Genomic DNA, 71136 nt, shown 5'->3' on the forward strand with positions numbered 1-71136 from the left:
ATAAAAGTTTAAATATTATTATAAAAAAGAATTAATATTCTTTATTGTTAATTATAAAAATGTTAAAATTATTATTAAAAGCTAAATAGTTAATAAAACTTAATATAATCATAGCTTTTTATAAGATTAAAGTTAAAAAAGGAAATAAATAGAAAACTATATTTAAGATATATTATAGTCTTTATAAATAGTTTATTATACTATTTAGATTGATAGATATATTTATTATACTTTTTGAAAATATTTAGATAATTTTACTTTATTTATATTAATAATATATTAATTTACTCTAATAATAACTTAAATAATTAGTAAAGAAAAGTCAAACTAATATTAGAAAAACTTTAAATAATAAACTTATATATTAATATTAATAAATATAAATTTAAAACTAAATAAATAAAATATTTAAGCTTTATTATTAAAGCTAAAGAAAGAATATAAGTAAATTTTAATAAAGTTAAAGCTATTTAAGTATAAAAGAGTCTTAAGTTAGTTAGAAGAATATAAAAATTTATAAGATTTATAAATTATTATAAAGAATTTATTTTAATATTCTTAAAGATAGTAAAACTATTAATAACCTTAATAAAAAAGAATATAAAGTTTAAATCGATAATAAAATATTAGAAAGTATTTAATATATTAAAAACTAAACTAATTAGTATTCTTTTATTAATATAATAGAATTTTAATTAAAAAATAATTTTAAAGATAAATTTATTAGAATATATAGTAAGAGAAGCTTTATTATAAAAAGATTCTAAAAAGATATATTATCTTATAATATTCTTTTTATAAAAGAATTTATCTACTAAAGTAAACTATCTTATTTATAATAAAAAGTTGCTTATAATCATCTAATATTTAAAATATTAAAATTTAAAGCTAAAAAGTATTATTTTATTTATAATACTTACTAATTATAAAAACTTAAAGTATTTTTTATAAAAATAAAAGCTAAATAAACAATAAATTTAATAGATTAAAATATTATCTTAATATAATTTTATATTATAATATTAGCTAAAAAGTAAAAATATAATATTTAATATTTTATTATAAAGAAAATAAGATATTTTTATAAATAATAAAGATAATCGATTAAAAGAAAGAAAAGTTTAAATTTTTATAATAAAAAAAACAATTAAATATCATGCAGTCCGAGTGACAAACAACAGAGCCGTCCCCATACCCATCTTCAACATAATTTCGCTCTCTTGGCTGCTTTCTGCTCCCAGAGCTCGGCGCACTTTGTCCATAGCGACATGGACACAGTCTCGATCTGTTCCGGCCATCTCAGGATGCGCCTCCCTCCAGCGGGTTACCATGCTTGCTGTTCCCAGCCCTTGTCTCATAACAGCTAAAGACGTCTCACTGCTCCCGCTAAAGAACTCGTGGCCATCCGTTAACTCGCCGTTGTCGTCCCATGTCTTGCGAAGGAATGTGCCCCTGTCAAACAGCGCTGACGTCTCCTCCGAAGCCCAAGGCAAGACGAGATTGGCGTACATATCTCGCGAGAGCTTGTTTGGAGGCAAGACGTGCGGGCCGAGAGTCACGTCCTCCAACTCCGAAAGTATTGCCTGAACTTCTTTTGCGTTTAGAGTTGATGGATCTACGCCTTGCATCAGTCCCGCACAAGTGGTGGGATGGATTGTCATTGAATGGGGAAACGGCATACTTACGGCAGTAGTACGATGAATGTGTCCAGAGCGCCACATTGCCACCCGGCTTCAGCACCTTTGCGGCAGCAGCCCAAAACTTAGGCATATCAAACCAATGAGCCTATCACGGTGATAAGCTATAACAACCCAAGCCATGTTGCTCGATATGAAGACACTTACAGCCATAGCCGCGGTTATGAAATCCACAGATCCGTGTGGCAACTCCTTGAGCTTATCTAAATCCTCGGCAGCACATACATAATACTGTACTGGCGCCTCGGTAGATGTCGTGCCATTGGCCTGCTTGGCTACATTTATCATCTCAGATCCAGGATCAACGCCAATGGCTACCTCAAAAAACGGAGCGAGGACATTGGTCACGTTTCCGGGACCGCAGCCAACATCGAGAAGAACTCCGCTGCTACCACCGATAGACTTATGATGCTCCAGGACAAATCTGTGGATTTGAGAGAGACTCACACGGCGATGCTTGGCGTACGAAGTTGCTTGACTTGAGTTGTAGGACCTGAAGGTCGGGTCGGATGGTGTCTCTGCATTGCGGACAGACATGATGAGCTATGGTAACAAACGGTATCAGCTTGTTTTCACGAATATATCCTTGGTGATATCCAAGCGCCACTCCTCTGATCTCTTCAGACTTTGCAGAATGTTGTGTGGGGAAACCACTCCTGGTTTTGTATGAACTGGGATTGGTTAAAGTCCATCCATCTATAAATCTCGGCTTTATCTTTACTGAGTCATATGTCGCATCTCAAATGTTTTTCTGTTCTTATCTCATTACCCTTACGGTGACTCCCTAAGCACAAAACTTCGTTGTCGAAAGGTTTGTAGGTGTTGCGCCAAACAGGAGGATCAACCCTTAACCGGAAACAGAAGGTTGTCAAACCCGGGACCACAATTGTTACCACTTCAAAGAAAGAGTGAGTCATCATTGACCCCTCTCAACATTGACCTCTGATTCCAAATATTTTGTCTTGATCATTTCAGCAGCGCTTTATCCCGGGATTCGCGATGGATACAGCACATCTGAGTCACTCATTTAATATGCATGTCGTCAATAGCACTTCAAAATTTTCAGGCACTCAAAGAATGGCTTGTTATTGACAATGAGAAGACCACTTTCATAAACACCTCAGCCAGGATGATTTTCCCATGCCTGTGTATTGAGTCACTCAGTGAAAGTAATGAAGTGGTGTCTTTCAAGATAATTCCTTTAATTAGAAATAGCTAGGCAGGACGACACACTATTCGAACGTTTTGGTATATTTTCATCGGAGTATTTGGTACTGAGTTTTGGGCTCCAATCTCTTAACAAGACCAAGCACGATGAATGCCACAGTAACCATTGATGTTGTCTCCTGTGAACTCGCACTTGTGGTTGTAGCTATTGTCGTTGTTGTAGAGGGCGAAATCATCACCTCCACATCCACCGAGGTAGTATGTGAAGCCGTTCGACAGAGTAAAGCGAATACCGCAGGGGTTATCGCCGTTATCATTAATCGTCACGGCCTTGCCACAAGGATCCTCTCCTTCAAGCCAAGCAGCTATTCGAGTCAGTACTCTTTGCAATACCAGCTTAAAGAATGATATATCTAACGCACCGTTCCATGTCTGAGAACTACCACTTGTCTCGAAAGTGATTGTGCCATAGGCAACCGTGGCAAGAGAGCGTGATGCCAAGAAGGTAACGAGTACAGCAAGGCTTGGGGCGAGTTTCAACTGCATTGTGTTTGGTGGTAATGAAGATACTTTAGATCCCTTCCTTATCTTAGAGTTGTTTGTAAAGATGTAGCGTATAATATACCATGACTCATTCTCTCTGGCAATTTGTTCGCTTTATATACTCTACAGACGAGGGCATTGGAGGGTTGGCTACCACCATGCAGATACCAACAAGGCTGTGAGGAGCAGCTGAGTACTTGATCTGTAATTGTCACTTGGTCACTGATTGAGGCTTCGAGAGCTGACGTTTGATCATTGTGGGGTATTCTATTTTCAGCCTTCCAAAGATGTTGAGGTTTGCGGCGTTTCTCAACCACTTGAATCCACGGTGTAAAACGTACCTATGAGCTGGCAACCGCGACCCTTCGAAGGGGAGAGGTAAGACTAAGCTGTGGAGTAGGCATGCATTGTGGAACCGTCAATCACTGATATTTTCTTACATGATATTCATAGCCATTGATGTAAAAGCTGGATTTGTCAAGCCTCGTCATGTCGAAATGGTCCCAATACTCAAACTTAATGTGTTTCATTCCATGTTGGTAGCTTATCTCTTATGTATAGTATAAAGAAAGAGAATAATCCTAAGAGTTTCCTGGGAAGTTCTCGATTATTGTCGCAATATTTACCTGACACATTGCTTTCAAAATTAAATTGGCGATCCGTATCTACTCTAGTTCAATCACCCCTGACAATGCCGTGCAAGGTATTTGGTATTGAACTCTATTTGGCGATGCTGACAAGAACTTCAATTCATCGCTCATTGGAGTACGACAGGTTCAGCTGAGCGGGTCCTATTACTATTCTGCCTGTCAATTGAGGCTTGCTGACTGTAGACTGCAACGATGCGGGCCAATCAAGTAGAAGTTTACGAGACTTATGCGAGGGACTGGGGTATCTGCCGGCAGAAGCGGAAATATCTACAGCTCTGAAAAAAGACACGAGGCCAAGAAGAGGCGATTGCCGCAGGGCGTTGCGGAACTCCATCCAACGTTCAGCGGCCGAGCTTCTTGGTGGAGGCGGATGTTTTGCTTACTCACAGCTTTCCACAAGTTTTTATTAAAAGAATGGATGCCCACTGATCGACATAACTATCTCAGTTCTTGGCAAGAGCAGGCGAGTCGGCCACAATATTACACATCAGGCTGCCCAATTGATCGAAATACACTAAAGAAGTTACGAGATGACGGCCCAAGTTAGATCACCTTTCTGAAAGTATTATTCAGCTTCCCCCTTTTAGCAAGAACTCCATTCTAAAACTCATCAATCGTGATCAGTTTGTATCCTCTTCGTTTGAAACACGCCCGGAATCATCAACAATGTCGCTTTTCCCATCTATGCCAGCCCATTTGACAAGCCCATCTCCCGCAAAATCGACAACTCTCGAGGTATAGAATATATGGCACTTGGGTTTGAATGCTTCCTTCCCCTCGGGCGAGTTGATACTGTGAATCAGCGGCGGAAAGAGCAAAATCATGTTTCTGCCCTCGTCCATAATAGGGGCCCGGCAGAAACCACAGTACACTTTGCAGGGCAGCTCATGCTCCGGCTGCTGGAGCGACGAAGTCCACCATGCCAAGCCCTCGCTCCCTCTTGTGAAATTGATGTCAGACTTGTGGAAGATGGCTGCCCATTGGAATGGTGCCTTTAAGATGTCAGCTAAAGTGTGAAAGGTTCCTCCAAGTAGCAGCAGATGATCACGAACGCCATGGAGTTTCTGGCAGCCTTTGCAGTGACAATATTTCGACGCCAGCGGTTTATCCCTAGACAATTGATACTCAATTCTACCACAATGACACGAACCTCTCCACTTCACCTCGAAGTTGTCGCGGATCCGATAGGGCTCTTTGTGCCTCCATGAGCTGCTACTGCTCTCGTCTCGTATTGCAGTCATCTTGCCTAAGTGATCTAACACGACTGCTTCGATTAAGAGGACAGTATGGTAGATGATATTCTAAGCGAAGATCTGCTGATACCACTGATGAAACTATACTGGAGTTGGCCAGTGGCGGTTGACGTCATGCCCCAGCAAATCTGTCAGTACCCTCAGACTTCACGACGAACCCGTCAACACAGTGCCGTTCGGAGCTTCATTCAATGCTACCAAACTTACTGCAAATATGCGTAGTAGCCAAGACAACCGATTACACGTGTCAAAGCGTTTGAAGCACCGGGTTGAAATAGGTTGGAAATAATCTCTTTCGGGGATATAAGGAATCGGGCTGATGGGCACCCCGCAATGTCATGCTTGGCGAACCGAGATTGCCACCAAAGAGTCTCTTCACTCGATACTGTTTTTCTTCGTCTCACATCAGTCACTATAAACTTCAATAGGCGTGGATGAGATGACTCCTATTAATTCGTGTGTGTCTTACTGTCTAAAGCATACAAATTAAGAGACACGATAATTACTCAATTTTCTTTTGCGACACTTCGGGGTTCGCCAGGGCCTGAGCGTTCCAGCGGGGATCGTCACTGTCATTGACAGGTGCCCAACCCAGTTGTATCTGTTTTCCAATCAGCCTCTGCTCGATATTGTCTATCATTATCACAGCATTGACCTACCTGCATTGTCTTTTGATCCCAGTCTTTGGTAAAGCTCTTGATCTTGCCGTCCTCCACCTCAAAAATCGCGGCAGCGCACCATTTTGCATGCTTCTTCGTCGCCTCGATGCCTTTGTACGGCTTGCCGAGATGGCTCCCCTCGGCACTGTAGCGAAGTAGCACATGGCCATCCTTAGCCCAAGCTTGGTCAAAACGAACGATGTGCAAGTTATTGACACTGGCCATGACAGTGGCATGCGAATCCGCATAATCCATCGGCGTCTGGCATCCGGGAAACGTTGCTGGTGCCCAGAACCAGCTATCGGCGTGACACAGGTGACGGACGGACTCTGCGCCTTTGTTCTCCGTAGGCGAGTATGCAATCGCCATGTACTCTTTACAAAGCTCAATGTTGCGCTTGTGAGGACTTAGTCAACCGTCTCTGGGAAAGCCACCTCACTCAAAATGGCCGGGATCACTGCTGGCTTACCTGTTCCTCCGTCGTCTGCGACGTGGTGATGACCGAGGGCGGATATTCTCGAGGCGCCATGATGTCCGATTCTCTGTATCTTGAGTTGGTTACTGAACGGCTCTGACATCAATATCAAAAAATCTGAACGGGCGATTGTTGTTTTTGATGTGTGATAAAGCGGGCCGTTCGAGTCGTGACATCAGACTTACACGACTAGTTAAACATACCCCACGATCATAGTGATCGACGCTAGGGTCGAGAGAACAAGCAACTGTGGCGTTCTGATAGTGCCCGCTAGCCCTTGTAAGCCGCTGAAGCCACCAGGGATTTGTTTTTGCCAAGGGGGCTAACCTGCTGACTTGCTCTTTAAGCAGCCCGAGATGATTGCGCAAATACTGTTTGATTCTAATTGATCTATGATTTAACAGGCTATAGAAACGCGTACGAGATTCGAAGCTATTATTTATTCTCTCGACTATGGAAGTCCTAGGGTTGCCCTGTTACAAGGCAACGCCGATGGGGAGGGCAACAACCTGTTCATTAGTCAGGTAGCCGCATTTTGTCGCTGTTGCCGTACCATCCTCACTCTCTGTTAAGCAATGCCCTGAAGCGGCGTTGATCAGATTCCCGGTGACGAAATAGTCCCATCTCCTTGAGTCACCCTCTCCGCATGCCGAATGCCTCGACCATACTCTTCCGCTGTCCTCTACAAGACATTCATTCTCACGCAGGAGACTGTTCACATGGCCATCCGCTCTCACACGCCACACCTGGGCATCGGATCCGGTACACGTAGCCCAAGTCACCTTTCCTGACGTTGCATCCGTTAGGCAGTTTAGTGAGAATGTGTTAAAGATTAGGCCCGTAGGTATTATCCGTATCGATGAGCCAGGGGACGGATTTGAAAGACGAAAGACGGCCGTGCTTCGAGATCGAACGGCCTTGGCTGTGATGCCGCCAGACGACAAAGGGATGTTGGTAATCTCTCCTGTCCAAAGATTCTTGGACACGATTGTGTCAGGAGTAGACAGCGTCTTTGGCGACAACCCAATGCGCTCCCATGATACGGTCAAGTCCGCAGTGTCATTGCCTCGGTTGAGGATTGTCAATAGTCTGTCGCCGTTATACAGGCTCTTTGTCAGAGCGTCCCAAGTTCCATCCTGACTGACCAGCGTCGCCTGCTGGACCAGTGGGTCTTGATCTACGTCGAGAAAATCCTTGTTTGTCAAATATTCGACTTCCTCGTCCGTGATGTTCAGCACATCTGTGCTCAAAATCAAGGGCGCTGAAAAGCTGCACCACAATGCAAAGTGACTCTTCTTCTCGTCTAGTGTGTAATCAAAATGGTCAACGTTCAGGAAGTCGGGATCATTGAAATATCCTGGCCGCTGGTAACGTGCGAGTCGCACCTCCTGTCCGTAGTTGAACATGACACTATCCCACCCGGTGATATCTGGCCAGTAATTTGTGCTGTTCCAAACCAACGAGTCGCGACTGTGCCGTGCTAGCTGGCCGTATTGTTGAACCCAACCCATTACCGCATACCAATCACTCAGGTTGGCTGCCTCTGCGAAATATGCCGGCGCGCTCTCCGAGAAAATCATCGGATTTGGCTGCGCTGACAGAATAGAGTGCCATTTGCCGTATACACGCTTATAAGTTGCCTCGCTTGTATCCGGCATGTTGCACCCATCTAGCTTGACATACTCGAAGCCCCATGCTTCGAAGTCGGCAGCGTCGATCTCTTCGTGATCCAATGCTCCTGGGTATCCACCGCAGGATAGGTTTCCAGCGTCGGTATAGATGCCCGGGATGAAACCGTGGGATTTGATGTACTGGGTGAGCCAGGGCAGGCCATGAGGAAACTTTTCTGGGTCCCAGATCATGGACCCATTTGACGCCCGTTCCATAAGTGACCATTCATCATCTAGATTCAACCGGTTGTATCCTGCAGCCAACAAGCCAGTGCGAACCATAGCCTCGGCTGTGTCGACAAATAAGGATTCGTTAAGTCCACCCATATACCGCGCCCAGTTGTTGAAGCCCATAGGCGGTAATGGCGACAGAACTCCAGGAAGAGCGGATGCTGCCTTAGCAAGCATTGCTGCCGCCACAAGGGAGTTCTTGAGACTCATTCTCTCCAATGAGTCCACAAAATGTCGACACTTGAGCTGACGTCTCGTAACAAGGCTAGCTACTGCGGAACGTTCCAGCAAGGATTGTGGTGTGTGAATGAGACGGAGGAGACTTCGATCAGATGACGGCTGAGAAGGTAGCCTTAGCACCAATGAGTTCGTCTTCGAAGGAGTATGGTGCTCTTAATAACTGCAATCATTGTGAGAGGTCAATATCATCACTGCAAGGCAACGATGGCCATACACTGGTGGATCCTATCGAGTCTTCGAGGGGAATGTTACATATCAACTACTGATAGACCCCAGCAGTCCGGATATACACCTGTTGCTATCTCACTAGGACATAACTAGGATCCGATTATCGCATTCTCAACCGGGGTTGTGGCCAGGATCCGATTTGCGCCTTGAAGTGTTGAGGCGGGCAACCGTCGGGTCGTGGCCGTTTGGCTTCCAGGGCGGGGTTATGACAAGCGCTGTCGATCCTTCCGGCATCCGGGGCTGCCAACCGCAACATCGGTATACTTCAGCAGTGCCTCTCTGTGAAATGAGAAGCTTCGATGTAACCTTGGTCAGCTAGCTCCTCCAAGCCGGTTGAGACCCCCGACGTACTGTGCCGCTCAATTGGGTCTTTGGTTGACGAATCATTACGTATGTTAGGTTTATTGAGGTCTTGACAGCCTTTATATCACTAACTAGATCGAATAGCACTACGATTTCAGGCGCGATTACAATGTATTATTGAACCACCTAGTGTAAGGAAAACAAAATGAAACGAAGGAAGTGAAGCTCCTTCTCTACTTCCTAATTAATCAACCTTCTTAGCAACTAATAACGTCGATAGACAACGATGACCGCACCTCTATTAAACCCATATATGGTGAGATATCGCCTCGCCAGAGTAGGGAGGCAAACCATCTTCGGTGTGAGTTATACAGTATTTAAAGCTTTAAAATTGCTTCGATGTATTTGACCACTCTTGGTATCTTACTATGATACACTGATCGAGTCGCAATGAGTGCATAATAGAAACAACAGCATTTTCAACGCCTAGTTGACGCCTGCTTGTCGATTCTTTCGGTTGGCTGGCTTGCTGTGATTGGTCGTAAGGTGTAACGTTGCAGATTACGTGCAGCACTCACTGACAGATCGATGCCTTGAAAGTCAGACATCACGACTCTGTTGCTTTGAGGGTTCGGATTCACCCCTCATAAGGATTTCTATCTGAGAACCCTCTGAGCAAGAAAGTTATCATCAAATAAACAACTTACTACAACGTATACCAAGGAATGTAGTACAGTTCGACCACTGTATTATACTGTGAGTGTAACGTAAACACGTTCACGGCACAGTGCGATCATCCCCCACATTAGTGGCCTAAGCTTCAACATCACATCTCGCAGCGTCTCTTCTAGCCATCGGCGATTATAAATTCACCAACTCATTAAACCCCTCAAGAGCAAGGTGGAATTCTTGGCGTATAATCATCTCCACACATCATTTCTCAAATTTTTGTCGCTTGAAATCACTTTAGAAGCTATTTTCACACTCAATTATGACCGCGTCTTCGCTCCTTGAAAGGTTGAATCGGGATGGTTTCGTGGTGATCCCTTCAGTCCTCACACAGGAGCAGCTAACCTCCCTCCGCGAAGCTTGTAAAAATTCCATTTCAACAGCTCGGGCTGGCGGATGGCCTCATGTGCGAACTCTTCCGAAACAGTTCCCGCCCTGGCCCGCGTCCGGCCCAAATCCCGCAGCAGAGGGTATTTGGGGAGTTCAATCCGTCATGCACCCAGATATGCCAGGGCACGAAACATTCATCAAGACATATTTCAGCGATGCCGTAATTTCACCTACCAAGGAACTGCTACAGTGCGGCGATGATGATCTTGTCATGGAGCTATTCAATCTCTTGATTCGACCGGATCGTGACTTCGAGCTGAGGTGGCACCGAGACGACATTCCTGCCAGTGCTACGGCGGAAGAGGAACTGGAAAGGCTAAACAAGCCAGCTTTTTCAGCACAATGGAACTTGGCATTGTACGATGATTCAAGCTTGATTGTCGTTCCCGGATCTCATCGGCGGGCTAGGACAGATATAGAAAGAACTGCCGACCCGTACGAACAAGACATCCCAAATCAGCTATTCGTCAAGTTGAATCCAGGGGATGTAGTATTTTACAATAACAACATCTTCCATCGTGGCAAGTACGATTCAACCGTCGAACGAATGACGCTCCATGGTAGTGCGGGACATGTTGACGGTTCGACATTGCGGGCAAGGAACGTTCTCCAGCATGGACTTAGAGACTGGGTTAATAGGTGTGACATTGCTGTTCTAGATGAAAAAACACGCCAGCGAGCAGAACACATGCGCCACAATTTGATTAAAATGGGACAGGAAGCGGGCGATGTGGGCTATTCTCTTGATGGCTAATGCTCAGGATGAGTGATTGTAATCTAAAAATTATGCTTTACAGTCAGCCTATTCATAGCTTAACATCATCACCGATTTCTTAGACCTTTTTGAGCTTACTAGAGCTGAGACAAGTCCCACGACATATCCTTGTCAAGCTTTGCATAGTTCTCAAGGATTGAACAGAGTCCTTTATAACAAATACCCTGGTCTCGACAGTTCTGATAGCATAATCCGACGCTTGCCTTGAAAGGGTTCATCACAAATTTCACTCCACCAGGGCTACCCAGAGCGATGTTGCATCTCATATGGAAGCATTGCACGTACGGCTTCTTCAGCTGACGGGTGATCAATATCTCATCGTCAATTCGCTCCAACATGATAGGACTCTTCCAGGATGATCGTATTACCCGCTTGATGAAAGCAAGTGCGAACTCCGGAAGGTCAGCACACAGATTGTCTGTCAAATCATGGTCATGGCGCCATGCCACGCCTTGGAAGTATCAGAAGTCTTAGAGTTATTACACACGTCCCGGCTAAGCATCTTTGTTCTTGATTTCACTAGGCGACAAATCAATTCAATCATTCCACTCCATATCTTCTGCTTGAAACATCTTTGCGAGAGCTTCGGCTCGCGGCCAAGTACGGCATATCACGTCAACATAACGTGTCAGGGACCGGAAAGGTAGTAATGTGCCAGGCAATCCAAAGGACACAAGTATATAATAGCGAAAATGGTGATATATTCGTAGTAGTGGTGGTGGTGGAACTATCGTAAGATGGGAAGTAAGTAGGCCTACGGAGCGGGGTCACGTAAGGGCCCAACACTGCAGTTATAGCCAGGCTTCTTCCACCTCCGGTAGTAGTTGGCGCAGGCCGTGTCCCAGCACTGAGGCCTAAGTTGGCTTGCCCGTGGGTACTCGTATGTGTCAGGATCCATGGCGTGGAGCCAGTAGTCGGTTGGAATAATCTTAATAGTGGGGTTCGTCATCGCCTTCGTCTTGCAGATTATGATGTCTTTGCGGTAGCAAACCACGAGACACTGTCGCCGCGAAGAAATGCTACCAGTACTATCATTGAAGTTTAATGATAGGTCATGGGGTTTGATGGCTAGTTCCTGGTGGCCTGTTCCGAAAAAGTAATCTCTACGGATTTTATTGGAACAAGTCCGCCACCATGAAAATATCGAATCTGAAGGAAGTAATGGGAATGATGGTGGTGGAGTTGAAGTCATCGTAGTTGTGAAAGCAGTACTGGGCTCCATTGTTGTTATTGGTGGTGGTAGTGGCGGTTTATCATCATTATTTCCCGTCTCATAATGAATAAGGGGAGCTATAGGGCCCGATGGGCTGAAATATGCCATTTCAGGTAATGTGCTTGGACGGACAGGAGGATACAGATTGTCGGCCGGCCCCTGTTGTCGAAGCCTCCGGAACAGCGCCCTCAGACCGGACGCAGGTATCCGCCCGTCGGCGGTGAGAGGGAGCGCATCGTCGATACGGCCGCTGTGTGGTGTCCACTCCAGACTGAGAAGTACATTCTTCTCCGGTTCCAAAAAGTCACCGCCGGTGCGGAGACGGGCTCGTGGCCAGGTGGGTGCTGCCTCTGAGGAGGATGTGCAGCGTATATCGTGACTAGCGTCGTGACACTCGATCAGGAAGCTATCGAGACAGGCTTGCAAGTCTCCCCTTCCTACTCCCCCAGGATCACGATGCTGCTGCCGCCAGTCGTCGATGTGAGCCTTGATGCTAGCCCAGGCAATCTGTACGTGTTCGCATAGCTCCACTGACCCCTGCTGACCTAGACATCGTCGTTCCAGTCGCCGCTCCTGCCTTAGTGCTTCGTGGGAGAAGAGAGAAAACTGCCAGATGTCGTGGTAGACGAGAGAAAACTGCCAGATGTCGTGGAGACTGTCGCAGGCGTTGCAATAGAGCATGCGATAAAGCCAGCGACGATCATAAGGGTCGCCAGTGCGGCGTTTCTGCTGGAATCGGCAGTCATCATAAAACAACAGCTTCTGAGCATCGTTCCAGCGCCGACAGTTGTCGCACCGCCCGTCTCTCTTCAGGAGCCGTTGAAGTGGTAGCCTGAAAGCGCCGTGGAGAAGGCAAGGAGGAGTTATGTCTCGCGAGAACATCGTATTTCCATACCACGTGTCTTTCCAAAACCCTGACCGATAGTTGAGAAGACGTAGGAATATCCTCGAAACTTGTCGGAGACAGTAGAGTGCAACGGGATCGTTGCGAAGGAAGTTCAGTATATACAATAAGAGCTCTTCCGGCAGCCGGGTGAAGGGGCAAAAGCAATCGTTGTAGGCTTGCGTCGCTACGAGCGGGTCCATGTCGTTCTGCAATTTATTCAAGGCGAGACGGAGGGCTCGGGCCTGTTGTTCGCACTGCTTCTCCAGCTCCATATATCTCAAAGCTTCGCTTGCTTTGGCCTCCTCGAGCAGCTGGCGCTCTTGCCGCCGCTTTCGGATCCATCGTGAAAGAGCAAACATGCTTGGTTCTCCTTTAGGGGGTAACGAAATCGCACGGATGTTCGAGTTCGGGGGGGCGGGGCGTGGATGTTGGATGTAATGTTAGGTTGTAGCTTGAGCCCACGGATTGAGTGAGTTCAGGGGTTATTTGTAGTAGATGATTCCTCCCTCTCAAGGTTTTGAGCTACCTGGGTAGGTAGTTTTGATGCGAGAATACCGCCCCGCTGCGCTTGAAGCTTCTGAGCCCCTCGGGTCGCCCAAACTCACCCAAACTCATTGCCTGCACAAGAGGACCTTTCAGTAGCCTCATAAGGGTCATTTGGGCTCCATGTACACATGCGTCTTTACATCGGTGTAGTCACGTCACTTGGTCCACGATTGCGTTGATAGTGTCACGCTGGCCGCCGTTGTCAACACAATGGGGATAAGGGAAGCGACGATTTGATCAGTAAGAGCCGGAGGTGAGATTAAGGGGGTCTGATTGTGATATTGATGCGGGTTGGCTCTGGCGACACGAGTGGATGTGTAGATAGAAGTTTTGCTACCCAAAAGGGCAAACCCAGATCAGACTATGGTGGTGAAGATCGTGGCTGAATTATTTGTGCAAAGTGAAGGATACAAGGTTGAGGTAGCGGGAGAGAATGCTCAGGCGTTTGGATGTTGTCGAATTACTGGCACATCTCTTAAGGGAAAGAAACGACACGGAATTTCTCGCAATGTATGCCCAAGACCATAAGGCTCAAAATCTCGCCTTTCAACCTAGCAACCTAGAGCTCTGGATGAAATCCTCCAAACAGTATCACCATTTGAGACTGAAGAATGATGCGTAAAAACACCTCATAATAATTGGTTCTCCAATGCATTGAACACGACGCATGTCGCTGTCTCAGTTTCCTTCAATTCGCAGCCTGGTCTCCTCTCTCCCAACTCCTAGCAATTTCCTGACAGGATGGCTCTCTAAGCGATTTGAGCGCTCTCTCAACAATCCTAATATCACCGTCTTGAAGTTCTCTCCCAAATCCTCCCAAACAAACTCCGGATTAAGTAGCTTGATAAAACCACGCATTGCAGTGACAGGGATTTTGAGGATTTTACAGACGTCCTCAGCCGAGAGGTTCTTTTGCATCGTAGTGATAAAGCTGGGCTGCAACGACGATTCGAATTGCAAGAAGTCATCCGCTGTTGTCCGTTCCACGATGATGATTGCTCTTGTAACTGATTGCTCGCTTGCCTCTATAGCTGCAGAAGGCTCCGATTTCTCTCCAGTCAAGATGTGCTGCAAAAAGGCCTCGTTGAGTGGCTCAATCCTGTCGCTGAATTGGCCTTCCTTCCCAACTTGCCAAGGAGAGCGCTTAATTTCTGCGTCTCCGAGCACCTGCCTCGTAAGTTCAAGATTCTTGGTCTTGGTTGCTTGATCAACATTGTCGCCGAAGTCCGCGTTCAAAAGCTCTTTGTACAGCTTAATGTTCTGAACGTTAAATAGTTTGGGGTTGACATGCCAGAGAGATGCGGTCTCGGCATGTGCGTCAATGAGCGCTTGGCAATGCTCTTTCATCTTGGACCAATCATTGCTGACGCAAGCTTCTAACACCTTGGCCTTGAGCTCACCGAAAGCAGCCGATCGCTTGGTGTAAACGCTGGCGGCGATGAGATCGTCCTTGGCACGCCGTTGGCCTCCCTCAGCGAGGTGCTCCAGATATTGAATCATCCTGGCGTAACTTTGTGTCTGTGACTCTAGCTTTCGTGGAAGCTGATCTAGGAGTCGCCCTGCGATGGCTGTAGTATCAATGTCTTCTGTCGTAAGCATTCGCATGAAGATGGTGATTATTGTTCGAGAATGCTCAAGTTGGATATTTCGAAGCTTGCAGTATTTGATGATCTCATCTGCACGACTCGACTTGGCAGCATTCAGGTCCTCACCCTTAGTAACCACTCGAACGATCGCCTTGTTAAGGAGCTTCTCCAAATTCTCATAGAACTGTTTCAACGGCCAGCCAGTGTATGGATAGAGAGCGACGACTGTCTGGTACCAAATCCACTCCGCCTCGGTCGACGGAAGGTCGTATTGCGGGTTCTGGCCAAATAGCTGCCAAACCATGCTGAGAGGACGTACCCCTGACCCGGCTATTGTCAATAGGTTACCAAATAGTCCTCGCATCAATTTTGTGACAGTATCTTCGGCTTTATCCAGTACAACTGGAGCAGTTGTTCTCATTGCGGCGAGTTTTGACATGGCTGCCATCAGCAATGCGCTCATAAGATTGCCAACTTCTAGACTGCCGGGCTGAAAATTGTACTCCCTGGACGCCACTGCTTGGCTAATGGTGTCCCTTGTAAGGATTCTCAATGCGGCGATGTGTCGTTCGTTGCATTTCTCCACCCACCTTACAGTGTAAGGACTCTCAAGATTGACAAATTCATCCCAGCAGACCCAGGCTAACATGGACCCATTTCCCCTTCCTTGACTTAGGTACGGCAGCGCTAAGGTCGGGTGGGATGGTCCAGCCAGACTTCTTAGTGGTCCATCGTGCTGGGTCTGCGACTGTTCGATGATGATACCTGCATCAAATCCTTCAAGATGCAGAACTCTCGAATCAAGGTCGCAGCATGGACTACACAGAAGTGTCAACGATATTCAACGCCAAATTTAGCCTAACCTTCCAGTAGGGAAAGAATAAAAAAAGACTTCGACAAATTGGCTGTACTTACCTAGCATCAATGGCGGCGCCTGTCAAGTTACCCAAGAGCCGGCGATATGGTGTTGTCTCAATATTCAACAGCATGACACCCATTTCTCCTGCATGGGTTTCAAGATATCCAGCCAAGGTCTCAAAAGTCATAGACTTCACAGCTTCGACGTTGTCTTGAATCTGAGTCTGACGAACAAGCCGCTTCAAATCATGTGTTCGCTTTGAAGTTGTTTGAGAAGACATAAGATTTGCCAAACTTGAAATGACCGGCTCAAGCGCCTTTTGCATATTGGCAGTGGCTTTTCGTAGATCTCCAAGCATATTGTTCTTCTTCTTTACTAACTCTGGGTCTGACTCCTTGTATTCTTGGGTTAGGAAGTGGATATAGGCACTCCTCAACGGAGCCGTCACGTTGCTGACTTTTTGGGAGAGCGCGGACACCAAGGTTTTAGATAGTTCTTGTAGGTCTTTTTGGCTTAAGGTAACCTGGAGTTGCGGAACCACCGCGAAAATATCTTCTTGCAAGTTCCCAATTTCGTCATATTGAAGGTCTTCGAAAAGTCTCTGAAGATCCTGAGGCCGGACTAATTGACCTGAAGTAGGGAGTATAACCGGGCTTGATTCATTAAGCGCTACGAGCCTCTTTGCTCTCGGATCGATCATAGAGTTCATGCCGGCAGTTTGGACTATTAATGTGACATCCGAGCCAAACGCCAACCCGGATGTGTTAAGGTGTGCTCGGTTCGCGATGCCTCGATAGAAGTAATATTTCTCGAGAATCTGAATCAAGACCAAGGACTGTGGCCCTGCCAAAGCTGTAACAGCATTGATATTTGCCGAGTTCAACATTGATAGCACATCATCAGTAGTTTTGGGCTCATGCTCCGGTGTGACTTGCACAATGAAAAGTGCGTTAAGTCGCCAGTGGGTTGCGAGATTTCGGGCATTATCTGTCATTTGTTCGTCAACAATGACCACAACGCTTTCAAGTTGCTCATAATAGGTCCTGAGGGCAACTTCGTCGGAAAATGGAACGCTTGAAGGGACTGTTCCAGTAGCCAGCAGAATCGGGCCTTCAAGCTGTGAACCAAAAATACATGGCAATATAACAGCAGACGATGGATTCCTCGTCGACGCTTTTTCCTTAGATAGCCTAAAGTCAATACCAGTGCCAAAGTTTATGAGCTGTGTCTGTTCAACATCGATCAACGATGGCAAATTGACGGCATTTGTGGTGAACACCGCGTTGTCCTTGGCCATGATGGCTTTCATATCATCCGAATTTGCAGCTGTGTCCTTGTCGATTGAATGCGTGCTTGCGATTACGCCTGGACAATTGTTAAGTGTTTCTGTATCACAGTCGTTTTTGAAAATATCAGTACTAACCTGGGGCTGAAGATGACTGGGAAGTAGAAACGGTGAAGTCTGCGCGCTTGATCGCTTCCGGGAAGCAAGTGCTTACCGTTTTCTTACTATGGCACATCATGTTTCGATCCGTGGTTGCTTTAGGCAATATTGAACAGATTAGTGAATTTCCATCGCGCTTTATTACTAAGGGGCAACATATAGTCGCATCTCCAATTGTCGCTGCATCCAAAGGAACCGGGATGATATAGAGAACCTATACACCAGAGTCAGCGTAGTTGTCCCAAAAAACAAGACCAATTCTGGACCTGCCTTGTCAACATGGTCGGCTACGAGTAGCGCGGGACTGGTTCCAAGAAATCTAGTGAGTTGTGTACACTGATAGCCAGAGATGAAGACACAAATTTCTCTTCCCGTGAGTGTGGCACTGTCGATGCGAACATAGTCCAAGAGATCCTTGTTGTTGAGAAGATCGCCACTGTGGCTTATGCCCGGAAATGTGTTTCTTTCGAGCCAGCAACATGAGTTACATGATGCGTCTGCAAAACAAAAGTCGTAGTACGTGGGGGTCCTTTCTGAGACTGCCAAGATCGTAATCTGGCCTGACACAATTGGGATCTTGAACGTGGAGCTTGGTGCTTGCATGATTTGAAAGTCTTGAAAAACACCTGATATTTGTCAATGTCTAGCCTTTCATTCCAGTTCATAGGTTCACGACTGGAGAGGGCATACTCAAGTGACCACGAAAGCCGGCCATCCGACTCAAAAGAGTCTCGCCCATCTCACCGAGGTCGACGGCATTGAAGAAGAAATCTTCCGGGTAGGAAGATATATCAATTTCATCGATACCTTCCTGCGTCCGACAAAGAAGAATGTGGTCTGGACTGTAAGGGTGTGCAGAACCGATTGGCAGGCCTTCTAGAATCTCTCGGATCGACGACTTCGTGGTCGCTAGAGGATTAAAGAAGGTTTTCCGAACCCGCTCCATGGTTGCTAATCAATCCCCGAATGCTATTCACAGACCAAATACAAGAACTGGAGATCGCGCGATTCGGGATGTTGATTCGAGCTCAGGACGGAGTTGGATTGTAGAATGGATTTATATTCAAATGTTCTCGAAGTCACACCGCGTGAGTCACGCGTGACCAGAATAATGCTGCGCCACTTTTGACAGGCACGACCGACCCCAATAAAGAACGTCAGATTAAGAAGGATTTTGATATCGATTTAGGAAACATGTGGTGACAGGCGTTTATTGAACTCAATTCTGTGTCATCTTTAGATGAGTAAGGAGTATTCGGGGTAAGTTTTGAATTTGTTTTGACAGCAATGCTCTGATCTCAGCCCCAGCCGCTAACCATTTCACTATTGGTCGAACATTCGCAGTACAGTACACATTAACGTCCACCCACAGTCATGAGATACAGTGAATCTGCAGCAGTTGCTCCCAAGTAAAGCACGTCAGTCCCGTCGCTTCGCATAATTGCTTGCAACCTCTGCACCTGCTTGCCCGTGGCCGGGGCCAATGCAGTATCAGTCCATGCAGATGAGCCACTCCGCTCGAGCACTCTGGCGCTTTCGCTAGCCCGGCAGTAATAAATTCTAACAGTTGTCCCATCGTGTGTGATGCCGAGTCCTGCACTGGTGTCCCCTCCTTGATATACAATCTCTCGTGTCCATGGCGTGGAGCTACTGGACCCAAAAGTTCCTATCGCTCGTCGCACTTGCCATGGGGCACCGGTGGCATTGATGAATCGGTATCCGTGCTGGACATGTACTGTCCCTGCGGTGTCCTCATAAAGAGCCAACTTAGCGCTTTGGAATGCTGGACCTGGCGAAGCGTTGATGTCATTCGCATATGTCTCTCCAGATGTGAGGGGTTGAAATACTAGGTTTGCTACAGCCTGCGTCACGGGAAGAGTAACAGTCGTGCCGGTGATGGTGCGGTAGGTGTTAGTCGAGGGGGTGTAACGGAGATAGCTGCCCTCGTGGCGGACACCCGAGGCAGGGTATTTGCTCCATTCCCACTGAATATGCACATCTCCATCCGAGGAGAACTGAATATCATCAGGATAGATAGAATAGCCCTTGTTATAGGCCCAAATGCTCACGCGGCTCCACGTCTTGCTCGAAGTAGTGTACTTATAGAAGTAGCCGCCTTTGGCCGTAGTATCACCCGGTGCTTGGCCACGGATGGCAAGCCATAGGTTACCACTAGCATCACGCTTCAAGACAGGATAGGTAAAGTTTGAGGTTTGATCTGGCATGTCGGCACTCGCATCCACGATAGTCGTGCTACTATACGCTGATGTAGACCTATAATACTTCCAGTAGTCGTTGTGCATGCCAGTAAAGACGTGAACGTAACCATCTCCGTCAACAGCAACACTTGGGGCGTTGTGACCAGCATCGTCGAGAAACAAAGCGCAATCCCCAGAGCTGGTTTTTAAGCAGTCGCGAATGATGGATCCATCTGAAATAGCTCGCCTGACAATCATCACATTGTTGTTGGCTGTCGAACCACTTGGTGGGTTGCGAAGATACGCCAACCAGTCGTATCCACCGGCCTCATCCAGAGGATCCCACCACGCTGCCGCATTGTTAGGGTCAACAGCCGTCGAAATGGTAATGAGGCTACTGGGGCTGATCGTGGCGATTGCCCCAGAAGAGACGAGCAGACAGGACAACAGCCGAGAGGACCTCATTGTTCTAAACTAGGAAAGAAGCTTGATGGTAAAATCTCAACACTGCAAGAAGTTTGAAGCCGAGCAACGCCATCTTAAATACACGATTTCATCCACACGCAACCTCGGAGCTCGCCATCATGTCACTCCAGATTCTCCGCACTTTTCCTCAGCTACCCCACATAGAGACTGTGGGGATAGCCATGATGATGACACGGCCAGCAAATATCACTCAAGGATCCAGTGCTTGATCCAGTGTGAAGGTACTAAGTGGATCTGTTCTCGCTTATTTCCTGAAAAGCATTGTCAATGATATGCGGGGGAGTCGTTAAACAGTGTCTCGGGACCTCCCATCTTGTCGCGCTAATGCAAGGGTCAGTCCGTATTTGGGGTCAGGTTCACTACTCACCGTACACATCTCAGATCGGAACCACCGATCTGCGGAGGTTTTAGGACGGGCGTTCCGTGTGGCTTGGGCCACATGGTTGTTCCACCGCGCTGGTAGACATGATTGTATTATTTGATTTGCGAAAGAAATTGTCGTGGGAAAATGCACTGCCAGGTTAAGCTTGTGCTATTTCACGAGTCCAGGAAGGATAGCTTAGATCGATAACTTTGCCTCTCCTACTTTCTTGTAAGATAAGACTACGGATACTCATTACAAAGCCTTCTCATCTAGAGAATAAGCCATACACTAAAGACCTTGGCTGTCAAAATAATAGCATGATTACCATGCACGGTCTAGTTGAATGATGGGATCGATGAGTATTCAACACTGTACCGTTGTGTCGAGAAAACACGAGCAGACGTGAGCATCTGAATTTAGCAGAAGACTTCTCGGCATCATCAATGCCTCTTCATACCTGCTTATAGTGTTTGATAAGATTATATTGTTCAGCCGAGCTACAGCGGTGAAGGCAACTGTGGTACATACTCGTCGCAAAAGCGGCGTGAAACATATGTGCAAGCGTCCAAGCTAAAATGATTGACAAAATAACCTCCAGTTTCAAACACACTGGGCGTAATAAGCATTCAGAGTGGAGCATGCGCCCTGGGCACAAGACGTAGCACCAGTCCATCCGCTGCCTCCACATTGTCCGTAAAGCGTCTGCCCTGAGCCACCGGCTGGCGCTGTGGTTGTTGTCGCAGGTTTTGTGGTTGTAGTCAGTGTCGTCGAGGTAGACTTCGGTATTGTACTTGTGCTTGCAGGCTTGCTGGTCGTCCCTGCAGTCGTAGTCGTGGCAGCGCCGCCACTGGAGCTACCAAGGGTTGGGCTTGCCGACGCAGTGATCTTAGAGCTGCTTTGCGCAACGGAACTGGACACACCCGAGATGAGGGTCGGGCCGGGAACGATATAGCTGATCGGTGACGTATAGAGATTGAAGAGAATACCTGGGTCATCGGACTTATATAGCGCAGTACCAGCAACACCACTTGGCTGGTTGGTACCTGAGCCCGTAACTTGTAGATTGATACATTGAGGATATGCTTGGGCGCCATTCACTGAGCCGGCAGCGTGAAGGGCAATTATTTCGTGACGCAGAACATAATTGCCAGGAGCAATGTTTGATGGAATCTGAACCAGCCACGTGCTGTTATTGGAGATCAAGGTATCTGTTGCCCATACGCCAGGGTTCTCCCCTGAGATCCAGCCTGCACCGTCAATTTTGAAGAATTTCAATTGAGTTTTATCTGCATTTTCGCAGAGCCCATCACATTTGGCGAGATAATCTAGAACTGGACCGTGCTATAGTAGTTGGGGTCAGTGCCTGTCTTAACAGGATAGCGGCGCCTTTGCTCTCGACATTTTGGACATGTATGTGACGTAGGAATGAACTTCAGATGCTACTTACGTGGCTGTCGGGCCAGGGTACCAGCCATTGTAAACTGATCTTGTCACCGGCAGCTACAAGAGCGTGACCTGGTGCCGGCGTAGCACTACGATGACAGATAATATCTGGCTCACCAAAAGCAGAGGGTGATACGAAGCCGTTATCTGTATCATCAATAATCCAGCCGATGGTTGGAGGGGGGTTCGGAGTATAAGGGTATGCTGGACCGTCAAATCCTAGGTAAGATACTCCGTTGATGACAATATTTGTAATATGACCATGAGCAGATACAATGGACGCCGAGGCGAGCGCCAGCACCGCAGCCACGGCTCTTGACTTGTAGCCCATTTCAACGAGACGATTCAGGTTTGATCACTACTTCTCGCGTATCTGAAGCCTGGTTTTCAATCTTGGTAGGGCTCTGCTAATAAACCATCAAAATCTCCAGGAGCGACGACCAGAAGAGGATTTATATCATAAGTCGGCCAGTCAGTGCCGATTCTTGGAATCGATGGAGTTCCATTGAGCAGCTAGGTGCTCAGCCCCTCAATATCAAGAGTGCAATGAGGCGACGCAGCCGCGTGGACACTTCCGGTTCATGCAGAATCATTGCTACACTCGACATGACCTGGCCCGGCAACATGAAGCCATTTGAGACGCTGGTGTCTCGCCAGTATCCGTTAGCGCGGCTTCATGAAGCTGCAAACCCGGTTGAGGACACCTTGTTTATGAGGTAGCAGGAGCCAAGGGTGGTATCGAGGACGCAGTATAAATGAAAGAAAGGGAAATATGGAGAGCGAGCTACCGTACTCGGCGGCAACTATATTACAGTGATCCGATAGACTGTTGCAATTGGTTAACAGACGGAAAATCTGACAGCATGCAGCCAGTCATGCTAGAAACATGGCGCGCACTAGCTCTTTTCCAGGATTTTGCTGTTCTGTACTCCGTGCCAAATTTTGATTAGCCTGCTCCCATCTTGTGGAGGAATGCAACCTCGTGCTGCTGGACCAAGACTGTGACAGTCAAATTCATTGGCGGACTAAATCTGGCAGTCCTGATCACGGAAATTCAACATGTGCGACATTAATATACGAGCGACATTCGTGGATGTTGAGGTTCGGTCGTGTAGAATGTATTGACGCATTATTGGTCGATGGGTCTGCCCCTCGACGACTACATGTATAGATCGCGGTTCGATTCCAAATGATGACTTAGCGTTGCAAAGCAAATACTTTACTATTATTTTAGTTAGAACATTAAGTCAGTAATAAGCGGAGGCTTCAAAGTCACAGTGTACCAGGTATCAAGGGCAGAAGCTTAGGACGACAGTGAGACGTTCAAATGAGACGCCATACTGTATTGCTGTGTTGTATTTTTGCTACACGTCACAGAACTGTATAAGTCTTTTAGAATCCGAGATTCTGCTTTGGTGTCGACTCTACGCATGTTAAAAGACTTACGAGCAGTCATATATGCCAGCTAGACCAGCAAGTCTCCAGGAGAAGTACTCAGACTAGTTCAATATGAGAAGAACTGAAGACTCGGATCTTATCGATGTCTGTAGTGGGTTACTATATCGGAGCTTTTAATCGCCGAATAGAAAACAATTTGAATAGTGTAGACACTTCTGTTCAATAGTTCCATGGATAGGAATGCGTTATTAGGTCTAACAACAAAGGTACTTGCTATTACTCAGACATAGCTCTACATCAAGATAATAATTACTTCACGGGGAATTTCAAAGTCAAATGATTGAGTCTCGTCAGTTTCGCAATGAGCACCTAAGCGCTAGATAGTACGATGTGCGAACATTCTACTATAAATTCATGTTTGGGCAAAATTTCCAGCACAGCCGCACATATAAGAAATAATTTGGAGCACACAAGTAGAGATACCAAAGTCCATTGCGATCTGTATATGCACTGTCTGCTTACCTGGAACAATCGACTTTCGATCCTCAAGGAGACTTAAGGTCATCATGCCTACCCCGTAGATAACCTCTTTCTCATGACTTAGAGTCTTGCTGCCTTAAGTTCTTCGCAACATTCAAAGAGATTTTGCTGCTGACATCATCAGCTAAAAGCTATCAATGACCTCAGGGGTTAACTCATAAAAGAAGGAGCAGCGATTCTGGGAAATATTGGCCGTAATAGCAAACATTCCCCTTTACCCATCTTATCAGCTGGCAAGATTTACAGCAGTATCTCTTCAAAGCCTACCTATAGATGGCTGGCGTGATTGACTCAAAGCTGCCGCATAAGAAGTTCTACGGTGAACTGAAAGTAGAGCTGTTCGGCGAGCGCGAAGGTGTTGGTTTCTACAAATGTCAGTCTTTCCGTTCCATCGGCGAAGCGCTCCTTGATGAGGGAACAGTCCTCCCAAAAGCGCGGGGTTTGACTCCGCATACTACTCGACGACAGTGAATGTGGGGAACGATATGTCTTATCGGCTATATGAAGTTGGGTGTCATATAGGTTGTCAAATCTGGCAATACAAGCTCGGGTCTAATTAACCGCAAATGCGGTATGACGAAGATCATTCTAATGCGTGACGGCTTTTGACGAATGCTTGGCGAAAGGTTATAACGACTAATCTACACTTTTTAACAATAGTTTATCACCGTGAATTGGCATTGGACACCCACCAATTGCTAAAGACTCGGCAGTTAAGTATCAAATGCACGCAGCAGGCCGAGTTCCGGGAAAGCCTTTCGTGAGAAAATATATCTGTTGCCAAGGACCATTTCTCTTTTTTTTTGCTCTTCTTTTTGTTATCCATATTGATAATTGTAACCGTACCTATTACCATCTTCTGTATCTTGCAAATTTTATGATGGAGTTGAAACGATGCCTCGCTGCCATGCTTTGTGTTCAGGGCATCCACGCAAATGCTGTTCTCCGCTTTGGATGCTCTCAGGTTGTTGTTGAGCGCCTTGATCCGTAAGCAATTTGGCTTGACTGGTTGATATACTACTAAGTCAAAACCCTCAGTCTCGTCAGCCCAGATCAAGTACCATCCCCACATGATCACCAGGTACTGTCCAAGAACATTTCCCTTGACTGACGACGCGAACGTACTAACTTAGCACAGGTTGTTGGAGGGGTACGTATCAATTGATTATGTACATATTTATAGCTAACGAAAACGAGAACGCATTCGGTGCCAGCATTCCCCAGTCCGATGTTTCACAGTTGGCGAATTGTACTACATGCAGTTTCAGCGAAGACTTATCGAACTATTGGACTGCCAATATGTGGTTCAAAGCACTAAACGGAACTTACAAGCGTGTCCCTCAAATTCCCAACCGATATCTCAACGGCGAAACAGGTGGGATGACAGTTTACTACACCTCTCCTTATGACAATTCGAAGGTCACAGCATTCAAACCAGTGAGTATATGTGGCTGGATGTCCCTTCGTTCTGTATGCAATACTAAATCTGCCAATGAAAGGGATTCCGTATGCTTGCTGGCAATGCAGCTCAAAGAGAAGCTGGTGGAGTCACCAAATGGAACGCGATCTGTTTTCGTTGCTATAACGCTAAGAATTTCGGAGGAGACAACATGGCGCCGTGCTCAGACTCTAGCGTTGACAGTGTCAGTTTACCGAACAAGCCTTGTGCTGGCGGCATCCGTACAACTATCAGATTCCCTACGTAAGTGTGAATCATTCTCAAGTTGCACATTTGTCAAGTTTCTGACTCGTGAAATAAATAGATGTTGGGATGGAAAGAACCTCGACAGCCCTGACCACACAAGTCACGTATCGTACCCGGCGTCAGGAACTTTCGAAAGTAATGGACCATGCCCGGCTACACATCCAGTTAAACTTCCGCAGTTGATGTTTGAAGTGATCTGGGATACGACAGCCTTCAATGACAAGGCCTTATGGCCTCAGGACGGTTCTCAGCCATTTGTCTTTAGTCAAGGCGACGAGTACGTTATAGGGCGCCCCTAATAACAGTGCTCAATTCATTGACTTATTATTGTTTACAGGACTGGTTATGGTCAGCATGGAGATTACGTTTTTGGCTGGAAAGGTGATGCTCTCCAGAAAGCTATGGATAACAACTGCTTCGGAGCTACGTGCAGCCAGCTTAAGACTCAAAGTTTCACCGATGCGAACAAATGCTCAGTCAAAGACACTGTCAATGAAAACAATGATGGATGTAAGTTCATCTGACATGGCCCGTCTTTCGTGAAACCGTAGTTCAAGTGCTCATTTCATCCAGGGCTCACAGCTATTCCGGGGCAAGCCGGTTCAATGGGAGGAATGAGAAGGGGGTGAGATAGCAAGATTGGAGTACTCGATATCTAAGTATTCTTCCTTGGTCGCGATGTTGCTATGGCCAATACAAAGCATTCACGCGGCTTTCTTATTGTTAAAACCTCGCACTATGTCAAAGTTGTTTTCTCCTATCAATAAGGGGTGCTATGAAAGATTCCAGGGTAAGCATTTAGCGCGAATGACCTCAGTAAATGCGGGGCGATCTGAGGCATCTCCGGTATTCTGTCTTGGAGTGAATCCCATCATCCGAGCCTCAATTTTACACTCCTATCCCTACACAAGTATCTGTGTTTTCTAAGCTCGCCATTTTTATTGTTCTGTGTTTTGACAATGGCAACACAAACTCAGGCAGTGTTGCTAACGAGCCGGCACCCGAGCTCCGGAGCCGGACCTGAATTGGACTCCTTGCCGGAACCGGCCCTCAGACCGATATCGCGGAAGAAGCAGGCAGCGGTGCTCTCCTCTGCCTTCGTTACCATAGCCCTGACTATAGGATACAATCAGTGCTTTGGAGTTTTCCAGGAATACTATCTATCTTCTAGCCAAAATGTCCTAGAACCTTCTCCATCTTCCCAGGTCTCACCTCCCACTGCACTGCTAGCTTTCGTAGGCACACTATGCTATGGGCTGACCTGGGCAGGTGGTATTCTGGTGAATCCTATTATTTCACGAATTGAGAATGGCACTTGGGCGCCGACTACGCCGTCGACTCGGCTTTGGCGCCGAAGAGTCTTGCGCCTGTTGACACCAAAAACAATAACTGTGTCAGGGGTGCTTTTGATGTCCACTGGATTCACTCTTGCTTCCTTCAGTCGCTCCATATGGCAGCTCCTTCTGACGCAAGGGTTTCTGGTTGGCCTCGGGATGTCCCTTCTTTACTTCCCCCTCCTGGCTCCCGCACCGGAGTACTTCACTAACCATCGGGCTACGGCCATGGGTATTGTAAGTAAAGTGTTCGCTATTCCGTGAGTTGCTTTCATCAACAGAGACAGCCCGAATGACCTTCACATAATGAGCTCTGAAGTGGAATCTCATGAACCTTTGCTAATTGTCATGCCCGTTTCTTTAGATTCTAGCTGGTGGCGGCGCAGGTGGACTTATATTTTCATCCCTTATCCGATCACTTCTCAGCGCTGTTGGAGGTCGTTGGACACTTCGATTATATGCGCTGTTGAACCTGGTCACTGGTTTGCCGATTGCCTGGACAGTGCCGAGAAGCCGATTTGTTGCTGTCTCAACAGCGCAAGGGCCGGATAGGCGGAATACTCACATCTCACGGGCTTTAGCTTCGAGACCAGCCTTCCTGTTCTCCGCTGTAGCCGCATTTCTCCAGGTAAGAAATCCTCCTTGTTCTCAATGGACATGATCGTTCCAATCCTCAGGATTTGAACGCGGCAGCGGGCTCGTTGTCCGAATCATTGTCGTTGAACCCCACTCGCTAGATTAACAATTGACCATTGAGATTACTCTAGGCTGCCGGTGCCCAATTACCTCTCTCTTTCATTCCATCCTATACCGTGATTCTTGGCCTCACTTCTTCCAAAGGCGCAAATCTTCTCGCAGCAAGCAACGCCATAAATGCCGTAGCACGCATCTTGATAGGCTATGCGGGCGACCGACTAGGCCGACAGAACACGCTCGTTGTGACTTTACTCCTCGCTGCATCTAGCGTTTTTGCGTTCTGGTTGTCTAGTGTTCTGTTAACCGGTTCGTCTTCTCTCTCGCTCTGGCTGGCTTTCATAGTGTTCTACAGTGCTTCTGCGGGTGGGTACTATGGATTGTTTCCGGCGCTGATCGCCGAAGTCTTCGGCATTCAGCAATACGCTGCTGTGAATGCATTCATACTCTTTGTGAGAGGATTGGGAACAATGTTTGGAAGTCCTGTAGGTGGGCAGCTGCTCGGGACATCCGAGCAGGGAACCGGAGCGTACACCAGTATCGTATATTGGGATGGGGCGTTGCTGATGGGTGCCACGGCTTGCTGCGTTGGCGTACGGTGGGCTGATGGAAGGGTCAAGGGATGGAACTGGATCGCCTAAGTACAGCATTTGAAGGGGTAGCCGAGTCATAAGCAGGGCGAAGACTTCAATCGAGAAGTCTTCGATACATCCTTTTATTGCGATGCTAACTATGAATCCAATTCGCTCTTTAAATCAAGCTACCAATAATCCACAAAATAGCACATCCGTTGCTAAATGCATGCAAATATTTACCTTTTTAATGATACCTGACGTAAACCTCGTAAATGCTGTAAAAGAACCCCCTATTGTTTTAGGCGCGGCTGGCTGCGATAGGTGCTATTCTGGCTTCTGGGCGTATACCACATATCTGTGAGTAGAGTTAGTATGACCGCAATTCAAGTTGGGGGGATACACCTACATGGGCCAGTAACTATGGATATGTCGATTTCTCAAGTCTTTTCTGACGTCCGCCAGAAACACTTCCAGCTCATCTGCACCCCAACCAAGGCCACGAGTGAAGAGAGCCATACTCAATCCAGAGAGACCGTTGCTGATGTTCTCCAAAGCCCACATTCCTGTGATCATAATGAATACGACATGCTTTGATATGACTAGCGGAGGCAGACTTACCTAGTTCCTTGTATTTGTGATCCCTTGGCCACGTATTCTGTGGCCACTTGTGAACGACCTGGACCGTGTTTTTGAATCCTACAGCCTCGAGCTGCTCCTTATAAGACTTGGCACTTTCAAGAGACCGTCCTAGGTTGTTTGCAGCTTCTATCATCAAATTACACCACTTAGAAAATGGGGAGTCTGGGGTCAGCGTTCCATCATCGCTCAGAGCTGGAAAGGTGATGTCGACAACTTCGATCCAACCGCCAGGGTTTAGATTCCTAATGTCGATGAGTAAAGACAATGAGATGCTGTTTGTGAGCGATGCTTACTCGTAGCTCTGCTTGAAAAGCTTGGGCCAATTTGCGATTGAACCAGTCATCATCCTGATGTAAACCAAGTCAAACTTGGTTGCATAAGTCCAGTTCTCTTCCACATCATCGACATAGAATGAAACATTAGGCGGCACGCTGGATCTCGTGATTAGTATCATTATAACCCCCATCTAGTCGGAGTGCAAAGTGGCTCACAAGGACGGCTGAATAGGGCTCAAGTCCACTCCAACGACCTGTCTATGGTCAGCATAAAGAACTGAGTTTAGGTAGTGTCATGAGGACACACATGTGACTCGGGATGCTCATCCGCTTTTCCACTGAGTTAGCGTCAGGGTACCCTTGGGCGAGGATTCCATAGAAGGTGGTGATCTTACCGAAGTCCATAGCCCAGATTCCTGTTCCAGTGCCTGCATCTAGAACACGATGGAGCTGCTTGTCCTCGCCTGCGGGACTTGTGAACAGCTTTCCATCAAAAGTTAATGTCATAAGATGGTGTTGAAGATCTGTCAAACGTTAGAGGTTTCCCAGGCACTGAATTCAATCATGCTCGCTCACCTAAGCGCTCATTTTCGGTCTGGAAAAACTGTTAACACCCATGCACGCAGGGGTGACCTCATTTGGGGGTCGTGTCTTACCTCGTCATTTGGTAGGACATATTCTGGACTAACATCAGCCGTTGGTCAATTCGCATTGGGCACACGGCACTTACTTCCCTCCTTGTAGGCGTGATATGTCCTTCCGTTTTCTTGTCGATACGCCAGGATACTAGAGTTGATCGATGTTGTGGAGCTGACCACGGACTTTTTACCCAGGCAGTCTGTCAGCAATGGCCTGTGCTACCAAAAACCCACCACGGCACGGGCAGATTGGGGTCGACCTCACCAGGTTCAGCGCTGAATCGCCATCGTCGACATCCTCTGTCTACAAAGCCATCTTCGTCAGTCTATTGACCCGACAATTGAGCTTCGCTCGGCCTTGGTGGGAGCTCACATCAGCGACCAGTGGCGCGTCCGGTTCTTCTGTCGGAGGCGACGACCTGCACATGCCGGCGGTTCGTTATCGTAACGTAAGGTTTGGTTAACGTTAGGGGCGGGAAAGAAATGGACCAAGGGATAGGCGGCGGTGGAAAAGGGCGACTTTAGCATGCCCGGCCAAGAGTTGAAATGAAGTCTTATCAGATGATCAAGCTACTTAGGTAATTAGAGCCTTATATGTCATCTGCTGTCATCAAATATTGCACTGTAGGGTTGTGCGTCTAGGCCCACATGGCTGCTGGTCCTCTAGCCAAGGGCCTGGGAGACGCAGTGCAACTTCAATGGCGAGCAGCATGAGCGTGTCTCGAATCGTTGGCGTTGGGCCATAGGCATTGGCGAATCCATCCAGAGAGAGCGTCCCGCACACACCTACCAATTGCAATTTACAGAGGATCGAACCATGGCTGCGCCCACTGCGCGGCAGATGCACTCCATTCCGCACTCTGGGCATGATTGGACACTCGTGCGGAGATCTTGCGAGTCAATGCTCTACAGACCCATCAGCATGTGCGAACAGGGAATCGCCCAAGATGACCTGTAATATTATGATATGTTATGGCCTCTTTTCCAGCTTAGCGCCCCCAGTCCACGGCCATGGGTCTTCCCCTAGCTCGACGACAGTGCGTCTGCTTAGGTCCGGCCCGTTGCCTTGTTGCAGTGGAGTGTGTGTGACCAGTAACAGGGTAGCCATAACTAAGTAACGAAGGCGCCCATGAACGCAACATGGGACCCTCAACTCTCTTGCCAGCTGCTTCTGCCTCGTGCCGCCCCTGTGCATTCCTTGTAGCATCATCCAAACCTTCTGTGTCCTTTGTTCCACAATGGTCACGTTGATTGAAACAAAGGATCGCCTGCTGGCGGTAAGCCCATCGCTGCTGGCGCTTGGCACGGTCATCTTGCTTTTTCTTTTAGCGAGCATCATCTCCACCGTCCGGCAATTCTTCCGGCTGCGGCAGTACAAAGGTCCATCTGTCGCCGGATTCTCCAAATGGTGGATGATCAAGCACGTTGGCGGAGGCAGAACTCATCTGGATGTCTATGAGGTCTGCCAGAAATATGGTACGCAGCATGCCAGAACCAATTGAGAAGAGTCTTTATCTTCCGACAAGGCCGTATGCTGACGCCGTGTAACCCACAGGCCCCGTCGCTCGGATCGGACCCAACGATCTCATCACGGACGACCCAGACCTGATGAAGCACATGCTAAATGTCAGAACGGGATACCGACGCTCCGACTGGTACCATGGCATGCGACTCAATCCCCATATGGACAATGTTCTGTCTATGAGAGATGACGACAAGCACAACGAACTACGAGCAAAGATGGCCGCGGGCTATTCCGGGAGGGAGGTTGAGGGTCTTGAAAAGAAGATTGATCAGACAATCTTGAACTTGATCAACCTGTTTGATTCGAAGTATGTCTCTGTCAATAAGCCATTCGACTTGGGTCGGAAAGCCCAGTTCTTCACCCTCGACGTTATCTCCACTGTTGCCTACGGCCAGCCCTTTGGCTTTCTCGAGACAGACACAGACGTATACGAGTATATTAAGACGACTGAAGAGAATGTGCCTACAATTATTGTTACGACAGTTCTGCCGTGGCTTATGGAGCTTCTTAAGTCTCCTCTGCTGAAGAGCCTTTTGCCTTCCGAGAAAGATCGGCTTGGGCTTGGCAAAATCATGGCCATTGCAAAGGAAAAGGCTGCGGAACGATTCGGTCCTGACAAGAAGGTCCAAAAGGATATGCTGGGATCATTTGTAGCCCATGGCCTTACCGAACAGGAGGCTCAGTCCGAAATTCTGGTACAGGTACTCGCCGGCTCTGACACTACTGCAACAGCCATTCGTGCCACAATGCTGTACATAATGACAAGCCCCCGGGTCGTCAACGCTTTACGAGCCGAGATTGCTTCCACTAAGCGCTCAACACCTATCATCTCTGATGCCGAGGCCAGAGGAATGCCGTACTTGCAAGCAGTGATCAAAGAAGGCCTTCGAATCTTCCCCCCTGTCACTGGCTTGATGACCAAAGACGTTCCCAAAGGCGGAGATACCTTTAAAGGAATGTATTTCCCCGAAGGCACGAAGATTGGCTACTGTGCATGGGGGATCTTTAGGCGGCCAGAGATCTGGGGTGAAGACGTAGATGAGTTCCGTCCTGAAAGGTGGCTTGAGGCCAGCCCGGAGAAACTCAAGCAGATGGAGTCAACTCTGGAGTTGATTTTCAGCTACGGTCGCTGGCAGTGTCTTGGACGGAACGTTGCTCTTATTGAACTAAACAAGATTTTCGTCGAGGTAAGTAACCCTTTCACAGATTTATCGTATGATGTGGCTAATGTTTTGCGTGTAAAGCTGTGGCGTCGATTTGATTTTGCACTTGTCGACCCTACAAAGCCTTGGAAGTCTATCTGCTGCGGCATATTCTTACAGTCTGAATACTGGGTCAGAGCATATAAACGCGAGGACTAATCGGTCCTGGGATGTAACTTGTCGAAGTGGCAGTGAGGTACAATGACGAAATGACTGTAGACATCGTAACGCAAATAAGATCGATTTTTGGAGGAAATCGGTGCGGCCTCTGTGCCTTCAATTAGCACCGTGGTCTTTGTGAGGTGTGATTATTCAGAACAGCTAGATACCCTGAGACTCAATTAAGTCTGCATCGTCCTTTTCCTGAGTCTTCTGTTTTGGTGGCATGTCGACGGGCTACTAAGAGACGTATCGTTTGTAGCAGGGGCACTCGTTTGACATGTATAGTGACAGTAGTGAGAAATGTCCTACATCCCTATGAAAGGAAAGTTTCTAAGTCTCACTGATACTAAGACTACTCGATCCGATGCTAGTTCTAATGCGTAATGGGTTCTAAAACAGTATACTTACTGGAATGTCAATGCGACTTGTTAAGGATAGGAAGTCCCAGTACACTTAGTCTGTTCGAATGATCGTTAGTCATATTTAACTCTGAGTAAGAAGATGGAAATGCATGTTGTGGAGGCATTAGAAATGCTCTCTGCTTACGATGTTATCATGATAAAAGCAATAAGAATGATGCGTTCTTAGCAGAGGTCATTGTTGAGATGAGAAAAGGTGGCGGTATCGTTCCGAGGCAAAGTAACTGGGGAGCTTGTGTGAATATGGAAAAGGGGTACATAAGCGCCAATGCAATCTCCAACCAAGTTCCATGAAATCGTTACTCTTTGCATCCCGTTTTGATTTATTTAGTTCTTCGGTCAATTCTCTGTGGTCGTACAAGAACCCCGTTAATTATTGGCGGGCCAACTGCAAGTCTCAGATTAGTGAACGAAGAGTAGCCCAATATCGAAATAAGGGGGTATCTTCCCAAAAGAGCAAGTGGTGTAAGCCCTGGTATTACTCGATTTGTCAAAAGTCATGCCAACGAGACAAGTCAGACCCTTAGAGGACCCCTATTTCATTTGCAAACGCTCCACATGAATGCGTCTAAGAAGCCTGGGTCATATTATGGCAGCATCGTGGATTTCATACGAACTGTGAGCAGTAGTGCCAATCACATACACGGACCTCCGTATGATGACTTGCAAATCGCGGGTAAAATACATAGGTGTCCAAAGCGCCACTTGATTGCCATACTTTGAGGAGAAAACAAACTGGTATCATCTAAATGCAAATGACGAAGCCTCTCCCACGTGTCCTTGCCTGTTCTAGAGGCGTGAATTACTACTTTCTATAGTAGTAAGACGAACTAGCCACATGCCTGAGGACCCTTCTAGTGAACAGGTAACAATCATCTCATGAATTATACCAGCCCTATATAGTTCATGCCGGCAGCACCCATCGCAACGCCCAACCCGATGCCTGCCCCACCCAACCCCGTACATCTTGCTGGTGGAACACCGTTGCTCGAGCTGCTCGGCTTACTAGTTGCTGCCGAGACTGATCCAGATGGTGAATTTGTCACCGGACAGCTGATAGTGCATGGCAAGGCCGATGCAAATGGAGTCGGGGCGGCTGTGCCCGTGGATGTAGCTCCCTGGAGTGGAAACACTGGGGTTTGGGTGTTTTGTGTGACATCTGGATTAGCATCAGCATTGTCAGGATTGAGAACATTATCAATCATCTGGACCACGCCGTTGGCAATGAGAATATCCGTTTGGATCATTTGTGCAGAATCCACGTAGATGTTATTGTTGAAACGCGTAATATGTATCGTTTTACCGTCGCCCATGGTGACGCTGGTGCCGTTTAACAAGTCTTCGGAATGTACGACCATCTTTGTTGCCATGTGGTACCGCAGGACCTTCCTGAGATCTTCCGTCGCCATGTTAGAGAAGGTCCCGGCCAGCTGCTGGAAGGCTGCGTTGCGCGGAATGAAAAGAGTGATGTTTGGGGTATCAGCGAACTCGGCGATCAGATCCGTGGCATACAGTGCGCCAACAAAGGATGTCAGATCAGTATAAGCATCGCGAGCTGTAGTTTCTAGTCGCGCTGGTACTACCAGTAATGAGTCCACAATCTGAATCAAGCCGCTGTCGAAAGCCACATCGGTTTCCAGTATCGTGCTCCGTGCAGCGACACCCGAAGTGACAACATAAATGTCACCTGGCTGGTGTGTAATGATCACGTTCTGGCCGCCGGTAACATTAGAGTAAGTCGGATCGTCCATAAGAGTTGGCGCAAAGATGGACGCGCCGTCTTTGATAGATCCCATAGACACTGAGCCTTGCAAGGATCCAATCTTGAGAAGAGTCTCAACCATGGTGGCATTCTTTGAGTTCCATGCCTGCACTTTCGCAAAAGCGGCATCATTCGGTGCCAGGAGCTGTCTATTGTCAATCTTTGTTTCTTAAAAGGGGTGGATAGCACCACTTACCGTTACTTCTCCGGACACATTCTTGAGTATGTCTGGGTGTTGCTATCTTGATGTCAGCGATTGAGAAGCAACTGTGTTCATACTGACTGCTTACCTTGATCAAGCTGCGATAAATTGTCATATTTGCCTTGTCTGCAAGTGCATTTTCCAAATCCGCCGCGATATCTCCAGCCACCAGAGGCACAAAAGTAATTACCGAGATCAGCGCCCATAGCGCCGATTGAAGGCGCAGGGCTGTGCGCCCTGATCCTCCGAGCATCGTTTTCGCGAGTTAAAGAGAAAAGAACGTATAGAAAACAGCAAAGAACGACTTGAATCCAACTGCTATCTCCTTGCAGCATGCAAAGGGTAACAGCAAAGAAACGAACTACAACGCAGCGAACGAAGTTGAGGTATTTAGGACACCAGGAGAGCGATGGGACGGGCGAATCTCGCAAAATCTCACAACAGGGGATTATTGATTCCAGAGCTACCCTTAATAAGGCGCCCCCAATATCGTAGCATGCTTCGTGGCGTGCCCTGTAACGAAAGAGACCAGGGTTCTATAATTAAGCTCACACCCCGCCAAGGTGATGCCCTCCAATCTCGAGCGAAGAAATCGTGACGGGGCAGCGCGGCTGGTCAGCACTACATGGGTTTAGCGAAATAATGTCATCCCCTAGCGCCATTCGAAGACTAGCCGCGGCCGCTGTCCATTCGATGTTTTGTTCACGGAGGAGCTTAGGCCTGCCATCAATAGGCTGTTAAATCCTTTTCCATTCAGCTAGTAAGCGTCCTTGCGGCATTGAGTGCGACGTTGTGGTGCGAACATGATAAGGCAGCCGGAGCCGGACCTGCACCGAGCCGCGCGTTGATAGTTGCCGTATTCGATCGACCGAAACCAAACGGGCGAGCCGCGGAAACAAGCCTTACGTCGGCACAGTTTCCCCTGACACACGTTCCCTTGAACTTGAATCGGTAATGGAAGTTGCATGATCGTTTCACGTTCCTCGTGCGGCGCTAGAGGACTAACACAGAGCCGCTTGTAACTTAATGATCGGCAGGTCCCGATTTCCGGAGATATCACGGATGTGGAGATGCGGGGGTGCCAGTCCGAGTCGCGCAAGATGACGTGCCGTTGGTCTTCGCTTGAAGACTCAACTTCGCTCTGATAATCTCTTCATTGGCACGGAGAATCGCCTTGTGAAGCCTGATGCGAGGATGGCATTGAGTTTAAGTACAGCAATGCTGCGAACCAGCAATCTCCGACAAGCGTGGCACGCTCGCCACATTTTCAGGGTCCTCAGTTGCCAGGCACCAGCAACCATCCGCTCATTCACGGCGACTTCAAATCAACACAATGCAACTGCTCATCCTTCCGTGAAAATCGATGCGCCTCCACAGGTCCAGTCCATGGGCTTGACTAAGAGCGGAAGGGAGCTAAAGATCCGGCGGTATCCCAAGTTCAACACGCTTGAAGAGGAACGGCTGTATCGGAAACAACATCTTGCTGGAGCCTTTCGCGTCTTTGCCGAACGGGGATATGATGAAGGTGTCGCCGGTCACATATCTGTTCGCGATCCGATTTTGACAGATCACTTCTGTATGTGTACATCTCTTTTGTCAGGGAGGGCTGCTAACATTTTACACAGGGCTCAACCCCCTCTCAATGCATTTCTCTCTAATCAAAGTATCTGACTTGATACTGGTTGATGAGAACGGCTTGGTTGTAGAAGGTAGCGAGCCCATCAATACCGCCGCTTTCACCATTCATTCCGCGATCCACAAGGCCCGGCCAGACGTTCATGCAGCATGCCACGCGCATAGCGTTTACGGCAAGGCATTCTCGGCCTTTGGCCGGGAACTCGAGATGTTGACGCAGGATTCTCTCCGCTTCTACAAGAGTCATTCGGTCTACACAAATTTTGGTGGTGTAGTAGTAGACCATGAGGAGGGTCAGAGGATCGCCAATGCTTTAGGGTCAAGCAAAGCTGTCATTCTACAAAATCATGGCCTTTTGACAGTCGGCAAATCTGTCGACGAAGCCGCATTTTGGTTTATCAGTCTCGACAAGACGTGTCATGCGCAACTTTTGGCTGATGCTGCTGCTGCCGGTGGATTAAAGAAACACTTTATCAACGAGAAAGAGGCGGCTCATTCTGCTCAGGAAGTTGGTGGGCCAGAGAAGGGCTGGCTTGCTTTTCAACCATATTATGATGAACAATTGCACAAAACAGGAGGATCATTCCTGAATTGACGCAGCCTAGCTTCAATTCGATACAATTTTGCACACTGAATTAACTTCCAGAAGCCAAAGCTTTACCTAGGTTCATGAAGGCGCGCAATACAGGTATTTGAATGAAGCGGTTGAGTTTGTACTGGCGTACTGAAGTCACGTATTGGAAGACTTTTCCAACGTTAATGGTAAATCATCGTAAATCTCAATCGCTGTTGCTTACCTAGCAATAGAGCCATATAGCAACTCGGCAATAGCGTATGAACGTCATCATGTATAATCGAGTGCGACACTGAGTTCGGATATATCAGGTAAAATAAACTAAGTCGTGCTGCTGTCAGGTATCTAGAAATCTGAAAAGCTTTTCACGCCAAAATTTGCAAATTATGCGTTTAAGATTGAGTGTACAGCTCATGAGCACACTTCCTAGCACTGGTGCATCGCGTGAAGTCCAATAACTGTCCATCATTGAGAAAGACCGCTATTGATGGTAAGAAGATTGCATATAGGCTTTGTGCATGCTTGCCTCTTCGAGTTTTGTCTGATCTCACCTGTTTAGCAAAGTCACGGCGATACGGTGAACTGAATCCTACGACACAGATTTCGAAGGAGCACCAAGCAAAAATCGAGTACGCGGTATGCAGTAGTTCAGCTCATGTTTCATGGCTATTGGTGGAATAGCTGAGTCATCTTGATAGTTTACTTCAGCTTTGTGGCTTGGCCACGCACCTGTGATCCAAATTTGGCACTTCTCCAATGCAGAGGCCGCTTTAGTCTGAGAAGCAGTTGGAAGTTTAACGCTTGCCGCTTGCCGACCAAATCAAAAGCAATGCAACTGGCTTTTGGGGTTGCTCCCGTGTGCCCAATGGGGATGCCGATGCCAGGCCAATGAGACTGTCGAAAGTAAGCCCGATGCCAAGAGACCGATAGCATTGTCGGACCTCAGGTTGGAGAATAAAATCAAAGCGTTCCCTGTTAGATCATGACACAATCTGATGTGCTCGGCCTGAAGCAGCTAATGAGTAGGCTTTGGCGCATCAAGAGCAACGCCGTCTTCAAATGCGCGAAATGGATGCGTCTCCAGCACAAACTGATTCGGACGACTTTGGCCGTCTAGCTTCTGTATTTGAGCTCAATCATTGCGACATCGACCAGCAGGCTCGGTCAAAGCCCCCTTTCCCACCAACTCCCGATTCAACCAACTTCCGCAGGCGGAGAACCCATACCAAATCACGACTCGGTTGTGCAGCATGCAAGAAGCGTCGCATGCAATGCGATGGCGGGAAACCTGTATGGTTAGTGAAAAGACCGACTTCAATGATTGCGAAGTAATTTGCTCAAAGTTGACAGCAAATCTTGCCTCGTCCGTGGGAGCGAGTGTGTTTTCTCCAACGATGGCACGACTTCACAGTCAACGGGTTTGAGGGGATGGGATAAACCGGCCGTACCCATGACTACGGATCTATCTCACATTTTCTCTGGCGTTCCCGCGGATCCTTTTGACACGCTTCCCATTGAAATGGTCAGTATGTCGCCTGAACTCTTCCACCATTGTAAGTTGGCCCATCTTGGCGCCGTTCCTGCGCTAAGACATGATACAGTCGTATATTGTCAGACAAGAGTTCGTGCATTGTTTCCTAAACACCCTCACAATTTCCAGATGGATACATCGAACTCTACTTTCTTCCGTACGGCTCTTGTTGTCCATGGCACCCACAAAGGCTTCAAGTTGGCGCCCCAGTCACAAGAGACCGTTAAAACTACATGTATCCTTCACAAGGGTGAGGTAATTCATTCTATCAAACAACAAGTCGAGAACCCGTCCGCTTCAGAAATTCCCGATTGGCTTCCGCATGTTATACTAGGCATCATATGTGCCACTGTGAGTCTCACGCAAAGTCTTACCATTAAGTCCTTTCCTTGATACTAATACAGTGCATAGCTAGGCGAAAACCAATCTCGCGAGGCCGAGGCCCACCTTCACGGGCTTCTTACAGTAATCGACTCTATCGAAAAACAGCGCGGTCGCCATCTATATATTGATTTTTTTCGAAGAAAAGTTGCTATGTTCGTCCTATCCAACTCATCACGTAAAGTTGGCAAGGCTGATGCGTCTGCAGGGTTTCCGCTCTTATGTGGGCATCTGCTTCTTCGAATCCTAACTCTCCTTCTCAGATTCAGATTAAGCGGCCACCAGTTTATCCCCATTCTGTCCTACCACCTATCTCAGAAGCTGGTGATCCCGTCAGAGCCTGGGGAGATGTGCCTTACCTATTTTCACATCTAGCTTTGGAGTACCAAAGTCATTCTATCTATACATGCATGACAAGCCGAGAGAAGTATATACGGCATGATACTCAACTCTTTAAATGGCTATACGGCTCGTTATCGAAAGCAAAGAGCGACAGAATATTAGGCCCGCTCTTGTCGATGACAAACGGGAAGCCTTCCGAACTGCCCCGTTTAACCAATCCCGGGGCGATTGAGGAGACATGGGTGTGGAGGACAGTAATTGGTGCCTATGCACTAGTTTTCGGGAATATACCGGATAGAGACACAAGCACTTCTCAAATTCAAGAGAGACATGATGACGACTGGCTCACTATTTGGATAATCAAGTGGAGGTCATCAGGAATACCAATGAACGCGTGGCCATGGAGCGAGGTCTTAGACAAAATCTCATGGTTGGGTACTGACGCAGGCATCGTGTATATGGAGAACTTGTGGAAGAACGCAGCGAATGAGATTTAATAAAGTTGGCTTTACGTATTTGTTCAATAGGATGAACAGTACCAAAACTGATATTGGCAACGACTTGTACCAACATAGATGTTATTTAAAAAGACCTCACGGTCTTGCCAGACTCTTTGCCATTATTGAATAAGATATCTGAAGACAAATACATTGAAGCTTTGCAAAGCTCTGCTAAAAGAGAAGAGTCCTTTCTATGTAGCTAGGCCACCAACCCAAATGGATCACAGTCTAGGGTCCAATACTTTCCAAGTAGTGTATTTGACAAGGGTTCCAATAGCCCCCCGTGTGTCTTATACGGCTTTCTCAATGTCAACAGTCTCATGTCTTTCCTTGATGGCATCAGCGCTAGCGGATTCGGTAATATCCTGCTCCCCGACACCATCAATAACATTAACGTCGCTGACCATAGTTTTCTCAGCCGGGAACAGCCTCATTAAAGCATAATATATCACGATAGAAGAAATGAACCCGAACAACCAATTGATGGCGTAAAGATGTGACAACCCTACTGGAATAGATACAGTAGACTTGGCTACTGCATGAGCAAGACCTGGTAAGAGGGGTGGAATCAGACAAATCAAAATAATCAAAGTTCGCCAGTTTGTGCCGTACTACGATCGCAAATCACATTAGTCGAGGTCGATCCTTAATTTGTACCCATCAGAGCTTACCTTATTGTAACGATAGCGGCCTTTTGGGTCATAGAGTGCCGGTATATCCAACTTCTTCCTTCGTATAAGCCAATAGTCGCAACACATAATTCCTGCAAAAGGGCCAAGAAAGATAGCATAACCAGACATGAAGCTCAACAGACTTGATGCTGACGCCATGATTTTCCAGGGAACTAGGACCCACGCCCCAACAAAGGATGCCAAAATTACTCCCCTACGGATATTGAAATACTTCGGGAACAGTGTTGTGACGTCGTTTGCAAAGCTTATCGAATTTGCTGAAATGTTGCAACAGAGCTGGGCGAGTAGCCAGACCACGGAACAGACAAATGCAGCGAAGCGTCCTGCTGGTGTATCTCCCCAACTCGAGACAATTGTAAGAGGATTCCTTTTGCAGTTAGTGAGAGGAGATCCATTAACATCGGGAAAGCAAACAATTCTTCTCTTCAGGCAAGCATGCAACTAGAGTAGCCTTCGACAATAGGCGCGGATGTGTCTAAGGAACTCGAAAGAAATAGTTGTAATAGGGCAACAGACTTTGGGGATTACTCACCAAACATATTCGCCGTATATTTTCAGAGTAGCTCCTGTACAGATTATCCCGAAAAGTGAAGTAAAGACCTTCAAAGCTGGAATAATCGGGAGCTGCCATACTTGCGCTCCTGGATTTTTGCTAAACCGTGAGAAATCTGAAATGTTCACTGCCAGAGTAGAGTAACCACCAGTGACAGAAGTCATTGTCGCGAGCCACAGCCATGCTTTCTCACTTCCCGACACCGTGGCTTGGATAGCAAAGACGCTTGCGGCACCTCCAGAAGCCTTGAGGCAGCACCAAATAGTCATGGCAACGACTACGGGAGGGACGAGCAGGGCCTTAGCAAGAAACAGCCAGTGCAGTTTATGAGTGGGAATAAGAAGCAAAGGAAACTGGATAATGTTGTATATGAGGTAGGAAACCATCATTTGAGTGGTACTCCCAGAGTTTGCGGGCATGTGATTGGAAATATTGGCGAACGATGGCCAAATCGCCTTAATGACTGCAGCTACGCACGAAGCTCCGCCGTAGCCTTGAATGGCAAACCAAAACAACGCCAGGATGCATCGCGTCACGACGGCAAAATATGAAAGCCAATAGCCGAAGCTCGCACGAACGGCGATCGGAAAAGGAATATGCCATTCAGAACCGATCGCTCCGTTCAACACTGTTGGGATAGAATTGCAGAAACCAGCACACAAAGTGATGAGAATCGCATCTGTAGTTCCCAGGCCGACGAGCAGTATACTCGACGCTGCCTGCCAGCCTGGCACTGTAAACAGATCTGAAAACTGATGAAATTGTTGGTTAGCAATCAAAAGTGATACAGTTACCATCAGAATGACGCTATCACAGAGACATTAGGTGCGACAGGGGATATGAAGGAGTAAGTTACCCAGTAGCCCATAAAAGACCAAGCGGTCCAGGTTCGCTTTTCTTCGGGAACAGGGTCTTGATCTGGAGGTAGCAGCTATCAGATTATGTCCTCATAACACAGATACAGTGAGTCTTTGCCTACCAGGGTTGCTCCAGACATAATCTGGAGCAAGTGTACCATTCTGCTTCGGCAGATACCATGATTCCAACGAAGTAGCCCTTAACTTGGCTTTGCTTGACCACCCTTTAAGATGGGATCGGGTGTAATCCATGACGAGGAAACAAACATCAGTCTCTCACAGGTGTTGGACATTAGCAAAAGTTCGGTAGGTATGCATTTTGCTTATAACGCAGAGCGCAGACGAGTCTGCGCTGCCAAGGCAGGAGATAAGAATATCAGCACATCACCGCCCTGCCGATCCACATCATTCGAAGGAGAAGCATATCAAAACCCAATTGGCTCGGCGATCGTCTCACACAGTCGTTGTTCTTATCGCAAGGCTTCATAGGCCCCACCCTTTATGCTGCACCGGCCGGGTTCTATCTATAACCCCCGCTTTTGGAGGGCTATCCAGCGAGCTCACAGGGCTTGGTATGTCTATACGTTATCAAGCACGCATATCTTGAGGGCCACCTTGAGATATGACTCTGTGGTATCGGAGAGGGCCGATTGATGTCTTTACGGATGGTCGCCCATTAGGTGGGGCGAGAAGTAAAATAGCATAGCCTGCATCGCACAGAACAGCAGTTACACAGGTACCCGTCAATTCACTCCAAACTTGGCAGGTTGCAAAGGGCGAGTGCCCGATAGACAGTGGTAATACTCCAAATGACAGATATTTACTCAATCGCTGATGTGGCGATTGGGAGACAAGAGGAGATGCTGTTCTACCCAGAATGCTATTGACCAATTCAAACTCAGGACGTTCATGCAAGCTTACAACTCCCATGTACTTATATTCATTCCGGCCGGAATATTGATGTATGAAGCTGCATCTCTTATCTTGATATCTCAATCTCGGCCGAGCCCGTTTGCCTTTGCCCCGCAAGCTGTATCTAAGCATACCCTGCCAACAATGATAACATGGCGAGTTCATACCAGCAGCATCAGTCGGCAATGTATTGCACTCTCTTCATGACAACTGTTCACTTCACTCATGCATGGCCCGTATATGAAATAGTAAAATGAGTAGTGAAGTTTTCCCCATTATAGACGTATCCTCATATGAGGAATGCTTCGAGGAAAAGACTAGAGAGATCGTGCAAGCATGTAAAGTGTGGGGATTTATGATTTTGACCGGCCATGGGATTCCATCATCTGCTATTGATCGTATGTTTGAGCTGGTAGGTATCCCAGAAATTGGTTCTTTAGTGTAAATGAAACGCTGATATCAGAAACCTCTAGCATGGAGAATTTTGCCAGCAACCTCTAACAGTCAAGTCTGAATGTACTGTTAATAAACGGCAGATGGGCTATGATCGCAAATGTTCTAGGTAGGCATCGTTTCCGAAGGTCTTTGTTTTTTCAAATGAAGAAATATGCTGATCTTCTTTTTCAGAATCGGAGTGAACGAGTCGATGGTTTTTGGCGGAGCAAAAGGAGAGGTCCAAAAAGGCGACAATGTGCCATCCTGGTGGGATTCCGAGAAAAGACACGATGTCGAAAGCTTTAAAGAGCGATGCCATATTCTAGCATTGCTTCTCTTGCGTGGGTTTGCCACACATTTTGGGCTTCCGCCTGAATACTTCACTGCCGCTCATGACGACAATGAGGGTCCTGGAAGCGTTCTACGGATGCTCCACTATCCGAAATTGACAGAACAGCCAGATCAAAGATTTCCTCGACTCCAAACTCATACTGATTGGGGAACTTTAACGTTCGTCTGGCCGCGCTCCGAGGGGCTGGAAGTCGAAACTCCAGCCGGAAAATGGCTCCCTGTACCCCTGATACCCAATGGCTTGGTGGTGAACATAGGTGACGCCCTCGCAATGTGGAGTGGACAGACTTTGAAGTCAACACTTCACAGAATTTCTTTCGATAGTCTACCAATAGGACGGGATCGTTGGTCTATGGCATATTTTATCAACGCTAATGAAGGCAAGTTGATACTTTGAAGACATGTATGTCTTACGCTAATGTCAGCTACTTGTAGACGCACGTGTTGAGATTCTTCAACACACTTCTGAGGGCACATTAGTCAGATCCCCGGGGAAGCCTGCGATTACGTCTGGGGAGTACCTTCAGGCAAGACTTTACATGTCTCAAAGAGAAGATTCTGCAAACAATTGGACCGGCAAGTCAAATGGAGATTTTACAAGGATAGTGGGCATTGTCGAAACTCTTGGGATAGCGAATGGGTCGGGGAACATTGACAGGTCAATCGTGGCTACATAACTCTTGGCACAGTATCTCCAAGCTCTAGTCTTAGGATATACACCACGATTTACTATGTTGAGTGTGTCCCATGAGTCTCCGTCGCACGAGCAGAGATTATGCGACAAATAGCCTCTCAATCGGAGTTAATCAACGTACATTCCCGCCTATCTCAGCGAGGCCCTTTTAATCATAGCGCATGGAAATACGACCACAAAGTAATAGAAACATAGTAACATCTCATAATTGGGGGCGATGCTTACGATCACCACTAGTAGCACGCAAATGCGGTTCTCACGCAGAGAGAGCCTCCTTAGGGATAGCACCCACCAATAATCAATTCATGCCCCTGTTAGAGCAAATGACTGTGATTTTATTTGGAACCTGTGCAACCAAGTTTAGAGTGATCATGAACCTAATAGCAAGAGGCTCGCAAAAGTTCGACAGATACAACGAACTTGAATGACACAGTCGAGTAGTCATATCGTGAGAGCGGCCAATAACCTTACTGAAAGCCGTTAGAGTGCTTACAATGACTTCCAATAGCAGTTCTGGAGTTCGTGCGGGTAAGACGGAGCACACTCCCTTGTGCATGTGCCGGTGTATAGTAATAGTCGCTAAGTCTTACACATCCACGTTTCGAAACAGTAATTTGTATGGTCTTGGAAATTTTACAACTATCACTAGCAGTAAATGAACGAACATTTGATGTAGGGAGCTTTATCGGGGTGGTCAGCCAACCCTCTGTGCCGTTTCTCTCACCTCAGCTATGCTGTTTGAAGCGTTTCCTCGGATTTTAACAATCAAAATCAACCAATAGAAGTACAAGAACTCCGACACGACTTACCTGTAAAGTGTAGACTAACTCAAGTTGCAAATGCCCTTTGGTCATGCAGATGCTGATGCAGACACACGCTTTAGAAGCCTTGGGGTCCAACTTGGTGACTGCTCATGGCTCCCCTAAGATCATATAAAGGTAAGCCATGTAGACGGCGAGCCATGATCTAGAGTTTCGTTCTTCTCTTCTCTTACGAAAACAAAGCCGTACCTCAATTGCTTTTACCGCTATTTCAAGATGAAGACATCTAGAGATTTGCCCAATCAGGCTACTGACAAGCGACAATTCAACTGGTACAATGTCTTCATGGTGATTACAATGAGTTGGGGCGCCTTTGCCTACGGATATAGCACTGCTATAATAGGGCCAACCCTAGGTGAGCAGGATTTTCAAAGCGTTCAATACCTAAATTGATCTGTAGACATAGCTCAACCAAGTTTCATCGAGTACTATGACCTGGAGACTAGAAAGCACGCAACTGCTCTGATCTCCACAATGACTGTAAGATATAGAACAGCAATTTCGTGTTCTTGACTGATGTGTTTAGGGTTTATACTCCACCGGAGGCTTTCTGGTTGTTTTTACGGTGCCTTGGGTTGCCGACAAATTTGGGCGTAAATGGGGAATAGTTTATGTACGGGAATCTAATGAGCAAAGCTTGGTTTCCCTCCTGGATTTACTCAAACTGCACTAGCCCTCGATTTTGACCTTGGTCTCTGGTGCTTTTCTCGGAGGCTCATCCAACATCGGGGAATTTATCCTGTTCAGATTCATTGCTGGAGCGGGGTATGTCTTTCTAGATTTGGATATTGATGTCAGCACTAATCAGCATGCAGTGCGTTCTCTCTCCTCGCCGCTGTGCCCATATGGGTTAATGAGGTTGTGCCGCCCAAGAATCGAGGAGGCTTTATCACTCTCATGGGTCTAGTCCTTCTCGCTGGGTATAACGTGGCCATCTGGGGTAGCTACGGTTTCTTCTTCTTCCATCCAAAGGCGAATAACCAATGGCGTCCGATGTTGGCATTGCAATGCTTACCTGTTACTATTCTCTTGATATGTATGCCATGGATACCAGAATCACCACGATGGTTGGTGATGAAAGACCGGATCGATGATGCGAGAGTTGTCCTTCTTAAACTACATGAGCCGCATGAAGCAGATATCGAGATGGAGCAAATCAAGTCACAAATCGCTATAGATAGGACGTTACCAAATGATTGGCTGACCATGCTCTTCAAGAAACCCAGTTACAGAAAGCGGTCCATCTTAGGATTCGGAACCACAGCAAGCATTCAATTCTCTGGTATATTGGTGATTAACAGTAAGTTCATTAATTCGTACTAGTGCCAAGATATGGCGCTCACTCTACAATAGTCTACGGCCCAACAATCTATGCTGGTCTTGGTTACCACACTGCTACACAATTAGCACTTGCGGCTTCATGGGTCTCGACGGCCTTTGTTGCCAGTGTGCTGTCAATGTTCATAGTTGACCGGGTGCCGCGACCGAAGCTGATCGCCGGTGGGATGATATCCTGTGTCATCGTTCTCATTGTAGAATGCATTCTCGTTGCTCGCAATCCAATTGGCCCAGACGTCAATAAGAGTGCATTGAAGGCTGCTGTTGCAATGATCTTCTGTACGTTAAGCACAGTCCGCAAGACTAGCAGGTCGACCAGAGTTAATCCCTCTTCTTAGTGTACGTTGCTTGCTACGAGTTTATGAACAATGTCCAATTCAGCGTGCTCGGAGAAATCTTCCCTTTCCATCTTCGCGCAAAGGGAATCTCGCTTGGCGTTGCGGGCATCTGCCTCCTAAACATAGTCTGGCTGCAGGCAGCGCCAACAGCTCTCGAGAACATCGGCTGGAAGTATTATTTGTGCTTTATCATTCCGAGCAGCATAGCTGCTGTTCTAATTCTCGTCTATTGGCCTGATACCAATCGGTTGCCTCTCGAAGAGATCGCGAGAATCTTTGGAGACGAAGATGAATTGTTCGGAAGTCGGGGCGGTGTGGAGGCAGGATCCAGTGGCGCTACGGAGTTCCACGCCGAAGGGCTTGACAAGACCACTCACGGGGAGAAAATTGCGGTCCAGTCTAATCCATGATCGTCAGCGGCGTCAGGGGCATCAAGCAAGCTCTAATTTCCTGCCCCAGGGACAGTACATCCCAGCTAGGGCTGATGGGAGCAAGATGCCAGCATTGTCCCGGTCATTAGACTAGCGATTCGCGGCACGGTGGCTCTCGGTCCTCTAAATAGACGTTATCTGCTTGGCGTCTGTTCTTCGCGCGTGGTATTTTAAAGCTTGGACCTCAATTATTTGCTTTTCTTCATTCTTTAGCCTTTTAATATCATCACAGCATTGCACTCCCAAGGCGACCAGCTCACCATGCCTCCGCCTCCTGCAAAAGGGCCCGCGCGGCCGATGGTAGTGCTGGCTCTCGGTCTTCCACGCACGGGCACATATTCGGTAGCGGAAGCTCTGACCGTGCTCGGTCTTAAAGATGTTTACCGTAAGCGATTCTTGTAGATGAGCCCCCTTGCCTCCCGTAGCCACCATTGAGGGATTCAAGACAGAGACCCACTTCAATGCTGGGTATTTGCTCTTGTGAAATCCTTCACCTAGCTATCTGCCGGTGTTCTAATGAAGCAAGTACTGACCTGCATCAAGATGGTGTGGATGCCGTTGACAGTCCTACCGACTGGCAGATCTTTGATAAGGCCGCAGATGCGACATTCGCCAACCTGCCGACTTACACGGGCAAAGCTTTCACTCGCGATGATTGGGACCAGCTTTTTGGACCGTGCGAGGCTGTCACTGATGTTGCCTCTATGTTTGCGCCTCAGCTCATCGAGGCGTACCCGGAAGCCAAGATCGTCCTCGTGCGGCGAGACATTGAACGGTGGTACAAGAGCCTCGACGAAAGCGTGCTCAAGGCCCTTTGGGGGCCCGTTCCAGAGTTCTTCGTCTCGTATGTCGAGCCTCTCCTAGGGTCCGTGGCAGGACCTGCAAACCGAAAGATAATGTATGGGTTCTTCGGGGCTTTAGACGTCGAGACCATCAGGGCCAATGCCCGAGATAAGTATCGACAGCATTATGAACAAATCAAGGAGAAGGTTCCCGCGGAAAATCTCCTCGAGTTCAACCTAGCAGACGGATGGGAGCCACTATGCAAATTCCTTGGCAAGGAGGTTCCGGACATGCCATTCCCACATGCCAATGAAGCTGCAGCTTTGCGGCAGAAAATTGTCCGGAAACAGATGACGATGTTACAAAGCGTGGTGTTTGCCCCGGCAAGGTTCGCGGCGCGCCTGATTGGGTGGTAGAGATGGGACTGGGCGGAGCATGGCACAAGTTTGACATGCTCAGGTGTCAAAGTGTCTGACACAACGTGGCGAACACGCACAACCGGCATATCAACTTCGACATCAAACCCCTCACAACATAAATGGTGTAACATGTAGGTTTGTCTGTTACGGTCAAGGGACAAGGCTCTATCCAGACTTTGCTGCCTTGTCCGCTGCTTGGAAGCATTTTGGACTCGAGGAATTCGGAAGGAACCCAACATGAAGATAGAATGCAATCGCTGGTCCCTTTTTGGTAGAATTAGCTGGGGAAATCTTGTGCATGGTTGGACCCATCTCAAGTCCTTTTGTGCTCGCTAGAGCAATGTACCCGGGACACAGAGCTCTGGCATCCGATGTCGAGGGCAACAGCTTATATGCCGTTGGCTAAGTCCTACACAATGATTCACATTATATGATATTGGCACATCTTTACTACTCTTGGGGGCATTATATAAAAATTGCATCTCTCAAGCTACTTCCATCATTCTGCAGTCACTGCCTTGTTTATGCAGTTGCTTGTTGTGTGCAAACGTGGTATAATCAGGTAGACAATGAGCTCGAAATTGCCAGTCTTCTCAGGGTCTCCACCAACGAAACATGAGCTTCCCATCACGATACATGAATTGCTCAAGCATAGTCCGTATGCGATCCGTGGGCTGACGGAGAAACAAGTCGGCCGGTCGAGATTCCCTGACCAGAGAGTCTCGACTGTTATGTGGAGATGCTTTCGGAAAAATGAAAATGGAGAGGAGTGCAAACGAATCAACGTATATCATCGAGGTCAATGTCTCAAGTGCAAACAGTCAGTGCGAGGCGAGACAAACATCTTCATGAACGCCGATAACCAGGCCGTCAAATGGGGAGACGATCTCAATATGATGCCCGGTCGTCTACAGCCGAAATGGTGGGAGTGTAAATCCTGCGGTCATTTCCACACCGTGGCCACTTCTACGGTGGGAGAGACTCGTTGCCCTGGCTGTGAGGCTGATGGTATTGTTTCTGCGTTTGACGGGGGCTGTTGGCTGTGGAACGAGTTCTCTGAACGATTAGGGACGTGTGACGGGTCCATTGTGCTCGAAATGGGTCCCTGGATGGACACGATATGGGCTTATAATATACGCAAAAAGATAAGAGAAGACGTCAAAATTGTTCTATAAATATATATATATATATGCACTCGATCTGTGGTACGCATATCAATCTAGGCTTTCCACGTTTCATTTTCGACAATTTTAGGATCGACGTAGATGAATTAAGCCCTTGGCAGAATAGTTACAACATGAAATCAAGCAAACAAGGGGTAGGCTTGCACCATTATCAAGTAACGCTCAAAACTTCATGTTGGGCAGGATATACGCCATGGTCTATGCTCTCGATTTCTTTGGAAACTTGTTCCCTCTTTTCTTGACGTTCAGATTTCATGGATCTTTATAGGCCCCCGGAACAAACCTATAATATTGATACTACCTAGGTATGACCCCAGGACCCCTTCATCAATGCTATCGGCCTAGATTGCCGACTACGCTCCCGACCATGACTGCCACCTCCCTCTCCCATCCGCCAGCCTTTTCGCTCTTCGCCTTTGCACCAGCAGCAACGGCACTTGGAGGCTGAACACCCCGCAGAACGCAGTCTTTGATAGCATCACCAACATTATTCTTGTTCGTCCGTAATGTTCGAGCGGATACTCCGCCGCGGTTCATGATTTCTTGCACTCTTGTCGACAAGCTACTCGCCATTGTGCGCCAGAAGTATGAGGGTAGAGATCCAGTTTCAAGGTAGGACAGAAGAGGCTGCAGGAAGTTTCCAGGGCTCCTCTCCGCCAGTGACGGGACAAGCGGGTGAGGTGGCGCTTTGGTAGACTCCAGCACAATCTCAAGGGCGATAATGTTCTGACACCTCGCACTGACCTCGGCGAGTGTGCGTTCAAGTGTTGGCAAAGCTGCTAGAGACCGTGCGAGCGACGCTATGCTACTCTGCAGGGCGGTCCGCAGATATACCTCTAGCGCCTGCAGCATCAGAGTCGGCGACCACTTCTCATTTTTTGCCAGTGCCGTCGGCGAGATCAGGTAAAGTGTGACGAGCGCCGAGATAGTCCTGGCTTTTGCCTCCTCTGATTGAGCGAATGTTGCAGATCCCGAGGCGCTCCCCATTGAGAACTCTCGGATGAGGCGCTCAGATGTCTCGCGGACAGACCGCTCAATCGGCAAGACAATGCTGTCCTGGAGGGTTCGTACGGTGTCCACCCGATCTAAACCGTGTCCCTCCTCTCCTGGTGCCTTAGCCTCGAAGTATTCTCGTAGTGATAGTATCGTATGCGCGCATCGTACGAGGGCCCTATGGTCTTCCTTCTTTGTGCCAGGCGCAAGCTCTGCGTGCTGAAGCTCGAGCTGTCTCCCTAGCTGTAAGCATCTGCCGACAGCTCGGCCGAGCTTCAGGGTCTCCCAGAGTCTCGAGGCAACTTGCCGGACCTCATCCGCCTCTGCATGCTTTTGTGTGACCTCCTTCTCGAGCTGTTTGTAGCTGTCGTTCAACGATTTGACCTGGCCGTCGATCTCGCTGATGATGCGACCGCTGGCGTCGGTCTGCTCTTTGGTATGAGCAAGCAGTGGAATGGCAGATCGTGTAGTGAGGAGGTCGATATGCGAGTCAATCTCCTGAATGTCGAAGAGGACTCTTGAGAGAGGAGTCGAGAGATCTAGGGGCACATCGTTGGGATTGTTAGTCGCGAGCACGAGGGTGTTTGCGAATGACGCCGGGCTGAATCCAGGGTCGAGAAAGGCTTCGTAATCAATGTATGAGGGCTCTTCCTCCTCTCGAGTGGTGGTCATCTTGAGGATGGTCGGAAGGAAGGCTGTGGTGGCGACCTTGGTAAGGCCATTGACTGGATCAATGGATTGTCGTCAGTCTAGACAAGACTCCGGAAGTCATCCCCCAAACGTGGCAGAATACCTGCCAATGCTGTCGTGTGGGCGGGCGGTGGAGCTGAGCTTCGAGGGGCAGATGAGGTTTGGTGGACTTGGCATCTGCAGCTACCTGTTCGACGCTCCTAACTGACGCCAAGCCCAAAGGGGATAACGAGGAGTGCACGGCACTGCACTGACTGTTGGAGCTTCCCGTCTGCGGCCCCACATTATTGCTGCTGGGGGGTGCTTGCTTACAAGGCTTGTCTGTCAGTGAAGTCATAACGTTAACTGAAGAAACATCTGAGGAGGCAGCAAGACTAAGAGTGATGAGTGATGAGTTGCCAGAGTCCCTTACCCTTACAATTTGTCTACACAATGCTGACATAGTTAATCACCACGGTCAATTGACAATTGAGATAGAAGAGCGGTTCTTTGGCATTGAGGAATTCCGAGCCGTGCAATTGGCGTGTTTGTCCGTCTTACGGTACTGACTGAGGCATGCTCCCCTCCCCACCTTGAGTGATTAAAATCTTCCCAAGGCTCCCCCGGAGCTTCGGCAAGTCCAGCCATTTCGCATTTCGCAGTGGTCAAGTTTTTGTTGTCAACGGCCCCGTTCTTCTCCATCCGCCTCTTCCGACCTCTTGACTTGTCGACGGGCCATTCCCATTCCATATCCATATCCATATAATTCTCTAATAAATTCCCGTGTCTATTCCTAACGGTCGTCCTCGTCCTCGTCGTCGTTGCCCTACTCTTCTCTTCCGCTTGTGACATCTTGCGATGCAACGGCGTTTCTAAGTTCCTCTGAGCGCTTCGCGTCGCTCCGACTTAGACCATCACCACACACACACACACCTCGCTCTCCTCCCCGCCGCATCCGCCGCCTCCGGGTGCGCGCAACACACGCCGCCGCGATGCCCATCTTCGACGCGCGGGACCTCCTCTCCTTCCCTGGTGGTGACAATTCTACCGATACGATCATCGGAGGCATTCACTTCAATGCGACGGCCCTCGACCACTGGAACTTCACCTACTACCCTTCGAACGGCACCCTCTCCAACAGCAGCCGGTGCCTGCTCACCTTCGACCCCTACACGCCCAAGTTTGTCTTTGCCAATGGCTCCTTCATCAACTCGACCTCGTGCTACAGCCCCATCAAGTCGATTGGCGTGCGCGGCGGCGTCGGCATGGGCTTCACCGTGGCGTTCGGCCTGTGCCTCCTCGCCGTGCTCATGAACCTACGCAAGCATGGCCGCATGTTCCTCCCTGCCTCGAGGCGCTTTTGGCCCATTGGACGTCGCTGGCAATGGTACTGGGCAATCTTTGTGTGCGCCATGGGCCTCATCAGCTTGATCACCAACGTCGACGTGGATCGGTATTACTTGCCCGAGATCCCGATCGTCCTGCACAGCTTCTTCTGGTATCTGGTCGAGATCGGCACCATGGCGATTGTGTGGGAAGCCGTGCGCCATTGGGGCAGCTGGATGGAGAGGCAATATATCGACCCGGACCCGTTCATCCTCGGACAGGACGACAAGAGGGCCATGTTTGAGTTCTGGCTGCCGCTGTTCTTCTACTTCTGGCTATGGCTGGTTTGTTTCCCTCAACCTCTCCGTGTCATGCTTGATAGACTAACATCCTTAGAACTTCTTCTTGATTGTCCCAAGGAGCTGGGGCCCGATTGAACTGCAACGCTCCGCCGAGCAGACTGCCGCACGAGCCGTGCCGTCAGCAACGGACGCGCGCTTCAAGGCCGCTGCATTCTGCCTCTTCATATGCTGGCTCACGATTCTCGTCTCGCTACGGCACTCCATCAAGCACTATCGTGAGCGGAACCGGGGCGTCATCAACAGAGCAGTCGGGCTGATCCGTTACACGCCCGTCCGCTTCATGTTGATCGTGCCTCTGTCCCTAGCAATGGTGGCCTACCAAGCTCTTTGCTCGTGGCAATTCCAGTACTCGGTGCTCAACGTCAAGGGCAACAACGCCGCCATCTTTGCAGGAGGCTTCGCACCCTCCGTCCTCATCATTATTGTGCAGATCATCTCCGGCTGGCTCACCCCCAACGAGGACAGGGAGCTGATCCGCCAGCGACGCCTGCGCGGCATCGAGCAGGACCGCGACCTCGGCATTGTGCACAAGCCGGCGTGGTGGCGTCGCGTCAACGGCGAGAACAACGGCAACGAGAGCATGCGCGACCGCATCGCGCGCAACGTGCGTGAGATCGGCGGCGGCCGCGCCACGGCGCGCAACATCGACCGCATGGCGGACACGCGTGCCCGCGAGTCGGAGGCGAACGGCGGGGCGCCTATCGAGATGGGCGCGATGCGCAGGCTCGACTCTAACGCCTCCTCAGTGCCGGCCTACGACGCCGCCAGACCGCCTCTCAACCCCTATTCCGGCAGGTCTGATCGTCGTAGGTCCGAGCGGACCATGGAGGTCGCTGCGGGCCTGCTGTTCCCGAACGCGGCGACCAACGCCAGCGCAGATAGAAGGGCATATCTGATGGGCGAGGGTCCGGCGCCGCCGCCACCGTATGTGGATAGGGGCCGCCCACCGACAGCAGAACGGCCGTCCACAACGGAGCGTAGCAATAGCACCGGCACTACGAACTCGGTGTCTGGGCCGCCTCAGCAGGTGAGAAGTATGCTAGACATATGAAACAGCCATATATAGATAGCTAGACGATGTACAATGTCTGGACTTGGTCTAGTGGAAAAGACAATGTCACGATTCAGGTTGTCACGACTACCGGTTGGGATCGGGGGCTACACTCATTACGGGATGGGCGGCTGGGATCTGGAGTTTTGGGCAAGGATAGCATGGCCTGGGATTTTGCACTTGTAAATAGACGGTAATCAACCATGCATACGTTGTTTATGACTGTTCTTGCTGCCACCATCCCCAGCGCAGACAACTTCGTGACTATCGCACCCATGCAGCACACTTGTGAAGACTAATCGTGGGAAATCTGCGCAGCCAAAGTGTAATCTCTGCGGCAAGACTGGACAGGTAGTCAAAGGTATTAGAGGATCGGCTGTTTGTGTTTTCGGACCTATGACGGCGCCATTGGCCAAGACGTGTTGCCATTTGCATTCTGGCCTCGACATTGCTCTTTACCGCTATACCGCTTGTAAGAAAGCGAGGGAAAGGCGCGTGAACGATCTACCAAACGTTGGGGAATCACTTGGGCATAGGACAACAGACTGACTTCGATAAACATTCCGGGACACCCTGACCACTATTTCTTCGCGATGACCACCCATGACTCAAACTTGACGCCGCCATAGAGCTCCAATTCGTTCTGGATTGCCTTGCCAATGACTTCAGGCCACCGACCAGCCTCTTCCTCTGTCCACCCAGCACGAGCTGGTCGAGTGAAGTCTCCAAGCAGAAAGTTCTTCAACCCGTTATCGAGGTTGGGGCCATTCACGACAAGGCTCTGCTGCGATACATGAATAGCCGAAGCATCGAATCCGGCCTCAACAGCGCTATCTCGCAAGACGCCCTCTTCGAGAAACTCGGAGTGAGGAACCTTCATCGGCGGGAGCTCCGGTCTCACCATTGCCTGTGCGGCATGGACTACCTCGCCGGCACCGAATCGTTTCCAGGTCAAGAGGGCAGCCAGGCCACCGGGCTTCAACGTGCGATGAATCTCCTGTAGTGCCTGGAGAGGATTGGAGAAGGCGAAGACGCTGAAGTTTAGAATGCTATGCGTGAAATGGTCGGCGGGAATATCCTGCATGTTGAGCGAATCAAGCAGACGGGTTTCGATCCTCGGCCAGCTTGCAAATGACTCCTTCGCACCTTGTATCATCGGCGGCACATTATCAGTGATCAAGATCGCCGGCAGCTCGCCAGCTGGGAATTTTTCGACGAGAATCGACGTTGCCGTTCCCGGGCCCGCAGCATTATCATGAACTATAGAGTCCTTGGTAATGGGACTTATTGCTTGGATGTCATCGAAAGACAATTCGAACATACGGCGTGTACTGTCGCCAGTATGTTGTGCATAGTTCGCAGCGAGGGCCGAAAAGTATTTGGGAAACGGCAGATCCTTGCTCTGAGATTCAGAGTTCAATTCTTCTTGGGACGTCATGGTAGATGAGGCGAGAGGGTATGACAGCAACACAATGATTCTTATCAACTCAGCGCTAATCACAAACCCCAGATCACCTGGCTGTTATTGAAAGATCGGGTTTTATTGTCTTGGTTTCGGAGGGGTCGACGAGGTTTATTACTTCCAAGCTTACACGAAGGATCAAAAGACGCCCACAAGGTCCATGACAAATTCCTGGAAATCGGATCTACTGGGAGCAGACTTACCCCAGTCAGAAGTGAGATTTTTCTCAATCGGGTAGATGGTGAACTGTGCCGCGCAAAGACCCCCCAACATCATCGCATCCTGTTGAGCCTCTCCGAGGCAAATGACCGGCGTTGCTGAGGATTTCCCTGCACATGCACTCAAGGCAATTGACCAGCAAATGCCGCCTTAGTGTGCTTTCTGCGCCGTTCAACAACCTAGTTCTGCTCTAGCTGCTTCAAACACAGGATGAGGAGTATCTCTACACAGCTGACGGACTTTCGGGACTCGGATCCTGCAGGAGTGGCAGCCATCGAATTAGTTGCTTGCATCACACGAACAATGGGGCCCTATGATATTGCTTGTATGCAACCCCGAATATGAGAAGTATAAGCTTGTCGTGGCCGCTTAGCAACTTGAACTACGTCTAAACTGTATAGATTTATCCATTTTAGGTAGAACTATGTTAGAGAACAAGTTTATAAATAGTAACCGGTAAATTCAATCTATACTGGACAAATGTTGACACGCCGCTTGTACTTCAAAGGTGAGAATGCTATATATCGTAGACACAAGCGACTGGATATTTCAATGACGAGAGACAAACATGTCGGACAATTCTGTCCTAACATGATGTAATACCAAGAATTCAGACAATAAAAATCAATAGTATTATAATCATATCGCAAATCGAAGCAAAGGATCATTTATCCTCGCACTTAAAAGAGGCAAAAGTATTTCAACGAATACTCTTAACAGTCTCGCCATGAACAGACGCAATCCATCCCCCCGAACAGCATAGAACAGAGCATGAAGGGTCATGAATCATAATAAACCCCAACAATCCAGTATCCTAGGACTTTCAGAAACCCCTTTTTGAAGCACATCTACTTCCTTTCGACGGGGTTCGTCCTCTGCTTGCCACCACCACCAAATAGCCCGCCCACGCCCCGACCGAGCGCCTTGCCACCCTCGACCGCCTGGGTCCCGACCTGTTGACCTCCCTCGACGACGGGGTTGACGACCGAGCCCGCGGGGCCGGGGGTATAGCTACCGCTGTCGTCCTTGCCCTGGCGCTCGGCGCGGTTGAGGCCCTCCTTAGAGAAGTGGTCGCCGATGGGCTGGGCCAGCCCGCCTTGACCGACCTGGCCAGCCACGAGGTTGTGCACGCCGTCTTGCAGGGTGTCGACCTGCTCAATGCCGGTGACCTTGCTCTTGTCGAGCGTGTCTGTGGGGATGGTTGTTAGCGTGCTGCCATGTTGATAGTACTTGGAAGATAGGCGCGCAAGAAGGACAATGGAAATCGCGTGGCGAGAAAGCGGTCGTGGCCCTCAAGTACATGGATTACTCACCCTTGGTGGTGTAGCTCGCTTTGTTGTCCTTTGTGAAGTATCTCAGGTACAGATCCTCCAGCCATGGCACCCACTTCTCGTATTGCTTGTTGTACTGATCCTTCCCCCACTCGGTGTATGACTGCTTCTTCTCCTCCTGGGAAATCACACCGGGAACTTGTGGTTGAGACATCTTGAAGTGTTGAATCTGAAGTATTGGCTATGGCTAGTGATGTGTGTTAGTTATCAGATCTGAGGTAGCATCGCCAGAATGTGGCTGGGCAGGGGTGGGTGAAAGGGTGGAACGGGCCGCCAGTATTAGGGCTGGAACGGCTACCGCTAGGTTGACTTACAAGAACGAGTAAAGCGTCTCAAAGGTTAAAACGGAATAGAGTCCAAGATCCAAATTTGAAATATGGGTATCACAAAACTGTAGAAGTATTCCAAACAAGAAATGCCCTTTCAACAAAAGGCAGGCATGGCCAGGTCTTATATGATATTAACTGACCAGCCTGCCTGCCTGCTTGCCTACGCATGTGTGCACTATCCACTCACTCACCCCAGCAATAGCAGCAGCACAAGCCATACATGTTCTCATAACTACGTACATACAATCAATGATATCAAGCCTCTCGCTGCCCGGTTTTGCGTGCCACACATCATCCGACTGGGTTGCCCGTTGACGTTGACGTTGATGTGGCTGATGTGCCAGGATGGGGGATGTCAGCGCGGGCGAATCACCGCGTGGCGAGCAGGGGGTGCCCGTCCTGAAGAGGGGAAGAGATGACGTCGTGCTGGGCCAGATGATGAGCCACACCTCACCTACCTACACATCGAAACTGCGATGATGACTGGCCTAGTCTTGGAGGAGGACGCTTGGATGCATGAAGGGAGGCACCAGAAGGGCAAACGCCGCTGGTGAAGTGTGGCACGTCTTGACTACAATGAAGAAACGTGCGAAATGGTCGTCGTCTTATTGTTTCAGACTTATGTGAAGCTCTCCCCCACTCCTACACTACGACCACCTGCCCATGTACACTTACCCTGGGCCTTCCAAGATCTACATTGTTTAACAGATCGATCTTTTCACTATTTCACATTTTCATCCACACCGAGATGGTTCAAATATTGGAGCGATTGCATTGCACTAAATACCAGGGTATCAATCCCATCCCGCTAAAATATCCATTCCGATCCCAGCCCATGTTTACCACCCAAATTCCCGTCGTCATTTGCGATCCGATTTCTCATCATGTCTTCTTCTCCCGTCCCTATGCATAGGATCTGCCGGATCGTCAAATGTAATGCCGTGGACAAAATTGAAGACGAGAAATACCCTCGGAGTTTGGGTATCACGGAACACAAATGAAAACCACTATTACCTGCCCATACCTCACGTCAATGGCGAGTAGGGCACCTTATCCAGTTCTCCTTCCGGCATCATAATTGATCAACAGTAATAAAGCAGAAAGAGTCGTAGATCGCGTAGCATAAACCGAACCCAAACATAAGAAAGCATCTAGATTGCATAAAAATGTTGACCGAGACCGTGCCCAAGACCGCCATGTGACCGATCCATATCAAACAAAACCGGAACAAGATATCGTAAAGCAAGTAAACCGAATCATTGAGGTAGATTAATACCCAGGGAGAGACCTTGTTTGGTGTATCACGGGAGCTGAGAGTTTCGACAGATACGGAGCCGTAAGGGACCGAGATGTGTGGAAGTGTGTGATGCAGCGAATGTGTAAAGTGGCCGACTCATGCAAATCGCCAATGGATGAAACCACGTGTATTCCGAACGCCGGGCGTATTCCCTAAAGCATATAAATGCAAAACGCCATCATGGTATATAGACGCTCAATAAGCAATGAAATGAGATAGCGAATGTATAGTGCAATGCCTATCCCCTGCAATGCATGTGTGCCGGATGCAAGTCCTAGTGGAGCGTCCCATCCGTCTTCTGTCGTCGAAGAAAAGTCATAACTTCGTAATTTATGTGCATATGTGACTGCCACAGACATGTGATGAAGGCTAAGAGAGTACGCATCTTCTCACTAACGCTAGTGTTTCTCGAGATCAATTGGAATCTCAAGATCAATAGGCTGTGGCCGTTGATCCCTCGCTTGTAGCAACAGCGACCAAGGCCTCGAGGCGTCTCAGAGAGTCACCATTTGTTGGAGGAGGGGGCTGTTGTTGAATCGGCGGTTGTTGTTCCCGTGTCGGTAGGCCGCTCCAACCACTGATATTTGGGTGCACCATTCGGTCCACATGTGGTCTGCTCTCCATGACCCGGTCTTCGTGAACAGTGACCGGTCCGTGGTACCAGCCGTGTCTCTTTGTATCTCGTGGCGTTGAAATTGATGGGGCGGACACAGTGTGCTGATGACCCCTTGGAGGAGCGGCACTGATGGTCACCTGCGGCATTGGCACCATCTGCGGCTGAGGCTCCGTAAATCGAACAGTCGGTTGAGTCATTCGAACCTGTTCTGCTTGTGCCTGGACAGCTTGATTTACCTCATTTGCCCAAGCTCCAGCGCTATCTCTAGGCGGGGTGCTTGAATTGTTGATGTCAAGCCGAGTCAACCCACGGTGCAAGCCCATATCCCATTGAGAAACGTTGCGCCGATCCTCAGACACTGAAGCTGCGGGAAGCAGTGCAGGGGGGTTGGCGGTTTCACTATCAATCATCATGGGAGATGGGTTCCTTCGAGGTGGTGTGATTGGACGATGAGGTACGGGGTCAAAAGATTCGATGCCAGGCAAGCGGAGAGTCTGCTGCAGGCCGCCGTTGTTTGTGACAGCAAGGGGTACGGGAGATGGCGAGAACTGTCCAGGGGTGATAACGTTGCTCAATCGACTTCCACCAGCGCTGAAATCTCTGCTGTCCGGATGCCATGTTCTTCTCCGCCATGCCTCATCTGCCGCACTAGACATCGACTCGCGTCTGGACCATGCAGCGGTAGATGTCGTTGGCGAGGCGAGAACGCTTCCGTTTGGCGACGAGAAAACAGCGGTATTAGAAGAGTTCATGGAGCCCGGGCCGAACAAGGCCCGACCAACATTTGCGCCATGCGGTGACTGGAAAGGATTACCACCAGAGGGGACACTGAGGCGACGGCCAGGTGTGCGAGACCCCGTTGCATACATGCTGTGAGCACGAGAGTGGGATGAAGTAGGCGATGCCACACCCGATCCCCAATGAGGACTATTTTGGCCAGTGGAGAAGGTTGCGGAGGTCGGGGTGCTGAAGTCACTCGGAGATGCTGGACGATATGCATACTGACCTTCTCCGCCACTGCGGTAAGATTCCAGAGATAGTCTTGATCGAGGGTCAGCCATGACAAGCGGCGGTGGCCGTCTTCGAGCATCCTCCCGTGGACTGAAATTTGAGTTGACAGAGCCGATGCTGGCGATGCTTGATGTCGAGAGAGACTTGGAATGCCCCCGGCCTGTCGTTCCGGTGCTGCCAGCAGTCGATGCCCTTGCTCTGCCAGGCTGTCGCACTCGGTCAGTACGGATCTGCCTTTGAAACCTCGTTCCTGTCGCTGCAAGTGAGTCGATAGGAATGTCTTCATTGACATGTACAGTTTGCGCATGTTGCCGCAAGTTATCTAGACGAGAGAAGCGTCTGGAGCAATGACATTGAAAAGGCCTTTCACCTGTATGTTTTCTGTAGGAAATATCAATCAGCGGTCTTAACCGGATGTTTGGTAGGATTGAGAGAAGACTCACCTGATGTGTCTCGCGAGATGTTCACTCCTTGTAAAGCTCAAGTTACAAGGTGGGTAGTCCGTACAGTAGAATCGCTGCGACTTCTTCTTCTTGTTGGATCTTGTCCCGTCGGCATTGACACTCTCCTCTCCATCGGAAGCCCCATCATCGCCCGCACCGTTGTCTCCATCCGAATCATCGATATCCATATCCATGTCCTCAGAATCTCTTGACTTCCTCGAGTGTTGCGAGTTCTCTCTCGTCGGAACCTTCTTCTCGGCAGAGTCGGGTACTTGCACAGCCTGCGGAAATGGTGATGTAGGTAGTGGTTTCTGTTGCGACAAGGCACTGGCACCAAATGTAGCGCGAGTCGGCGTGGTCGCATCGTCGGTCGTCTTAGACGGAGGCTGGGATTGCGGCGCGGTGCTGGGCCGCGGGGTCGTCGGTGATGTGGCCATCTTCTCGTCTGCACTGATATCTATTGACAGGTTGGCGGCATTCACAGATCTGAAGGCCGTCGCCATAATCGAAAGTCGATGATGTCAAGAGTTAACAATGTCGGACAAGCTGTGGGAGTCGCAGCGATTTAAGGGCGAGACGGTAGCCTACGACTTGTGAGGCTGAGGCGAACGAAGCCACTTGTTAGGGGTGGTGGTTGGTTGCAGTGGTTCAAGCAGGGGATGATGCGGGGAGCAGCAGCGGGTAGGATGTTTGAGAATGATTACAACAAGGAGGACGGAGCGAGAAGAGTCGGAGCGGAGAGCGGAAGGGAGAATGAGGGGGAAGAGGATGCCGAACAATCGATGCTATTCATTCGAAAAATCGCAGCCGCTCGTGTTTGATGATAATTGCAGCGAGAGTTGGCTGGGTCTGACAGCGAGGACGAGGATGCTGACAAGTCCCAGGAACGGAAGATGGAACACTCGGGAGCAGCGATGGATGTTGTTCCGCTGATGCTGGCAGGGCTATCAAGTCAACTACCAGGCTCCGGGCACCCAAGTGGGGGAAATAGCAAATCGCCGTCGTAGGTTGGTATTCGAGGCGGCACAGGCACAGGCTGAACGAGGCAGCTGGTCGACCTGTTTGTTTCGGATTGAGACCGTACTGGAGACAGGGACCAGACGGATGGGCGAGAATGTGTGCGGGATGCGGATGACGAACGGCGCCCGAATGAAGACGAATATAGAGGCCCTGTTTTTCGTTATGGATGAAAGGTTGAAGAGATGAAAAAACTATGAAAGGTGGTCCTTATTTGGGCCGAGTTAATAGCAGGAGGCAGGGAAGAGCGATAAAAGGTTTGTGGCGATGTCGAGCCGCCTGTTCTGGGGAAGAGGGTGGTAAGGGATGGTGATGGATGATGAAAGCGCAGCCGCTCTCGCTGTCTGTCCGGTCGCTGATGTCGTCGCCGGACTAAATGACAGGCCACACACCTGTTTAGCTGGGATCTGACGAGACTCTTTGCCCGTCCTGTCGTTGTGTCCTGCAGCTAACTAACAGCTAACGCAAGTAGGCGCTCTCCACCCGCTGGCGAACTGCTGTGAGGGTCTAGACAGGTTGACCAACCACCTCGAATTGCGGCAACAGAACCTGCTAGGTTTGCAGCCAAGGAGCCGGCAGCAGAGTCAGTGGCCAATCCACGATAGGGAACCCGATCGGCCCAAAAACTCCAGCCTGCGAGGGCGGCCGGAAGACGCACAGGTGGGCTAGTAGGCAGTTTCAGCAGAGAAGGCTGGAAGAGTCGATTCTGCCAAAGAGCAGCAGCGCTGGCAGGGAGGCTGGAATGGCTAGAGCCACAAATTATGGCAAGTAGACAACAACCGCCACAAAAGTCCAACGCGGAGGCGCAGGGGTTTATGACGAAGCTGTTATAATGACGCCTGTATTACTAAGATGAGAACGGCCAGGCTCAGATACTGTTGATATGCGGCAGGAGGAGACTGTTTATTGCTGATAGTAGGGGCAGGGTCGCTTCGGGACTTGCAAGAGGCGAGAACCGTGACAGATGACAAACAGACAGATGAACGGATAGATGGGGTGCACAACCAAGGATAGGATGGGGGTATCGATATGCTGTCGGTCGTATTCAGAGGGGACTGCAAGAGCAGGGTAAGCTGCAAGGTGTGCCCGACAAAGAGTTCCAGCGGAGCAGGAATTAATGACTGGTTACTATTACACCCAGGCACTAATAAGGGTGAGATGGCGACTTGTGCGTCCGTATGTATGTACGTCCCTGGCATGTACTGCAGACTGTTATAAGTGGTGGTGGTAGGCGTCGGCGACAGCCCTCGTGGGATGGATGAGGTGGTAGTGGGTTGCGTAAATGGGTGTGCGCAGGGTTGTATGGACCAAGAGTTGCAGAGGAGAAAGATCCGGATGCGATGGAATAAGACGAGATGCAGATGCAAAACCCCAGACAACGGTAAGAAGTAAGGTTTCCGCGCACGGATGGCCAGGAACTGCACTGCGATGCGAGGGCGGAGACTCAAGATGCTGGTATGGCGGCGATAGTGTGAGAATCGGAGAGGGAGAGAAAGAAGATGTCCAGATTCAAGCAAGATAGATGGGCGGGATACGGACAGCTGGATGGGCGGGTCATGGATTCAGGACTGACTGGTGAGTGAGTGAGTGAGTGACCTGACCTGACGAAGTGAAGAAGCTGAGTGGTCGGGCGGTTGGTTGGTTGGTTGGTTCAAGGTTGGCTTGTCGGTTTTCTGGATGTCGATATTTGGGCAACGGAAGTCCACGGGGCCAGCAGGGCCAGCGATGTATCTAGCCGGGGCCACCCCTGGAAGACGGCGGCACAGAGGATGTGCAAGCAGGAGACACAGACGTCAGCGTGCCCCTTGCACCAACTGCAAGGAGAAAGGTTCGGCTGTGGACGGGCGGGCGACGCGGACGAGGACGAGGACGAAGACGAACACGGCGAAAGAGGAGGTGGAGGTGGAGGGGCAGAGGGGCAGAGGCCAGAGGGGCAGCGCCGGCTGGGTCCAAGGATACCTTGGAGTTATCTTCTGTGGCACCGAGTCTACCCACAAGAGAGGAGTGTGTACCTACTGTACGGTGCGCTAGGGATGGAGGGGTGGGACCGGGATGGGATGTACACTCCTGAATGGGATGCGATGAGATGCGATGGCTGGTTGCAAACAGGCGAATGATAGGCCGGCTGTATCTCGAATTTCAAAGTCGATTCAGTACAGAGGCGGAGGAGAGGGGGTGGTGTGGTGTGAGAGGGGCTTAACCCCTCCTCGTGCCTCGTCTTAGAGAGTTAATTAGTAAGGCGAGTTACCACGAATGTATCCCCAGCATCTCAAGCTGATGTTGAGATCGGAGAATGGGAGAGATGTTGGTGGTTACGATCTGAGGAGACAGAGACAACGAGACAAGCGGCCCTTCTGCAGAGGATGAAGTTTGCTTGCTTTGCAAGTCCTCGCTGGTTGTATTATCTAAGATATCTAGTCCTCACGTACCATCCAAGGCAGGAGCCAGTTTATCGTCCCCATTTTCAAAAGAGAAGGGGCGATGTACCCGACTTCCTCTCACAAGAGAAGGAACGACCAAGAACAGAAAGTGAACCTCCAGGAAGAGAGGCCGGCGATACATGACGAGCTTACCTCACTTTCGCCCAGCTTCACTTTCACATCACACTTCACTTCAATAATCGCTCTGTTCCTGATTTCAGTCATCGAGAAGCCGGAATGAGTCTAGCGGGGTAATGCCAGGGCGTCGACAGTCACTGTGAAGGGGCCGTGCAGCGAGTGGGTTAGCCGTGTGGCATGCTGCGCGCGCGAGGCGCAAAGCTGTGGGGCTCACCAGCGCACGGGACGAGGTTGGCGTTGGCGCTGGCGCTGGCGTCGGCTCGTTTCTCCTTCAAGGGCAGTTCAAGGTTCAGTTGCTTACCGGCCGTCAAGGTTTAGACGGCGCAGAAAAAGCAGGGCAATCACTGCGATCCTGCGCCAGGTACGACGAGACGGCGCGACAAGAAGCTCTTCAAATGCTGGCCAACTGACTTCCCACGACTCCATCACCAGTGCCTCGTGCTGGTTCATCCTGACTGTTCCCTGCTCTAGGCTAAGAGTCGACGATACCCACCGAGAATGCCTTAGTACAGGGGCAAGAGGGCTCGAGGAGGGGCAATTGTGGGATGGACACCAGTATACCCACCCTCCAGCATTGCATTCTTCACCTTGCTTTTGCTCTAATTATATCTAGAATCCTAGATTGTGTGGCCCGTGGGCACCTCGTCGAGGTTCGTACGGCTGCGACGGCGGGGTATTAGAATGTCGCCTGACGATCGTTCTTCCGCTCTTCTAAAGAAGACTCAATCAATGGCCTCGTGTTTGCTGCCTGCGTCGAACACTCCCTGTCTCGCTCCCGGCAAGCGGCAAGGGGGCCGAATGTCTCTTCCAACAGTACCGCATCTTTGAGTTCACCGGGCCCTAACTCAGGTACCTTTGGAGTTGCATGTCTCACCTCTGACTTTCCCCAGTAGCCAGTCAGTAGTAAGGCGGGCGTCTTACGAGAGTTTACATGGCAAACTAAAGGTGCACCAACGCTCATCAGCGTAATGCCAATAGGATCAGGGCACTGAAGTTTAGCACTGCCGGATGGAACGGTTCTCGCTGTCAGGCACCGGGCGAGAGAATCATGGTCAGCATCAATCAGGGCGGCAAAGGAGGATTTCGAAGTTGACTGGTTGATTGGCAATGCTGCCACACCCCCACCACTACAATGACTCGCATGGTATCCCAGTGAGCCAGTGCCACCCCCAAAAGGGCGATGGTGCCTTGTCTCGCATTTCCTCGTGATTCTTGGCCCCGCCAGATTTCATCATCTTGTCTTGACCTGTCACATCATGGCATGGAACAGCACAAGAGCTTCCTTCTCCGTCGGTGCCTGAATGTGTGGGATTTTGTTCCTGGACTTGAGTCGCTTACTTCAGCTAGCATTCCGAAGCTTGAGTTTCGGGTCACTCGGCTCCGGATTTGGTTGGGTTTTGCCTTTTGATACCGACTATGACGGGGCTTGTCTTGCTGCGGCTTGAAGAATTAAGATAGGGCAATGTGTCTAGCTGGTCGTGCTGGTCTTGTTGGCGTGCGTGCCAGAATCACCATGCTATCTATTTCAACCCATAAGCTTATTGTGGCGCCTGGCCTTGATCAGCCACGTTGTCTCGTTTCGCTCAAGCAAGGGCGGCGGTCAAAAAGTAACCCATGATACTTCTCAAGGATTTTCGCTTTTGATGTGATACCGAGCGATGGCCTTGGAGCCCCAGGGTCTAACTGTGCCTTGTCTCTAGGCTGCGACCTCGCGGGGCCCCGTTGCTTCCCTACCAAGATGGCTCGGAGAGTTGCAACGCCAGCGATCTTCTCCAAGTCCGTCCCGCTGTCTGATAAACGAGGGCCCTCCATTCCTTGTTGACAAAGACAGTTCGCAGGCGATCTTTGAGTGTTCCAAGACTTGTGATGGTTGCGGCTTCAATGTTTGTCGAGCAGAAGCTGTGAAATGGCGTAAGTTGATCTGTTAGAATAGTCTACCTGCAGGCCCCTAAGCAAGGGTTACAAGGGATCTACACGCCGGTTGCCCACGGCGTCTCTTGATGCCTGCGCGGCCATCGCGGGGTTCGCACTGATCTATGCTGATCCACGCTTTCGACATGCACGTTGACGACCGCCTGCAGAATGACCGACAGTCATCACTAATTACAGCGAGGTCTAGCCTGTGTCCTTCTCCCGTTCAGGACCAGGTCAGTCAGCCTCTCATCGGATCACCAGATTGTACATCTTGACGTTCCGGAGCCTCCATGCCTTATAATGGCTTGTTATCGCGGCAAACGGTAACAACAGGCGCTCCCGAGAAATCGGGAACTCTGCGACTACAGGTGGCACAAACTTCCAGTTGCCGTGAACAGAAGTGCCGCAAGCACCCACCAAAGGGGACGCCGGCACCACATCAACCCTGCATATTGAAATGGCCGACACTAACATGCCCGCTGTGGCCTGTGACCGGTAACTTTGTAACTCCTGACATTGGCGACAGGCCTATCCGCCCTGACCGCTGCATTGCCATGGGTGTGTGCCTTGCTCTTTAATATCTCGATATGAGGACCCGCCTCCCAGGAACGATGATATACGCTACTGCTGGCGGTGTCCAGTCAATCTGCCCCTACCCGAACTGTCTGCACGGGCAATGTGCTCTGGATGTGCCCATAGGTTGGCCAAAAAGTGAGATAAGCACGAAACGGACGTGGCGTGTACGCCGAGAAATCGACTGCTCGCGTATGACCGCACTGCGCTGGACATCGTTCTTAGGACTGGTGTGCCAACAAGCATGGCTTCTCCATTTAGTCATGAGCGAGATACGAGCTAGGTTAGGCCAAAGAGCAGACAGTGGTTAGAATGCAACGGGCAATCTATTGTGATAGCTGCCCGAGTACGAATTGCGAGCACAAAGGAGAGGGCGAACGGCATTTCCAGTGCCGAACGGTGACGGCGACAACGGCGGCGAAGGACAAACACGGACACTCCCACCATGCAACCACACTGGACATCCCTCCGGGAGCGACTGACAGGGTTGCCAACTTGTTCCTGCTGATCTTCCCGACGGCTCCTGACAGCTGGCAGCCTGCATTCCAATCCAGAACATGCCTCCAACCCAGGTATCCGGCCGTACCTGCACGCAGCTCCGACCTTCCCAGGTGTAAGACAGGTAGCGGAGGGCTGTCTCACCTCGATATTAGTAATGCCCTGGTAGCACAGCATCTAGGGTCTCGTGGCGCCCTCGCAGCGGTCGACCTTCTCGAAGCGATGTGCTCGGAGTGGCTCCGTCCAGCACCTAGAATCGGGCACGGTCGTGAGTGTCTCTGCCTCTCGTGCGCTGTGCGTGATTAGAAGTTGTCTCGCACCCGCAGCTCAGAGCGAAGCCGTGCCGTCTCAGATCCAGGGCCAAAGGCCGGGAACGGCAGGTCCGCTAGGGTCCTAATGATGGCGATCTCTTCACCGCCTGCCGTGCTTGGATGAGGTGGCCTCCGACCGACTCCCGAGATAGATAGAGGTCAGACAACGAAGGAACACGACGAGCTGTCAGGCAGACAAGACGACGCAGTTTCAAGTAGACAGGCTTCAGGAAACATAGCAATACTGAGATTCAGATATACAAAATCTGGGCCATTTGCATCTCGTAGCCGTACCGGTACCGTAGGCGACTTACCATTAGCCCAATGCAGCCGTCTGCAGGTGGCTCTGGCGGTACCTGAGCTAGAAAACTGCCCACTGGCTGTTTGAGGGTATCGAGACCACCTCAACCCCACTCCTCCTTCGCAAAGGTTTACGTATGCGCCTTTGGCACCACTGAGCTCGCTCTCCACTGCTGCAGCTCTCTCGATCGTGACCAGAGGCGCACTTAATGACTGTTGGCAGCTCCAGTAGGCAGGAGGGCGATGGACGGCCAGACTGGCAGCCTGGGGCAAATCACCGGACTGGATCAAGAATGGCAAAGCAGATGGCATCTTCGACCCCTCTCGAATATCACGTCGTTAGCAGCCAGCCACCGCAGCCCATTCAGGACAATTGGACGGTTATCCAAACAGAGAGCATGAATGCCCAGGAGCCGAACTGCTGTATTGTAACCACACCCCTTCCCCGCTACCGTATATTCCCCATCCTGCTATCCACCAAGTTCGGGAGATTCTTGCCTGCCTCGCATCAGCAACCGATAAGCATGACTTGTCATATTAAACCTCTCTATTTCCGCCTTACATGTGCTAAATGCCTATATTGCAGGTCTATTAATCCCCCTGGTCCCGCATCCTCTCTTGCCTCTCCGCCTCGCCGAAACAGGAAAGTCGAGCTTCGACACCGCCTTTCGGGCTATCAGATGACTTCGCGTTCGTGGTGGCTGTCAATATCGGCCTCGCCTCGTCGTCCTTCCTTCGTTCTCATAGACATTCCTAGATATCTATTACACAGCATCAAAGCCATAGTACAAAATATTTCAAATATCAAGAAAAGTCGCCATGTAAAGCATTCGTCACAGCCCTCTATTCAAGTGTGACCAAGGATAGATCATTGATTGACTGAACTATGTCAGAGCCTAAATGCTCGACGACGCCCTTATCAACAGCAAATGGTTATTCCAAAGTTATCAAGCCACTACATCCAGGCCTTTGCCTGGCTGTATAGTTCGATTTGGTCTCAAGTGTCGCAGAGGAACCACCATCGTTTGCATGCTACTACATTTGGCCATACGTAAATGATGTCGGTAAGTCCAGTAGCTAGCACGAAGAGAAGGTAACGTTAGATGCTGCGAAATCTAACACGAAGGCTGAAGTTCTGGTCTCCTCCTCATACCTAGTCGTTTTGATAGTCCGAGTAGACGTGAGCAACTTTGCTCTGCAGATCAAGCCGCCTCCTTCCTCTTCCATGCACTTTGGCTCTTTCATCTGACCAGAAAACTCACCGAGCAGTGCCCGCGCTCCGGCGCAAAACTGCGCCCAAGAATCTCAGCTCGCAGGATTGCACAGGCCCATATGTCGGCCCGTCTCCAGGCGCAACTTTCGGCGCCAAATCACATTGTAGGATGCAAGGCACAGAAGGCGCAGGACATGAGTTGTCCGGGCTGCTGTAGGCATGTCTCAGCTCACGCCCCTCTCTACCCCATCCACCGGGCCAGTGGTAGGTTGCGCCATCCTGTCACCGCTCAGGATCGGAGTTTCAGAGCATGCAGGCACAGGCGCTACCCAGCTAACTACGTCGCTTATCGCCGGCGAGCCTCAACAACTGCAGCCTCAGGTCTATTTCCCTTTTTTTATCAACATCTGATATCAGTTGAGGTCTATCGCCTTTACCATGATATAATGATAGTACTCAACGGAAGGTAGCTGCAATAATTGTAGGAGAGTGAAGTCTTCCTTATTTTGGCAGATATACTCCCATCACTTGTAAGTTCTAGATTCGGGATGTAAATTTCTATCAAACAGCCAGCCAGCGTCAAAGAGCTGATCAAGTTTCTTACGGGCCTTCCAACACACGGCCTATAGTTCTGTCAGTCAACGTATGCCACAGCAAGTGAATGACTACAGTTGGTATACTGGAGTATTAGGTACTGTTAGAGTTGTAGTGTTCCCTCCGACCAAGGCAATGCCCATATAATCACGTCGCTCAAGGAAATTAAAGTGAGCCTTGTTGGTCACCCTGAGGCTGATGTCATGATGGATGTGAGCATGGTCGAGGTTGCCATAGCTTCGTATGGAATGTCAAATTTATATGCCAAGGTGAGTTTGTTAATCTTCTTGCTGTGAAGACCCCAATCTACGTAACCTCGGTTATAGTACGATTATACCAGCTGTCTGGCCAGATTTATATTCAGATGGGTATGCGGCTCTTTGATTTAAGAATAGTTGACAAGCGAGATCTCAATCTACATCAAAGTTCTCAAGTTTCTTTCCTCAAAAGAGGAAGAGTGTGTGCTATTCACTAACATAATGTTGATAACTTAGACTGTCAAACACTTTTGGTGCTGTTGTCTACACATTGACACCAGAAAGAAAGTTATGGCATCTGATTAGCATGGCCATTCGATATTTCCAAGACAACGCTCAAGAATGGGATACTGATATTTTATCGAATTGAACGCATTATGACACTTTCAACTTCAGTGGTCTGATACTGAAACCTCAGGTCTACCTTGTCATCCATCGGCACAGTTTTGCCGGAAGCGGCACTCGGCTTGTCTTGGTTACGTATTCCATTGTGATAGAAGTAGCACTCAACAAAAATCTACGACATCAATAGCTCTGTAGATGACAATATATTGACCGCGCGGCAGTTTTCACCCCATAATGCGGAGGAGATCTGCAATGCATGTCTCCATTTGATCGGCTGGAGAAACTCCGTGGTATTATACCCCAGATCTGCTCCAGGATTTCTACTATTAGATCAGCCACTGCATCTGCTTCCCGCGTTTTAATAGCGTGCAATAGATGCCGTAGTCTGGGGAAGGACAATAATTTCTATTTAGCCGTTCAGGAACAAGTCTATTCCAGGTACGCCCAAATAAACATATGTGTTTTAGATGATACTTTTCATTTCCAAACGTCGACACCTTAGCGCACCACGAAAACTTTTATGATGACCATCGACATCTTAAAAAGTAACATCACCATCACACCTATTCCGT

At 49.1% G+C, this 71136-nt stretch overlaps 9 protein-coding genes across 9 annotated transcripts; 3 read left to right on the top strand and 6 right to left on the bottom strand.

Moving 5' to 3' along the window:
* Positions 1–6920: 6920 nt before the first annotated feature.
* Positions 6921–8441, bottom strand: UCRPA7_3975 (putative alpha-galactosidase a protein; the record flags this gene model as incomplete). The annotated part of the gene is made up of 2 exons (XM_007916548.1): positions 6921–6953; positions 7590–8441. 2 exons carry the CDS (start codon positions 8439–8441, stop codon positions 6921–6923), a joined length of 885 nt encoding a protein of 294 aa, XP_007914739.1.
* Positions 8442–14333: 5892 nt separating this feature from the next.
* Positions 14334–15545, bottom strand: UCRPA7_3976 (hypothetical protein; the record flags this gene model as incomplete). The annotated part of the gene is made up of 1 exon (XM_007916538.1): positions 14334–15545. The coding sequence occupies one exon, from the start codon at positions 15543–15545 to the stop codon at positions 14334–14336; it is 1212 nt and encodes a 403-aa protein (XP_007914729.1).
* Positions 15546–31070: 15525 nt separating this feature from the next.
* Positions 31071–32718, top strand: UCRPA7_3977 (putative cytochrome p450 protein; the record flags this gene model as incomplete). Its single annotated transcript, XM_007916534.1, has 3 exons — positions 31071–31308; positions 31388–32544; positions 32602–32718. 3 exons carry the CDS (start codon positions 31071–31073, stop codon positions 32716–32718), a joined length of 1512 nt encoding a protein of 503 aa, XP_007914725.1.
* Positions 32719–34145: 1427 nt separating this feature from the next.
* Positions 34146–35219, bottom strand: UCRPA7_3978 (putative fasciclin domain-containing protein; the record flags this gene model as incomplete). Its single annotated transcript, XM_007916546.1, has 4 exons — positions 34146–34193; positions 34274–35047; positions 35099–35140; positions 35193–35219. The coding sequence occupies 4 exons, from the start codon at positions 35217–35219 to the stop codon at positions 34146–34148; spliced, it is 891 nt and encodes a 296-aa protein (XP_007914737.1).
* Positions 35220–47950: 12731 nt separating this feature from the next.
* On the top strand, positions 47951–48688 carry UCRPA7_3979 (putative nad dependent epimerase protein; the record flags this gene model as incomplete). The annotated part of the gene is made up of 2 exons (XM_007916545.1): positions 47951–47957; positions 48033–48688. 2 exons carry the CDS (start codon positions 47951–47953, stop codon positions 48686–48688), a joined length of 663 nt encoding a protein of 220 aa, XP_007914736.1.
* A 1520-nt stretch (positions 48689–50208) lies between these two features.
* On the bottom strand, positions 50209–51540 carry UCRPA7_3980 (putative golgi transport complex component cog5 protein; the record flags this gene model as incomplete). The annotated part of the gene is made up of 1 exon (XM_007916553.1): positions 50209–51540. One exon carries the CDS (start codon positions 51538–51540, stop codon positions 50209–50211), a length of 1332 nt encoding a protein of 443 aa, XP_007914744.1.
* Positions 51541–52529: 989 nt separating this feature from the next.
* UCRPA7_3981 (hypothetical protein) lies at positions 52530–54276 on the top strand (the record flags this gene model as incomplete). The annotated part of the gene is made up of 2 exons (XM_007916537.1): positions 52530–53207; positions 53260–54276. The coding sequence occupies 2 exons, from the start codon at positions 52530–52532 to the stop codon at positions 54274–54276; spliced, it is 1695 nt and encodes a 564-aa protein (XP_007914728.1).
* Positions 54277–54856: 580 nt separating this feature from the next.
* On the bottom strand, positions 54857–55714 carry UCRPA7_3982 (putative methyltransferase type 11 protein; the record flags this gene model as incomplete). The annotated part of the gene is made up of 2 exons (XM_007916554.1): positions 54857–55536; positions 55600–55714. The coding sequence occupies 2 exons, from the start codon at positions 55712–55714 to the stop codon at positions 54857–54859; spliced, it is 795 nt and encodes a 264-aa protein (XP_007914745.1).
* A 1091-nt stretch (positions 55715–56805) lies between these two features.
* On the bottom strand, positions 56806–57442 carry UCRPA7_3983 (hypothetical protein; the record flags this gene model as incomplete). The annotated part of the gene is made up of 2 exons (XM_007916542.1): positions 56806–57146; positions 57271–57442. 2 exons carry the CDS (start codon positions 57440–57442, stop codon positions 56806–56808), a joined length of 513 nt encoding a protein of 170 aa, XP_007914733.1.
* Positions 57443–71136: the final 13694 nt, after the last annotated feature.

Source organism: Phaeoacremonium minimum, assembly GCF_000392275.1.
Source record: "Phaeoacremonium minimum UCRPA7 unplaced genomic scaffold PA7_03_scaffold_301, whole genome shotgun sequence".
In the NCBI taxonomy this organism is placed as follows: domain Eukaryota; kingdom Fungi; phylum Ascomycota; class Sordariomycetes; order Togniniales; family Togniniaceae; genus Phaeoacremonium; species Phaeoacremonium minimum.